Source organism: Lepus europaeus, chromosome 5 (assembly GCF_033115175.1).
Source record: "Lepus europaeus isolate LE1 chromosome 5, mLepTim1.pri, whole genome shotgun sequence".
Lineage (NCBI taxonomy): Eukaryota > Metazoa > Chordata > Mammalia > Lagomorpha > Leporidae > Lepus > Lepus europaeus.
Genome location: NC_084831.1, coordinates 17,885,727 through 17,946,674, shown reverse-complemented (window position 1 = coordinate 17,946,674; position 60,948 = coordinate 17,885,727). Strand labels below are relative to the sequence as shown.

Below are 60,948 nucleotides of genomic sequence, written 5' to 3'. Positions count from 1 at the left end.
CTGGCCCCGGGCCCAGGGTCCCCTGCCCGGGAGTGGTGTGGGATGTGCGCGGAGCCCAGCGGCGATGGCGGGAGGCTTTTCTGGGTGGCAGGAGCCGCCGTCGGAGCAGCGCCGCGGCAGGGCAGCGGCTGGTCGCGGCGCGTGTGGGGGGCACCGCTGGAGAGCGCTCCGCAGGGGCCTGACAGTCCCTGGGCCCGACCGGAGGCGAGGCAGAAGCGGCCCGCAGCTGCCCGGATCCATTTTCGCTCTCGGGCTCTTCTCAGAGGGGCTTGGATGTGTTCCTTGAGGTAGGATTTTTGAAGGAGCAGAATTCGGAGACTTTTGGTCTATCGCAAGATTTGCGACGATAGCTTAGATAAGTCCCTATTGGTCCCCCGGGACTCTACGCAATCAACTAGCCTAAGCCCGACAATTCTGGCAGTTTCCCTGAGGATTTTTTGAAACGTCTCTCACGATTGGTCAAAACCTTTTCACGCTTAAGAGACAGAGGCCACCATTGGCTAGAGTGGCTGAGGCGGCAACTCCCGGACCGCAGAATTCGAGGCCTGTGGTTACCACAGCAACGCGGAGGTTGGGCCGGCCAGATTCAGCCGCCCGGACTAGACCAGATTCAGCCGCCCGGACCCGGCCAGGTAGGAGGCGGTTTGGGGTCGGGAGCTTCCCGCGCTGAGGGAGGTGGCGCCCCGCCTGGGAAGCGGCGATCCGCTCTGCGCGGCTTCTCCGCGGAGCTCCTGCGGCTGACGGGGGGCGTCAGACCCCTCGGCCTCCGCCCTGGGGGCGTCAGACCTTGGGGGTCCCGGGACCGCGCGGTGTGGACCGCAGAGGGCGGAGCGCCAAGCCCAGCTCCCCGGGCGTCCCGGCTCTGGGCCTCCGTCACCCACGATGAGCGAGGCTGGACGCCGGCGGGGACCCAGTTCCCGCCAACTCCCCGACACGCGTTCTCCGTGCCAGTGGTTGTGAACCTGACAGTGCTTTGAAGAAGGCAAAATGTCTCCGAGATGCGCCACAGCTTCGGACCTGAACTGATGAAAATCGCCTGTGGGCAAAACCACTCGTGAACATCCTGTGAAATTCCACAGAAATGCATAGTTTGTGTAGTTGAGCAAGCATCGGTAAGCTATATAGAAACATGTATACTTGCATAAAATATGTGATGATACCAAAATACATAATAACATTTTAATAAAAAAGATGGTGGAAAGTCTACAGTCCTGTAAACGAAATACTTGTAGAACCTGGCTGATGAAGGAAATAATTGTATTATGAACACATCTGTGCACACTGTTGTGAACATGAGTCTGCCTTCAGTCTACAAACTTATTAGACAACTCCTGTGTGCCAAAAAAAAAAAAAATGCGGATTCAGCGATGAATATTCTATAAGGAAAGTCATAAAAAAGTAATAAATACACAACACTTGGAAAACATAAAGCCAAGTCAGTGGCTCGAAATAGATGGGGTTGTGTGTGGTAAGTGACGGTGGCCAGGGAAGTTATCCGTAAGCACTCAGAAGGATCTGATGAGGGGGCAGAGGGTGCTGCCCAGGAGAAAAGGAATTGCAGAAGGGAGGAGGGCCCATGATGGGGGCAGGGTTAGTCCGTAGTGGGTAATAACTGCCTTCACATTCTTGGAGGATGATCTTTTATTGAATTGATTTGAATATCAGAGCGAGAGAGAGAGAGACAGAGACAGAGACAAAGAGATCTGCCCTCTATTGGTTCACTCCTTGGCCACCCAATGACCAGCGCTGGGCCAGGCTGAAACCAGGAGCCAGGAACTCCATCCTGGTCTCCCAGGTTGGGGGCAGGGATCCAAGTATTTGGGCCACCACCTGTTGCTTGTCCAGGCACATCAGCAGGGAGCTGGATCAGGAGGGGAGCAGTTGGGTATTGCAAGTAGCAGCTTAACCTGCCGTGCCACAACGGCAGGACCCAAGAATGATCTTCTGGAACAGTGGCTTTCAGACATTTTGGGCGTGAACCGTGGCAAGAAAGGCACTTTAGACTGTGATCCAGCTCACATACACCAAGCAAAACGTCACAGAAGACCACAGACCGTGACTTGCATTTTGAAAATGAACAATGTGGACAGGGAGTGAGACTTATTCTGAGTGAGATCCAAGAGTTGAAACTAGGATGTGTATGTGGGGGTGAGGGGAGAGAGAGACAGAATCAACAGGAAGGAAATTTCAGGTAGAACTGCCCAAGGAATTTTCAAACTGTGTTCTGGGGGCAGTGAAAAATTCAAGACAGTCTCAAATGTTCGCTGTATGCAATATCCTAAATTCTAAAAACCAACAGAGGGGCCGGTGCTGTAGCATAGTAGGTTAAGCCTTTGTGGTGTGGCATCCCATATGGGCAACAGTTCAAGTCCTGGCTGCTCCAGTTCTGATCCAGCTCTCTGCTAATGTACCCGGGAAAACAGTAGAAGATGGCCCAAGTGCTAGGGCCTCTGCACCTGTGTGGGGGATCCAGAGGAAGTTCCTGGCTCCTGGCTTTGGATCAGCCCAGCTCCAGCCATTGCAGCTATCTGGGGAGTGAAGCAGTGGGTGGAAGATTTCTCTCTCTCTCTCTCTCTCTCTCTCTCTCTCTCTCTCTCTCTCCCCCACCCCCTGCCTTTCAAATAAATAAATACGTACATCTTTAAAAAAAAAAAACACAGCTCACTTAGGGTGTTAATTGTCAAATTTTAGCATGCTAATTTATTGTAGTTGCCTTAGAGGTTTTATAGAGGCATGGGGGAAAGGGGAATGTCAGGCCTTTGGCTTAGCAGATTAGATGCCATCTGGGCTGCCTGAATCCCATGTCCGAGTGCCTGGTTTTGGCTCTATTCTCAATTCCAGCTTCCTGCTAATGCGCACCCTGGGAGGCAGCACGTGATGGCTCAAGGACTTGGGTCCCTGCCTCACAGGAGAAACCTGAATTGAGTTCTGGGTCCTTGGCTTTGACCTGGCCAGGCCTTGGCTATTGCACGCATTTTGGGGATGTGAACCAACAGATGGGAAATCTCTGTCTCTTTCTGCCTTTCAAATAAAAAACATATATATATATATATATATATATATGAAAAACAAAATATATATAAAGACATAGGACAAAAGGTAAAAGATTAAAAAGATATAGTGTGCTAACAGTAATCAAAGAAAGCTGGAGTAGCTATATTAATATAAAGATATTCAGGAAACGGAGTCTACCATGGTAGAGAGAGGCATACCACAACAATAAAGGGGCAATTCAATTCACTAAAAGACACGAAAATCACACATGTGCATGCCCTAACTCAGTGCTGCAGCATCTGTGGAACAGAGGCTGATGAAACTTACAAGAGAAACAAATTCACAATGATATAGTAGGGGAGATTTCCACACAATATTGATATAATTAGCAAATAAAGTCAATCAGGATATAAAGATGTGAAAGACACTAACAACCAATTTGATTTAATTAACATTTAGGGAAAAGCTAACAACAGAAAAAAAAGCCCATCTTGAAATCAGGAAAAGACATCTGGTAAATCCCCTGACTACTTGGGAACTAGACAGCAGAGGTCCAAATAAACCATGTGTCAAAGGGAAATTAGAAACAAAGTAAGGTATTTTAAACTCAAAGAAAAACAAAAAGACAATATATCCAAATACATAAGATGCCACTAAAGCAGTGCTTGGAGAAAACTTTTTAAGATATTAAATGCTTATATTGCAAAGGAAGAAAAGCCTACACTCGATCTAAGCTTCCACCTGACAAGGTAAAAAAAAAACAAAACAAAACAAAACAAAAAAAACAGAAAGTTGAGTTCAAAGTAATCAAAAAGGGGAAAATAATAATAATAGAGAAATAAAGGAAAGTCAATGAAATAACAAGAATGATACATTAATAAACTTCTAGGCAGACTTCTCGACATAAGATACAAGATGCAAATTGCCAATATCAAGAATGAAGGAAGGGTGTTACCACAGAACATATAGATATCAAAAGGATAACAAAGGAATATTATGAACAACTTTATGCCCATAAATTTCATGATAGATGAAAAACGTCCTTGAAATACTCAAGTTGCCACAGCTCACTCAAGAAGCACTACATAACCAGACGAACCCTTGTCTATTAAGCAGGTGCATTTGTCATTAAAATCCTTCCCACAAAGAAAGCCCCAGGCCCAGATAACTTCACTTGCAAATTTAAGAAATAATACCGATTCTATACGAAGTCTACCAGAAAATAAAAGAAAGAAACACGTTCTGGTTCATTTTGTGAAGCAGGCTTTTTTTGTGTTACATGGTTAAGCCTCTGCTTGGGCAGCCTGCATCTCATGTGAGAGCGCCAACTCCAGTCCAGTCTCGCATTTCTGATCCACCTTTCCGCTAATGCCCCTGGGGGGCAGCAAGTGATGTTCCTGCCACCCCCATGGGAGACTAAGATTGAATTCCAGGCTCCTGGCGTCAGCCTGGGCTAGCCGTGGCTATTATGGGTATCTGGAGAATGAGCCATCAAATGGAAGATCTCTCTCCCTAGATCTGTCTGTCCCTCTCTCTGTCATCCTGCCTTTCAGTGAAATAAATAAATCTTTAAAAGGAAACAAAAAGATATTGACAGACAGAGAAACTACAGATCAAAAGCTCTCATGAACATAGGTGCAGAAAAACTTAATAAATTTTAGCAAATTGAATCCACCGATATATAAAAGTAACAATATATCATGACCAAGTAGCATTTATTCCAGGAATACTAGATTGATTTAACATACGGAAATCAATTGATGACATTCAATTAATATACTCACAAAGATCATCTCCATAGATGCAAAGTACTTGATAAAATTCAACACCTATTTCTGTTAAAAAGTTCTCTTTTTAAAAGATTTATTTATTTATTTGGAAGTCAGAGTTACAGAGACAGAGGGACGGAGAAAAAGAGAGAGGTCTGCTGGTCCACTTTCCAAATGGACGCAATGTCCAGGACTGGGCCTGGCCAAAGCTGCAAGCTGTGAACTTTATCTGAGTCTCCCACATGGGTGGCAGGGGCACAAGCACTTGGGCCATCCTCTGCTGCCTTCTTGCCAGACTCACCAGCAGTGAGCTGGATTAGAAGTAGAGCAGCTTGGACTTGGACTGGCACACATATGGGATGCCAGCATCATAGGCAGTGGTTGCCACAATGCCAGTCCCCAAAAAACTCTTAGGAAACTAGGATTAAAGGGATAAATCGCTTCTATAAAGAACCCTACCACTAGCATCATATTTTATGTTGAAAGACTGAATGCCCTCCCATTTAAACCAGTGACAAGATAAAGATGCCTATTATCATGACTTCCATTCATCATTGTATTGGATGCCTTATTAATTGCAATGTTACAAGAAAAAAAGAAATAACATGTGTACGGAAAGGAAGAAATAAAACTTTAAAGCAATTATTTAACAGTAAGCATTCCAGGTAAATTTAATGAATGAAATAGGCCTGGTGGGCCTCTCAGGAAAAAACTGAGAACCATAATAAAACTTTTTTAATTCACATATACTTCATTATATATGTTGAATTTTGAAATCTACAAAAAAGCTACTAGAACTAAAAAACTGAGTTCAGGAAGGTTACAGGATACAAGATCAATATACATAAATGACTTTTTTTCTGAATACCAACAGTGAAAATTAGAAATTAAAATTTTAACATACTATTTTCATTACATAGGAACTTGAAATACTTAGCTATCACTTTAAGAAAATATGTTAGTCCAGCATTGTGCATAGTAGGTTAAGCCTGTGCCTGTGACACAGACATCTCATATGAGTGCCTGTTGGAGAGCTGGCTGTCCCACTTCCAATCCAGCTCCCTGCTAATGCACCTGAGAAAGTGCTTGGGCCCCTTCCACCCACATGGGAGACCTGGAAGAAGCCCCTGGCTCCTGGATTCTCACCTAACCATTGCGGCCATTAGGGAGAATGAGCCAGTGGATTGAAGATCCTCCCCCATCTCTGTAACTCTGCCTTTAAATAAGTAAAAATGAAAAATAATTTTTTTATAAAATAGATCACAAACCTCAAATTTAAAACACTTGCTTTTCAAAAGACACTTAAGATAAAGAAGATGCAGCCCTCAGTCTGGGAGCAAACACAAGGGCTCTTCAGAAAAGTTCACAGAAAGTGGAGATGATGAATAAACTATGCATAGATTTCAAAATTTCTTGGCACCAAAATGAACTTACCTTTTAATTCCATTTTCCTACAAACTTTTGGAAGAACACTTATATGTCCAAAGCACATGTGTGAAAAAGGGCTCCAACCCCAAATACAAGAACTTTTACAACTCAACAGTAATCTAAAACTAATTGCTTGGGAGAATGCAGAAGACGTGAGCACACTTCGCTTAAGATAAAGAAGCACATTAAAATATGCAAGTGACAGTGACAGTGCGATACAACCACGCGGGCACTCCAATGCCTGAAATTAAGAAGACGGAACAAACACATGTTGATGAAGATCTGGAGCAATGGGAACAAGCTGATCTATGCAACAGTGTGGAAAATTCCAAAAGCAGTCTGCTAACTGGAAAAAAAAAAAAAAAAAAGACAGTCACGAAAGAGCACATCCTGTATGACTGCACTTACGGGGCAAGATAAAAAGGCGACTTTTGTGAGAGAAAGCAGAGCGGTGTCATCAGAGGCCAGCTCAGGAGGGAACTGACTGCAAAGGGACAGGTGGAAATTTTGGGGGTGCTGGGTAAATTTGTATCTTCATTATTTAACACAATCTAAATGTTTGCCTTAACTTACAAGTACACACTTCACACTGATGAATTTTATTATATGTATGTTATCTCTCTGTAACGCTAGAATTATAAAATGAAAGGGAAACCCCAGGCTGCAGGAGCTGTGTAAGCCACAGCAATAGTGACCTTGTATGGAGCTCCTACCGCTGGCAGCACTGTGCTTGGGACGTGGGGTCACAGGACATGGTTCCTGTCATTCTCCACCCACAAGAGCAGAACAGAACCCGATCATTCACCACGCTGTGAAGGGGTCTCTACACACGCAGTATTTTGCTGTTTCAGGTGCTTAGAAGAACATGCAGTAGAGGTTTTCATCCAACACGTGGGACATAGCGCAGAATTCTGCTGACATGAACAACCCTGCGCCGAAAGACAGGCGTCGCAGCCGATTTACCGACAAAGTACAGAAAGGTCGCGTGAGCTTCAATAACACCTGTCTCTAGGGGGCGGGAGAGATCCTAACGTATGCTCGTTTTCTTACACAGGGTGGGTTGGCGGTCACACAGTACATCCTGGGTTGTCCCCACAAGGCCATGCTTAAGGTAGGCCGTGCTGCTTCCTGTGGTCAGGAAGAAATTCCGAGGGGAAAGAATGAGACGGAAGGAGAAAAAAAAAAAAAAACCTCTTCAGCAACAAAGAGACAGCCTTGTTCTCTCCCTGCATCGGGCAAGAGACTCACTGAGTGCTGAAAGGCAGGTGTGTGTGGGAGAGATCTTGCTTCCTTTGCTTCCTGTAACAGCTGACGTTCTGAGTGCAAGCCCCCATTCTGCTGGGTCGTTGCAAAGGGTAGCCCGGCCGTCGTTGGCACCAATCCTACCGCCCTGTGCTCGTTTCAGGCTTGGATCTTTCCCAGTAGAAAGAGGTGATGGTGGGAGGCTGGCAGCAGAGGGGGAGTCCTGAGATGTCCACGGAACCCGCCCATGTGCTCCCTTTCACATCACTGTGTGTGGCGATCCAGGCTACCTCTGGGCTTCGGAATCTTTGCTAAGCCCAGAAACCTCATTGTGAGGTCTCCCAGACTCCTCTGCTTTTCCTTCTGAGCCACTATCACATCCCTGGTGGGCCTCCAGAGGTGGCCTGTGCTCCCACCCAGACACGGGCCTCTTCCTCCTCCCGTGCTCTGGCTTGCACGTTCCCTTTTGCTCTAATATTCCACTGAGGCCAACACGTACTCAGGGACGGTGCACAAGCCAGAGCTGAGTAGCTTAATAAGGTGAGAGAGCATCAGCCCTAGGGTGGCTTCGCAGTCCGAGACACACAATGTCAACAGCATCCCAGGAGCCCTCCACGTGTCCCTTCCTGGATATCATCCTCCTCCTGTGCGAAAGTAAACAACGCGGACATTGTTGATAACTGGAGTCTGCTTCCAGACTCTGTATAAATTTGAATTTGACGATATGAACTCTTGTCTCTCAGGCCTTTTTCACTCATGTGTGAGAGAGTTAAGTTGATGTTTCATGTATCAGTAATTGTCCATTTTATTGCCATTGTTTGAATCTAACATGATTTTTAAAAAGTAAAACCTTATTTTATTTGAAAGGCACAGGGTTGGGGGTGGTGGTAGAGGAGAAAGACCTTCCATCTACTGGCTTACTCCTGAAATGCCTGCAAACAGCCAGAACTGGGCCAGGCTAAACAGGAGCCTGCATCTCAATCCTGGTCTCCCATCTGGGTAGCAGGAATCCAAGTACTTCATCACCTGCTACCTCCCAAGGTGTGCATTAGTAGGAAGTTAGAATTAGAAGTGAAGCCAGGACTTGAGCTAGGCACTCCAACATGCAGGCATCTCAAGTGACATTTTAACTGTGGCACCCAGCACCTGCCCTGGATACACCACTATTTATTCAATTACGTTGCTCCCAGTTTGGGGCTATCGTGAGAAAGAGCTTCTGTAACTGTTCTTGTAAATGTCTTTTGAGTCATACGAGTGCTTCAAAGTGTTTATGAAAAAGTGGAACGACAAGATGCTTATTTTCCTGCAATAATTTTGGAAAGCTACACATAGATTTTTCATAGTATGCATTTTCCATGAACTTTTTGAAGACATCTTTTTCTTAAGTCTAAAGCTGGGAGCAGAGATGCTGGGTCTGGCCGGTGCCACGGCTCAATAGGCTAATCCTCTGCCTGCGGTGCCAGCACACCGGGTTCTAGTCCTGGTCGGGGCGCCGGATTCTGTTCCGGTTGCTCCTCTTCCAGGCCAGCTCCCTGCTGTGGCCCGGGAGTGCAGTGGAGGATGGCCCAAGTGCTTGGGCCCTGCACCTGCATGGGAGACCAGGAGAGGCACCTGGCTCCTAGCTTCGGATCAGCACGATGTGCCTGCCATAGTGGGCCATTGGAGGGTGAACCAACGGCAAAAGGAAGACCTTTCTTTCTGTCTCTCTCTCTCTCACTGTCCACTCTGCCTGTCAAAAAAAAAAAAAAAAAAAGAAAGAAATGCTGGGTCTTAGGGTATGTTTATGGGAAGCTTGGTGGATACTGCCAGTTTTCTAAAGCTGTTATGCAAATTTTACTTCCTTTTAAGCAATATGTGAGACTTCCAGTTGCTCTAAAAACCTTGCCAACATTTGTAGCTTATGTAGTTTTAATTTGCATTGCCCTTTGATGAGTGAGATGGAACATTTTTTCATACATTGGTTGGCCTTTGGAATATTCTATTTGGAGAGCTGATTCTTTAAGGTGTTTTGCCTTTTTTTTTTTTTTTGTATAGAGGGCATTTAGAACAATTCTAGAAATGAGTCATTTGTAGGTAATAGGTAAAACACCTTACCCAGTCTGCGACTTTCCTTTCCACTCTCTTGATGGTATGTTAGCAAATAGAAGCTCTTAATTTTAATATAGCCCAATTTACCAATCTTTCCTTTACAAAATCTTTGCCCATCCAAGAGAATTTCTTCTAGAAGCTATTATTCTACCTTTCACATCTAGATCTGCAGTTCACTCTGAATTGTTTTTGTACGTGGTGTGAAGAAGATGCCCCAGTCTGGTGTTTTCCAACTGTGTGTCCATTTGACCCAGCACCATCCCTGGAAGGCCGTTCTTCGTCTACTACACTGTGTTGTTGTTGTGTCTTTGTCATAAATCAGGTGTCCATATATACTGAGGTCTGTTTCTGGTTTCTTTGTTCACATATACACTGTCTAATTAGCTGTAACTTATGGTAAGGCTTTATCTAGTGTTACTATGTCCTTCAACTTTGTGCTTCCTTGTTTATGATTCTTGGCTCCATTGCACTTTCATATGAATTTCACAATTGGCTTATCAGTGTCTTTTAAAAATCCCACCTGTCATTTTGATTTGGAGTGCATTAATTCTAGAAATCAATTTAGGGACAATTTACACTTTTACAATACTGAGTTCTCTGGTGTGCATTTGTCCTTTCTTGAAGTTGTCTCACTGGATTCTTGATGTTTAACAGTTTTGTATGGGGAGGTCTTGCATTGCTTCATTATGCCTATTCTAGGAGTTTATTTTTATGCTTTTATAAATGAAAATATTTTCATTTCATTTCCCAATTTGTCTGGTTATAGAAATAAAGTAGATTGACCTTAATTCCAGTGACCTTGTCAAATTAAAAAAACTTCTTTTAGGTTTTCTTACAGATTCTTTTGAAATTTCTCCATTCAACTTTGTCATCTGTGATTAATGGCAAGTTTATTTCCTCCTTTCTGATCCACATATTTTTACGTATTTGTCTTGACTTTGGTACAGGCTAAGGCCTTCAGGACAATATCGACTAGGAAGATGATAGCAATTTTGCTATTTTCATCCTCTATCTTGGGAAAATTTTTAGTATTTCCACTATTCAGTATCATGCTTGCTCAACCACTTTTGATTGGATTAACAACATATGCTCAGTTCCTACTCTGCTAGGATTTTTTTTTTTCATAAAAGCATATAACAGTTTATGAAGTATTTTTTCTCTATCTACTAAACAGATAAGACACTTCACCAAAAAGAAATAAATAAAAGTATACTGGTGGCAAATAGAGTTGCTCACCATCATTAGGGAAATGCAAATTCAAACTACAATGAGATACCATTACCTACTGGATGGCTGGGGTTAAAAACACTGCCCCCTGCTGGTGAGCATGTAAAGTAACAGGAACTCACACACTAGTAGTGGGGAGATAGTAAGGCACAACACTTTGGAATATAGTCTCAGCAATAGATAAATAGTTGTCACATTTTTACAGAGTGAAGCACTATACAGTAATAAAAACAATGGAATATTGGTACCTCAACAACACAGATGAATCTCAAAATAATTATACTAAGCAAAAGAAGACAATGAGTACATATAATGATTCTATTGGGTATCTATTCAGATGATCATATGGTTTTTCTTTTTTAATTTGTTAATATGGTGAGCTACATTGATTTTCAAATGGTAAACTCTGTACCAGTGGGATAAATCTTAACTGATGTTGTATAAACTTTTCTACATGTTGTTGCACTTGCCTTGCTCAAATTGTTCTAAGGATTTCTGTACTTATGTTTAGGAAAGTTATTGATCTGCAATTTTTTCCTTTTGTGATGACTGTCTAGTTTTGGTATCAAGGTAATGCTGATCTCATAGAGTGAGCTGGGCGATGGGTGGTTTATATAGAATTGATAGGTGGAGAGTTCCATCATTGTTAGTTAGGTCAAGTTACGTAATGGTATTGCTCAAGCCTTGTATAGCTTTACTATCTACTATTTAAATTATTGAGGGAGGGATTGAAATTGCAGAATTTTCTCCTTCTTGCAATTGTCATTTTTTGCTCCCTGCATTTTGGATCTCACATTAGTGGGTCCTGCAGTGTTTAGGATTCTTATGTTCTCCTGAGCTGTTGGGCTCTTAGTGACCCCATTACGAAATGACCCTCTTATTGTGGGTACTATATTTTTGCTCTGAAATCTGTTTTGTTTGATATTAACATCTAACTTTCTTTTGATTAGTATTAGCATAGTAAATATTTTCCTTTTAACTTGCTATTTTACTTTGAACCTATTTCTGAGTTTATGTTTAAAGCATGTGTCTTGTAAGCCAGCATCTGGCTGGGTTTATCTTATTATCCTTTTTCTTTTTCTTTCTTTCTTTTTTCTTAATTGTTTATTTGAAAGGCAGAGTTACAGAGGGAGGGAGGGAGGGAGATAGAGAGAGAGAGAGGTCATCCATCTGCTGGTTCACTCCCCAAATGGCTGCAATGGCTGGAGCTAGGCCATTCCAAAGCCAGGAGCCAGGAGCTTCTTCTGAGTCTCCCAAGTGGATTCAGGGTCCCAAGGACTCGGGCCATCTTCTACTGCTTTCCCAGGCCATAGCAGAGAACTGGGTCAGAAGTGAAGCAGCTGAGTCTTGAACCAGCGCCCATGTGGGATGCTGGCAATGCAGGCAGCAGCTTTACCCACTACACCACAGCGCCAGTCCTGGGTTTTTGTTATCCAATCTAACAATGGTAATCTTTTTTTTTTTTTTTAGAAACCTTTTATTTAACAAATATAAATTTTGAAAGTACAACTTTTGGATTATAACAGGTTTTCCCTCCAAACCACCCTCCCATTCGCAAACCATCCCATCTCCTACTCTGTCTCCCATCCCATTCTTCATTAAGATTCATTTTTAATTATCTTTATATACAGAAGATCAATTTAGTATATACTAAGTAAAGATTTCAACAGTTTGCACCCACAGACACGCAAAGTATAAACTACTATTTTTTCTAAGATTTATTTTATTTATTTGAAAGACAGAGTTGCAGAGAGAGAGAGGTCTTCCATTCTGCTGGTTCATTCCTCAGATGACCGCAATGGCCGGAGCTGTGCTGATCCAAAGCCAGGAGCCAGGAGCTTCCTCCAGGTCCCCACATGGGTGCAGGGGCCCAAGGACTTGGACCATCCTCCACTGCCTTCCCAGGGCCATAGCAGAGAGCTGGATTGGAAGAGGAGCGGCTGGGACTAGAACTGGAGCCCATATGGGATGCCAGCACTTCAGGCCAGGGCTTTAACCCCCTGTACCACAGCGCCGGCCCCTAAAGTACTGTTTGAAGACTAGTTTTACCATTAATTCTCATCATACAATACATTAAGGACAGAGGTCCTACATCATGGGGAGTAAGTGCCCAGTGACTCCCATTGTTGATTTAACAATTGACACTCTTATTTATGATGTCAGTGATACCCGAGGCTCTTGTCATGAGCTGCCAAGGCTTCTTTTTCTGACAGGCAGAGTGGACAGTGACAGAGGAGAGACAGAGAGAAAGGTCTTTCTTTTCCGTTGGTTCACCACCCAGTGGCCGCCACGGCCAGTACACTGTGGCCAGCGCACCACATTAAACTGAAGCCAGGAGCCAGGTGCTTCTCCTGGTCTCCCATGCAAGTGCAGGGACCAAGCACTTGGGCCATCCTCCACTGCACTCCTGGGCCACAGCAGAGAGCTGGACTGGAAGAGGAGCAACCAGGACAGAATCCGGCGCCCTGACTGGGACTAGAACCCGGTGTGCCAGCGCCACAGGTGGAGGATTACGCTGCCAAGGCTATGAAAGCCTCTTGAGTTCACAAACTCTGGCCTTATTTAGACAGGGCCATAATCAAAGTAAAGTTCTCTCCTCTCTTCAGAGAAAGGTACCTCCCTCTTTGATGGCCCATTCTTTCCACTGGGATCTCACAGAGATCTTTCATTTAGGTCATTTTTTGCCACAGTGTCTGGACTTTCCATGCCTGAGAAACTCTCATGGGCTTTTTAGCCAGATCTGAATGCCTTAAGGGCTGATTCTGAGGCCAGAGTGCTGTTTAGGGCATTTGCCATTCTATGAGTCTGCTATGTATCCTGCTTCCCATGTTGGATCCTTCTCTCCTTTTTAATTCTATCAATTATTAACAATGGCAATCTTTTAGCTGGAATATTTAGACTGTTTGCATTTAATATGGCTATTGGTGTGTAAGCTTAAGTCCATCATCCTGTGGTTTGCTTTCTATTTGTTCCATCGGTTCTTTATTTACTTTTATGTCTTTTGTATTGAGTATGTTTTATGCTTCCACTTTATCTTTTGTTAGCTTGTTAGGAATAACTCTTTGTACTATTTTTTTAGTGCCTTCTCTAGAGTAAGGACCAGTGGACTTTGACCCACCATCTGTGCTTTGTGTGTCTTTCAAAATTATTTATTTATTCATATGAGAAGCAGAGGGATGGAGCCAGTGCTGTGGCACAGTGGTTAAACTGCTTCCTGTGATGCCAGCATCCCATGTAAGTGCTGGTTTGAGTCCTGGCTGCTCCACTTCCGATCCAGCTCTCTACTAATGCACTTGGGAAAGCAGTGGAGAATGGCCCACGTACTTGGGCCCCTTACCCATGTGGGAGACCTGGATGGAGTCCCAGGCTCCTGGTTTTGACCTGGCCCAGCCCTGGCATTTGTGGCCATTTGAGAAGTGAAACACCAGATAGAAGATCTCTCTCTCTCTCTCTCTTTCTAACTCTGCCTTTCAAACAAACAAATAAATCTTCATAAAAAAGAGAAGCAGAGAGACAGAGCTCCCATCTGCTTATTCACAGCAGTGGATCAGCCCCTGGAGCCAAAGCTGAGGACCTGTAGTTCAGTCCAGCTCTCCCCTGCAGGTGGCAGGAACCCAGTCACTGAACCATCACCACTGCCTGCCAAAGACTCCATTAGTTGGAATCTGGACTCAGGAGCTAGGGGTGGGATTGAACCTGGGCACTTGGCTATGGGATGTGGGTATCTTAACTACTAAGGCCAAACACCCACCTTGGTTTTTAAGATTTCTTACTGGGCCCAGGACTCTACGGTAGCAGGTTTTTTCTTCCAGTTCCCTGACGATGTTTCCAGCAGTAATACACTTGTTCTGAACTTCATTTCTGTGTATAGAATGCGTCCGCTGGCGCCATGGCTCACTAGGCTAATCCTCTGCCTGCGGCGCCGGCATACCAGGCTCTAGTCCCAGTCGGGGCGCTGGATTCTGTCCTGGTCGCTCCTCTTCCAGTCCAGCTCTCTGCTATGGCCCGGGAAGGCAGTGGAGGATGGCCCAAGTCCTTGGGCCCTGCACCCGCATGGGAGACCAGGAGAAGCACCTGGCTCCTGGCTTCGGATCAGTGAGATGCGCCGGCTGCAGTGGCCATTGGAGGGTGAACCAACAGCAAAAGGAAGACCTTTTTCTCTGTCTCTCCTCTCTCACTGTCTGCTCTGGCTGTCAAAAAAAAAAAAAAAAAAAAAAAAAAAGAAAGAAAAAAAGAAAAAAAGAATGCATCCCCTCTCTCTGCCTGGCATTAGAGTTTCCTTTTCCTCATTTTAAAAAGCAGCTTGGGCACTGTGTGCCTTGGTGGTTTCTTCCTGTGTCTCGTGCTTGAGGTTCTTTGACTTTCTTGGATCTGCAAGTTTATAGTTTTTATCAAATTTGGGCAATTTTCTTTTTTTCTTAAAATGTTTTTTCTATTTTTCTTCTTCCCAGACTCTTTGGAAGAGTCTGGTTACATATATATTAGGTTCTTTGAGGTTGCTGCATAGATCACAGAAATTCTATTTTGTAGTCCCTCTACTCTTGAGGGTTTATTTTGAATAATTCCCACAGCATTTAATCTCTTGTTCTTCTGTAATCTAATAAAATAAATCTGGCTGAGTGACAGAGAGACACACACACACACACAGAGAGAGAACTCCTATTTTCTGTTTCGTTTCCCCAAGGTCTGCAGTGGGTGGGGCTGGGCCAGGACTGAAGCCAGGAGCTTGGAACTCCATCATGTGTGCTCCCCATGTGGACGGCAGGGAGCCATCACCTGCTGCCTCCCAGGGCAAACATTAGCGAGAAGCTGGAGTCAGGAACTGGAGGAGAAACCAGAGCAAGGCACTCTGATGTGGGACAAAGGCATCCTAACTGCCAGGCTAAGTGCCCACCCCCTGTTTAGTGGATTTTTAATCTCAGATGTCTTAGTTCTCACACATAGAAGTTTTATTTGGATCCCTTTATAATATTTTCCATGTCTACTTAATATGCTTAATCTTTTCTCTAGCTTCCTCAACATAGAAATGCAGTTGGAATAACAACTAGGATGTTCTTGTTCACTAAATCTGTCGTCTATATAATTTCTGCACTGGTTGTTTCTTTTCTCCTAACTTTGAATTATGTACTTTTTCTTTGCATGTCTATTTATATTTCATGGATGCCAGATGTTTACATTTTTATCTGTTGGTTGCCCATTTTGAAATCCTATAAATTACATTGTCCTTAGTTATTTGGGGAACAGTTTGATCTTTTCAGAATTTGCTTTTAAGCCTTGTTAGCTGGAGCCAGAGCAGCACCAGGGCAGGGGACTGTTGCCCTGTTTCTAAGGTAGAACCCTCCTGCGTACCCTGTGGTCTGTGAATTACCAGGTTTTCTGCTGTGATCCATGGGACAGGAACTATTCCAGGCCCTGGACCCATTAGGCCTCAGTTGTGCCCTTGAATGCGTTTGGGAGGCCCGGCCCCATCCTCCTGATTTCTCTCACATGCACCTGCTGAGGGCGCTCAGAAGTCTCCAGGAGGGAGCAGTACTGAGCTCCACAGCTCACTCTCTCTGTGTAGCTGTCCCTTCTCTACCTCTGCTCTGTGAACTACTGCTCTCTTGGCCTTTCTGGATCCAGGATCCATTCCTTTAACTCAACAAGGTGACAGGGCTGCCCGGACACCTCCCGCCTGAGAACGCTCCCCAGGCAGGAGGCTGGGGCCATCTGATGGGCAGCCTCGTCCGGGATGTCCTTCCCTGCTCTCAGGGGCCCTGACCCATTTTGAACTTTTTCAGCTGGGCGGGGGGTGGGGTGGGGTGGGCAGATCCAGTCCCACGCCGGCTGGCAGCAGGGGGTCAGTTATCCAGAGGGAGTTTCTACTCCCTTTCCCAGTCGCTCTCATCCCGAGGGGCACTGTCCTGTCTGGCAGGCCGACCCCCTGCAGCCAGGAGCCCTTCAGCGGCTTAGCAGGGGAGGGCCCTTCCCTTCCCCCAGAAGAGTGCCCCCCCACATTCACTGCCTCCCCGGCAAGCCTTCTCCCTTGTTCTCTGGCCTTAGGTTTTTAGAAGCAAAAGCTGGGAGCCCTGACAGCTGCTTCCGATGTTTGACAGGCTGCAGAGCTCCCTGAAAGCGAAAATCCCACAGCTGCCCACCTGCCGGGGCGGGGAGGGGAGGTGCAAAGCTAGGGTTAGCGCATGTTAAAATCTCCATGTGTTCACTTTTTTAACATTTTGAAAACAAATTTTCTTCTTATTATTTATGTGAAAGGCAGAGTCACAGAGAGGGAGACACACACACACACACACAGAGGGAGAGAGAGAGAGAGAGAAATCCTCCCATCTGCTGATTCACTCCCCAAATGGCTGCAAAGCTGGGAGCCCAGAGTTTCTTCAGGGTCTCCCACGTGGGTGCAGGGGCCCAAGAGCTTGGACCATCTTCTGCTGCCTTCCCAGGCACAGTAGCAGGGGGCTGGATCAGAAGTAGAGCAGCCAGGTCTCAAACCGGCACCCCTGTGGGATGCTGGCATCGCAGAGAACAGCTTCAGCCACTACGCCGCAGCACCAACCCCCTCCAGGTGTTCCCTGGCTACACATACCCTCGCTGCCTTGACTGGCTTCATTCTCAACCAGGCAGACTGGGCTCGATTGTCCCTCCTGCCATCGCTTCACTCGCTGGTTTATTGAGAGCTTGCTGGGGGCCAGGCTCATGGAAAGGCAGCACAGGATAGAGCTCAAGAGCAGGACTCGTCACACAGATGTCCAAACCCCAGCTGCTGGGCTTGGGGGCTTAATCTCTCCGAGCCTCAGTTTCCTCACTGTGAAAGCTGGTTCTTGACAGGACCCCTGGAGGCGCACTTACTGCACTGGGCTTCCCTCTCTACAAAGGAATTTTGTTTCTTCAACACTTTAGAGACCAAGACCTGGTCTTAAAGATGATGTCCCACAGACTGGCCCCTGCCCCTGCCCCTGCCCATGCCTGCCTTGCCTCTCGCTCGCTGTCTTGCTTCCTCCACTGGGGGTCTTCACGATGACCTGGCTCACTGTGGGGAACAGCTCCTGGAGGCAGGAGGGAGCCCCGCTTGTCCGGGAAGGCCTGTGTCTCAGGGGGATGCTGTTGTGGGTATGTGGTGGGGCTGGAATGAGGGCAGGGGTCCTTGGTCTGAATGTCCCACTGGCTGGCGCCACACGAGGGAGCTTGCACAAGTGTGGGGCAGCGGGGGACAGGGAGGAGTGAGGCTTCAAGGCCATCAGCCATGAAGCATCAAGACATGGAGTTGGGTCCTGTGACTCTCCCAGAGCAGAGTTTGATACTGGCCTGCTGGGCTGGGAGGTGCAACCCTGCAGTGTTTCCCCGCACAGGGATTTTACCGTGTGTGTTTCTTTATGTGTCATGACCCCCACACACACACCTTTGGTTTGATTTTCTGGACACGATTTCCTTCCAATCTTTCAACTCCATGTCTGCTCTTCAGAGCAAAACCCGCAACTCCTGCTGGTCTTTGCACTTGTTACTAAACACAAGGTCAGGGCTGCTCATCCCTGGAAAGCCGGCACTAGAGAGACAGGAGTCAACTCAAGGCCACGGCGAGGCTGGTAGCCAAGGGGGCGGCGGCTCCTGGTGTCGCAAAGACCATCTCAGGGTTATACAGTAGCAGGGCGGCTTTGAGGGGAGCAGTGAGAGTGGGAAAAGAGGGCGTCAGGAGTGAGGGGGTGGAGGGTGGGGCCAGCTGCGGGTCAGCCTCTGGCTGGGTGAAGGGGACTGGCGGGGGGCCGGGTGGTTTTGGTTTGCAGCCGGGGATCTGGTCCTCCAGCCACGCTAACTGCGGCTTCAGGCCGCTTCCTCACGGCCAGTTTGTGGAACTCTTCAGCCAGCATGGTTTACTTGTGAAAAGTCAGCAAGGAAAGCAACTCTTTGTACCTTGGAGGCCAAGGAAGGGGCCCAGGCTAGCTTCTGTCGCACACGGTGTGGGGTGGGTGAGAGGGAGCGCCTCTCTGACTTCCCCGAGCCCTCTGCTGTGTCTGACGTGGCTCAGGAGGAGTGGGGATGCTGGCTCTGTCCCTGCCCCCGTCCTCTTCCATGCTGTCCCCTTCCCGCCTGGCGGGAATACCAGCCGCACAGCTTTCTTTCCCCTGGGCCCGTCTGCTCCCGTGTGCTCAATGTCACCCAGCTTTGCTCTCAAGTAAGAACCGGGGCGGGTGGGAACCCAATACGTTTCCAGGAGAGAAAGAAAGTAAGGCGAGGGCTATGTTTAATTTTCTGTGACAAGGCAAGTTGCTGCTCCATTCCGTTTACAATAAAACTGCAGGACGCATCCCCTCTGATCTGCCTGTGCCAGTCCATTGTTTGAGCTGATTTTCACTTTGTTCCTCCTGTTTAGGTTTCACTGCGGCATATCCAACGCAATCCTCCATTCCTTTTAAGTCGCAATATTCAATAATTCCAGAATCAGAAAAGAAAGGATTTAATAGTCAAGCCAGGAGATTTTATCACAAAAAGGTAACTTCCTGGTATTCCAGCCTCTTTGCCTCTTTAGCCCCCTAGGACAACTTTCCATCAGGCTGCTGCATCTCTCTGTGAACAGTAGGGGGCAGTGTCACCCAAGGAGTCACAGCACCGGCGCCTTAAGGTGTGGATTACAAAAATGAATTAGAAAAATGTGAAATCCCAGGGGAAACAGCTATGTCTGAACTTATGGTGCCAAAAATATCAAACTGAACCAAAATATTTTTTAAATAAAAATAGACTTTAAAAATTATAAGAATACAGAATCCAAAAAGTGTATCCAATAAAAAGGAAAAATGCCTCTACCTGCCTTCTTATAAGAGGAAATCACATGACTTTCTTCAAATAACAGAAGAGAAGAAACAGGTTTAATAAATTTAAAATTGGCCGGCGCCGCGGCTCAATAGGCTAATCCTCTGCTTGCGGCGCCAGCACACCAGATTCTAGTCCTGGTTGGGGTGCCAGATTCTGTCCCGGTTGCCCCTCTTCCAGGCCAGCTCTCTGCTGTGGCCCGGGAAGGCAGTGGAGGATGGCCCAAGTGCTTGGTCCCTGCACCTGCATGGGAGACCAGGAGAAGCGCCTGGCTCCTGGCTTTGGATCAGCGCGATGCACCAGCCGCAGCGGCCATTGGAGGGTGAACCAACGGCAAAGGAAGACCTTTCTCTCTGTCTCTCTCTCTCACTGTCCACTCTGCCTGTCAAAATAAATAAATAAATAAAGTAATAAAAATTAAAAAAAATTTTAAATTACCACACCCATATTTAACTTCTTTAAACAATATGTTATGGCTGTTCTTGAATTCCCCTCATCTCCATCCTCCTCCCCAAATCTCCTTGCCTCTCTTTTGCTCTCTGATCTGGAGGGGTTTGTGTGTGTGTGTATGTGTGTGTTTTAAGAATTATTTTATTTATTTGAAAGACAGAGTTACAGAGAGAGGTAGAGCCAGAGAGAGGTCTTCCATTCCACTGGTTCACTCCCCAAATGACCGCAATGGCCAGAGTTGAGCTGATCCAGAGCCAGGAGCCAGGAGCCAGGAGCTTCTTCCAGCTCTCCCACGTATTGCAGGGGCCCAAGGACTTGGGCCATCTTCTACTGCTTTCCAAGGCCATAGCAGAGAGCTGGATCGGAAATGGAGCAGCCAGGACATGAACCAGCACCCATATGGGATGGCTTTAGCCCCTGCACCACAGCGCCGGCCCCTGGAAGATTTCGATTGGCTTCTGACGCACCCTAACTTGATTTGGGATCCCTGGGGTCTAGCCGTCTCATCAGCAGGGGGCAGAAGCGACCCGCGGGCGTTCTCATGTTTGAAGTTCTGATTTCTCCAATGTAAATAAGCCTTTCAAAGGGTGTTCTTTCACAGGAGTCATCCTGTCAGTCACCTTTTGCTACATTCTAAGCACTGTTTTCCTTTTTGAATTTTTTATTTATTTGAAAGGCAGAGACAGAGAGAGAGAGAGAGAGAGAGATTGATCTTCCATTCCCTGATTCACTCCCTGAATACCCCTAACAACCAGCACTGAGCCAGGCCAAACCAGGAGCCTGAAAATCTATTTGGGCCTCCCACGTGGGTGGCAAGGACCCAAGCACTTAGGTCATCATCTGCTGCCTCCCAGACTGTGTTAGCAAGAAATTGGAGTCAGAAGTAGAACTGGGACCCAAACCAAGGCACTGATATGGAGTGTGGGCATTGCAAGCTGCTCTTAATTGCTGGGCCAGATGCCTGCAGGTAAAAGTGGGGTTCACCCCCTTTGCCTAGAGAGCAAAGAAGGGATCAGGAGATGTGAGGTCTGCATGCAGGCAAGTTGGGATGTTGAGGGAGCTTGGCTGGCCCCTCCCACCTGGAGCCTGAGTCCTGCTTTGGGAGCAAGTTCCTGCTACTCCTAAAATTGTGGGATTCTAGGAAAGAAATAGAAGAGAATATAGCATGCACACAGAGAGTCTTTTTTTTTTAAAGATTTATTTATTTATTTGAAAGGCAGAATTACAGAGAGGCAGAGGCAGAGAGAGGGTCTTCCATCTACTGGTTCACTCCCCAGATGGCTGCAACAGCCAGAGCTGCGCAGATCCAAAGTCAGGAGCCAGGAGCTTCCTCTGGGTCTCCACGTGGGTGCAGGGGCCCAAGGACTTGGCCCATCTTCCACTGCTTTCCCAGGCCATAGCAGAGAGCCACATCAGAAGTGGAGCAGCCGGGACTTGAACTGGCGCCCATATGGGATGCTGGAACTGCAGACCGTGGCTTTACCCACTGTGCCACAGTGCCAGCTCCACATGTATAGTCTTAATTCTTGTAGATTTTCCCCAAAGCTGATATATATGTGTTCGGGAGGTTTCTGTGTTCTCTCTCTAGTTTCTCTATGGTTCTATGCTTCTCTCTCCCATGTTCTCTCTGGTTTCCCATGTGTCAACGTGATGGTAATTTCTTGCCTGTCTCTAGGGTGCCTGCGGCCCAACCTTCCATGAAAATCCTAGCTGCCATTTACTGCTGATCCCAGCTATGTGTCAGATCACTCTCAACCTGCGCCTCTAATCCTCGGAGCGCCGCTAAAAGGAAAGGTTTATGATGTGAATACAGCAGGGGAGGAAGCCGAGGCTTAGGGACGTGGGGAGACCCACCCGAGGTCACACAGCACAGGGCCTGGCACCTGAGAGTCTCAGATAGGTAGTTGCTGAATCAATGTTGAAAGAATGAGATCTCGGCCCAGGCCCAGCTCACGCAAAGCTGCCTGTTCTTCCACACAACGCACCACGCCTCCTTTTGTGGCCTGCCAGGCTGTAAATTTGCCCTCTGAAAGCCGGCATGTTTGTGGCACGGCCCTGGAAGACAGAATCCGGGAGAGGGGAGGATGCCCACTCGTGTGTGGGCCCCAGCCTGCCTGATCCCGTGGGGAAGACGCAGTCTAAGTAGCTGCACTGGGCAGTTAGCATTGGGGTTTGTTTCAACCAACACAGAAGCATTGGACGCAGTTCTAGGGTACATGAGATGACTCAGTGCGCGTGCACTGCAATTCAGGCTAAACACACATGGCTCTCTGCTCAAATAGTTACCACCTCCTGGATGAAAGCACTGAGAACCCTCACTTCTAGCTTCGAAAGACAACCACCCACACAGGCACATATATACACACACTGACACACACCAACACACTCACATGTACACACACAGGCACACACATTAACATATATACACATTCTTATACACTCACATGGGCGCACACCCACACACATACATACACACACATGTACTCACAGGCACACACACACTCATACACTCACACACACCCACACATGGATATACACACACAGGCACACACATTAACATATATACACATTCTTATACACTCACATGGGCGCACACCCACACACATACATACACACACATGTACTCACAGGCACACACACTCATACACTCACACACACCCACACATGCATATACACACACAGGCACACACACATATATACACATTCTTATACACTCACATGGGTGCACACCCACACATATACATACACACACATGCACTCACAGGCACACACACACTCATACACTCACACACACCCACACATGGATATACACACACAGGCACACACATTAACATATATACACATTCTTATACACTCACATGGGCGCACACCCACACACATACATACACACACATGTATTCACAGGCACACACACTCATACACTCACACACACCCACACATGCATATACACACACAGGCACACACACTAACATATATACACATTCTTATACACTCACATGGGCGCACACCCACACATATACATACACACACATGCACTCACAGGCACACACACACTCATACACTCACACACACCCACACATGCATACACACACAGGCACACACATTAACATATATACACATTCTTATACACTCACATGGGTGCACACCCACACATATACATACACACACATGCACTCACAGGCACACACACACACTCATACACTCACACACACCCACACATGGATATACACACACAGGCACACACATTAACATATATACACATTCTTATACACTCACATGGGCACATACCCACACACATACATACACACACATGCACTCACAGGCACACACACACTCATACACTCACACACACCCACACATGGATATACACACACAGGCACACACATTAACATATATACACATTCTTATACACTCACATGGGCACATACCCACACACATACATACACACACATGCACTCACAGGCACACACACAAACACACACACATGCATATGCACACTCATACACTTACATGGGCACACACCCATGCACTCGCATACGCTCACACCTCCCCACACTCACATACATTCACACGCACATCCAAGCACACACACATATACACACTGTCCCACATGCACACACAGGGCAGTCTGGTTTCCTGCAGACACCCGTCTGTGCAGGAGAGCGCCAGAACCTCCTTCCCCTCTCTGAAAGTCAGCTTTTGAAAAGAACTCTGGTTTCCCAGAACATTGTTTACTGAGGGCACCAAGGTGGCGGCCAGCCAGGGCCACAGGCAGCATGGGATACGGAGAGAAGCGGAAATTTGACCCGACTTTTCAGATGCGGTCACGCCAGCATGACAGTGTGAACACTGACAATCACCTGCGTATTCGCAAGCATCTTACACACACACACACACACACACGACTGTGTGGAAAGGGCTGGAGTCTCTGGTTCTACTCCTGTCCCCAGCCGTGTGCCTTCGGGGCCACCCACTTGCCTTTTCTGAAACCTCAGACGTGGAGGAGGCAGCAGCTGGGTCTCCCCGAGTTACAGAAGCAGGAGCACAGGTTCTGACGCTGTGCCCGCGGCTCCGGTGCTTCCGGAGGGAAACGGGCATGGAGCAGTGAAGGGTCGCGTTTGCCGTCACCGGTGCTTTAGTGAGGCAACGCTAAGGCTCCAGGGACCACCCCTCCACCCCTCCACCCAGGGATCGCACCCTTCGCGCCTCAGCCTATCGCTGGTTGTGTCCTTGCGTTCGTTCTGTGACCCACTTACTGCTGCAACAGCGTGTCTGGCCAGTGTGGCCGTGCACCCTCCGGGCCTCCTTGCCCACTGTAGACTCCCCATAGGAATCCTTCCCAGGGCTCAGTGTCTGGATGGGCCGTGGGAGCGTCTAGAAGGGAAGTCGTCCTCCTGAACACTGTGCTGTGATGTGTGGATTCACGTCTCTGCACCATTGCTTCCTTGTCTTAAAAACAAGGGGGTAGGGGCCGGCGTTGTGGTGCAGCAGGTGAAGCTGCTTCCTGCAATGCTGGCCTCACGGCGGCTCTGCTTCTGCTCCAGCTCCCTGCTAACTCGCCTGGGAAAGCAGCAGAAGGTGGCCAAGTGCTTGGATGTCTGCCACCTGCGTGGGAGACCGGGATAGAATTCCTGGCTCCTGGCTTCAGCCTGGCCCAGCACCAGCTGTTGTGGGCATCTGGGGAGCAAACTAGTGGATGGGAGATGTGTGTGTGTGTGTGTGTGTGACTGTCCCCTTCATAAATAAGTACATCTAAAAATAAAGTAAAAAACAAGGGGGGATGTTATCATAGTTAAGCCCACAGCAGAGAATGCTGTTCTAGCCCTTCCAGGTGGCCGTGAACGTGTCCTTGTCAGACACAGGCACCGCGACCTGTAGGCAGGCACAATTTAAAGGTGCGTGTCTAATATGCAGGCAGATTGTACAAAGTTCACACTGTCTGCTCACTAACTTGGTGAGAGCCTGGACCCCAGGTGTTCGGCCCCGCAGGGGTGTTGGAATGAAAGGAAGCTCAGTTCACAGAGATCACCAGGTCAGAGGGACAGTGGCCCTGCGGGGGAGCCCTCAGCTCTGCTGCCCCACTTCCTGCCCTTCTCCGGGGTAGCCCCTCACCCCCTCCTCGGAGTCTACAGCCATGGTCTGCCAGGGCCATGTGCTCGGCTGGCCCTGACCACTTGCCAGGTTCCCTGCAAGACTTTTCTGTTCATTCGCTCCTTTAATCCCCCAGAAAACCTCAGGAGCCAAAGTCCTTCCATATCCCCAGTTTTCCAAAAACGACTGAGATGAAAAGGGGGTGAAGGACTTTCTCGGCCATGGTCAAGGTTGGCAGAGCGAAGAAACGCCATCCTGGCACTTCTGCCCGGCATGATGGTGGCCTGAGGGCCCCTTGGCAGCAGTCCTGGTTCTTTCCAGACCCCAGACTCCTCCAACTGGACCAATGCGTGGCCACTCAAGCCTGTGCAGCTCTCACTGGGCCCTGAGGCTGCGTCCACTTTTCCTCATTTGGGTGGACCTCTTGGTCCCCTTCCTGGAATGTGGGGGCTACTACCTGGCCACCCTTGTGTCTTCGCCCCTTGGCCTAGGTCCTGGCATACAGTCGGTGCCAACTGATGCCTTTTGAATTGGATTTTTGCCCATGCCCACTCAAGGGCTCTGGGGCTGACAGTGAGCTGCTCCCAGAGTTAAGGAAGAGGAAGACCCCAAAGCAAAGGACCCTAGATGCTCTCAGAGACAGACTGGCTTTTTTTTTTTAAGTTTTATTTTTTTATTTGAGAGGCAATCACAGACGGAGAGAGGGAGAGACAGAGAAGTCTTCCATCTGCTGGTTCACTCCCCAAATGACCGTAACAGCCAGAGCTGGGCCAATCCGAAGCCAGGAGCCAGGAGCTTCTTCTGGGTCTCCCACGTGAGTGCAGGGGCCCAAGCACTTGGACTATCTTTTATTTCTTTCCCAGGTACATTAGCAGGGAGCTGGATTGGAAGAAGAGCAGCCAGGACATGAATTGGCGCCCATATGGATGCTGGCGCCAGGTTTAACCTACTATGCCACAGTGCCAGTGCTACAAGACTGGCTTTTAATGGTGCTTCCAGCGACAGGCATGGCTGCTCTTGTCTGCTTGTACTTCCCACCTGGCAAGGCTGGTGATGGGCAAAGCCTTGGTCCCCACCACCCCCAGCTTGCCCGCAGCTGCTCTTCCCCCGGGGGAAGAAGAAAGCCTTGCTTCAGGAGCCCCTGCGCTCGGTCTGGTTCTCCCTTAGGGCTCCGTGCCCGGCAGCCTGTCTCATGTGCGCACAACCCTGGTGTCTCCTGGTTTCAGGTCTGGTTGCCCTCTCTCTAACACAGCCTGGGGGGGGGGGGCAGGGTGGGGAGGGCATTATTCTAAGGAGCCAGGCTCAGTCACCAGCAGTTGAACCAGAAGGGCCGCGGTGACCAGAAAGCCTCTGGGATAGCGCCTCCTTGCCTTCTGCTCAACTCCTCCGCCCCTTGCCCCTGGGTCACCACAGGGGCCAGCAGCACAGTCTGGGGACACACGTCCACCTCCCTCCACTCTGCTCTTCCCAGAGTCGCAAGTGAGGGGGCCCTGGGGCCCGTGCAGGCTCTCCTGCCTTCTGGCCCGTACTCCCCCCACCTCTGGGCTTCCAGCAGAGTGGATGGTGCGTGGTCCTAAGACCCTCAAACTGCAGGCAGTGGTGAAAGGAAAGTTGTTGCTCCCCGAGCGTGAGACTCTTGCAGGCTTTGCTGGCAGACGAGCCCCGGCGGCCATCTGGGGCCAGTCCCCTGCTGCTCTCCACTCCAGCCTCTCCGCCTGCTCCTCCTTCTTGTCCGTGCTCCCCGGGCCACGCCAGCTCCCCACCCCCCCAGCAGAGCAGAGCAAGGCGAACGTCTGAGAAAGCCGAGCTTGTGTGCTGTGTGGCCTGTGGTCCAGCAGAGTCTGCATTCCCTTGCCAGAAAACCGCTGGGCAAACCCACCTGCCTGGTAAACATGAAAGTGTTGATTGGGCAGAATTTATGAAATCAGGACCAGAAAGCCCGGGGTACGTGGAGCTGTACCTGGTTCTCTGTGCACAACAGGAAGTCTTCCCGGAGCCGACAGAGGTCGCGGCAGTGAGGCCGGAAAGGCCCACTTTCCTCTCTGCCCCTCCTCATCAGCTCTGCAAACCCATCCCAAGGTCAAGTGAAGGCAGCTGCCGCCCTGAGCTTGGCACATGAGAGGCTGCCCGTTCAGGGCTCGAGTCCTCCAGAGAGGTCTCTGAGTGTATTGCAACCACATCGCCCCTTGCTGTGTGGGGCGGGGGATGGAAACAGGGGGTCACTCACCCTGTGCTTGGTCCTACCCTGAAGGTCTTCAGCTTCCGAGGGCAGGCCCTGGCTCTGGTGCAGCTGTGCGGGCAGTGTGAAGGGCAGCGGGGCAGAGGACGGCGGCCCTGTTCTACCCCCGGCACGTGCATTGTCTCACATAGGCTGGCCGAAGAGCATGGGGAGCAGTCAGCATGCTCTCTCCCTCCCCACACCCAGTTTTCTTGGGTTGATTTGGTTTTTGCCTTTCAAGGTGATCTCGGCCAGGAGGCCAAAGGGGTAGCTAAGTTCCCAGCTGTCACGGCCTGGCTTCTGTTCTCTGGAATGCGCTCTGGGAGGCCTGGGATCACCCACGCTGACACAAAGTGTGAGTCTGTGACCCCCAGAGAGCTGCCCGTCCACCTCCAGAAGCTGTAGGAGATTGCCTGGGTTCTCCACCCTGGACCTGTCCCTCCCAGGAACCCAAGAGGGCATGGCATGAAGATAGTGATGAGCTGGCAAACCAGCTCTCCCTTCCGCAAAGACGAGCTCTGATTTATAGCGTTTGCCCTTTGCTGTGCTGTAAATACTGCCCCCCCCCTCCCCCGGCCAATTCCAAGATGCCACCTGCCACACTTCTGCGTTGCCAACGGTTGCCCTCAGGCTGCCCTGGCCAGCCCTCACGTGCTGCTGCCCAAAGCACTCCCCGTGGACATTCACTCTGAGCAAGCTGGCAGCTGGCCATCCCCCAGGCCCCAGGGGACAGTCCTCCGTCTCTTTTTCCTGGACTCAGGCTAGCCGCCTCTGTGCAGAATGAAACCAGGACCAAGGCCCACATTTAGCAAATAAAAATGCATGATGCCCAGTAAATTGGAATTTCAGATAGATAACAACTCTTTTAACAAATGTATGTTCCACACATTGCATGGGATATACTTATACTAAAGCAGCCCTGTGTTGTCTATGAAAACCTAATTTCATGGGGCTGGGTGGGATGGCTGAACCATTGAGCCATTGTATCGTACCTGGCAATCCAGCGAGCGAGCACTCAGGAGAAGGCTGGGCGTGGATAGGCACGCTGAGAATGTGCCGAGAGACCGGGAGCTGTAGGTGTGTGTCTGTCTTCACCATTCGCTGTTTGAACCTCGAAGCCATGCTTGCACTGCCTGCCTTAATCTGGCTGAGATTCAGGGGCTCTGGAAGCTCAGAAGCACCTCAAAGCCCAACACCTTGAGCTTAAGGAAACCAAGGCCCAGCGAGGTGACTTGCTCAAGGTCACTCTGTTAGCAGCAGAACTGGGACTAGGCATTCCCAGTCAGGGGGGCTTAAATGTCTCTCATAGCCTGTGTGGTCTCATTGGAGAGTTGGTTGAGTTCTGTAGCAAAGAGGAGGCTCTCTGGTCAGACTGCCTGGGTTCGGATTCCGGCTCTGACATTTACCAGTGACGGGGCCTTGTGTCTTTCCTCTGGCCCCATCTTCTCAACTTGAAGTTGGGGGTTAAATGAGTGAGTGTACTTAGAGCACTCGGAACGGTGCCTGTCACTCACAGAGCACCCAGTCTGTGGATGCCTGTCCTGCATGAAGCTCCCTAAGAAAACTGTCTCCCTGCAGCACATGGAGTCTGCACCCACAGTGCTAAGTTCTTCCCGACTCTCGCTTGGGCTACTCACAGACCTCTTGCTGCCTGTCTCACTGTCTTTTCTGTCCACCAGGGTTCATTGTCACCTATAAGGCAGATATCTGTTCCCCTGCTCCCACCTGCTAAGGGCAGGGGTCAGAGGCCTCACAGCACAGAGGAACCTACTAATAGCACGTGTGGCCATATCCGTAATATTAAACCACAACCACACACAGCCCCAGCCAGATTGGAAAGAGCTGGAAGGCCCCAATGGCACTTGAGCCTTCTTTCTGCCCCAGGGAAGGCAGTAGGGACAGTGGAGTGGCAGAGGCTGCAGAGAGCAAGCTCTGGAGTCAGGCTACCCGGGTTCACATCTGGGGCTCGCCACCTGCTGGCTGTGGGCGTCACGTCTCTGGGCTTCATTCTCCTTCCAGTACCCCGCTAGGAGCCCCATGGCAAACAGCTTGTGTGAGGAGTGAGTGAGCAGGCACACACCCTGAGCTTGGCACACGGTCACCCACAGCAGGGCACATTCCTCTCTACCTGCTCAGTGTTTTTCTCTATAAAATGGGTGTCTGTGGCATGAGACAAACTTCGAGAAGTCACTCTCTTGGGCTGGCGCTGTGGTGTAGTGGAGAAAGCTGCTACCTGCAGTGCTGGCATCCCATATGGGCGCTGGTTCGAGTCCTGGCTGTTCCACTTTCTATCCAGCACCCTGCTAATGTGCCTGGGAAAGCAGTAGAAGATGGCCCAAGTCTTTGGGCTGCTGCACCTGCGTAGGAGACCTGTAAGAAACTCCTGGCTCCAGGCATTGGATCAGCCCAGTTCCAGCAGTTGTGGCCATTTGGGGAGTGAACCAGTGGATGGAAGATCTCTCTCTCTCTCTCTGTCTCTCTCTCCCTCCATAACTCTACCTTTCAAATAAATAAATATTTTTTAAAAAAGCAAAAAAGTCCCCCTCCAGACAGGAGAGCATCCTTATCATTCCGTGCCACTTGCTTGGCCACCTTCTGTCAACAGTCACTTGCCCCTGCTAACGAGCCTGGCAAACGAGATGAAAGCCCAATTAACTGTGCCAGCAGAAACGAGCCACAGATGCCACTTCCAGTTATTCCTCTCCCACATCCCGGCATCAGCTAGCAGCAGAGGCCCATGGGCTTGCCTCTTTTTTTCTTTGAGAGTCAGAAATGGTGCTGTTTGGGCTGAAGGTTGTTGTTTCATTTTGCTTTATAAACAGAAACCCTCCCTGATTTCTCTTCTGAAAGGCTCAGGAGGAAGCTGAGTCAGGTGGGGTGCGGCTAACGTGCAATCGGTCACCCTTCCCTTGCTGTGGGTTTGGCTTGCCCAATCCAGACACACGGACGTGCACATCAGCCGTGTCCAGTGTACCATTTTACGCTCATTTCTCTCGTGACGTGGAAACACAACAGCGTTCTCTTGGAATGCAATGTGGCATGGTGGAAGGCCTGAGGGCTTTGGGAGCCACAGCCTGGATTGGATTTCCAGCCCCACCATTTGGCAACTGGTTGGAGAATGGGCAGGTTGGGAAGTGGCAGAGCAGGGCTGCCATCTGCCCAGGGTGGTGCCCATCCTGTGGTTAGACAGTCAGTGGGTGGGAAGCTCACAGGATGGGACTGACGCTCTCTTGCCTTGCAGGATGATGTCCCAGGTCCTGGGTTCTACAACGTCACTCACCGGTCTCCAGTGTCCAACAGTGTCTCACTGTCCAAGAAAGGAACGGGCACTTTCCCCTCCATGGTGAGACCCCCTTGTCTGCAGTAACCGCTCAGTGGTTTCCTCTCTCTGTTGCATCATCTTGGGCTGGATGTCTGGCCCCTTCCCTCAGAAGGCCTGTGGTTCTAATTAGGAGGGTAACCGCCGCCTCAGATTTCATGCAGATGAATTGGACCTTGAGTCTATACCTTTTTTTTTTAACCATCATGCATTTCCAGGACAAGAGGAGAAGCTGGAGGAATATTCAGAACCTGATGGCTCAAACCCAATTTTATCATGGAACAGACTAAGCAAGTGTTTCCTGAGGTTTTTAGGTTTACCAGGAAAATGTGACTCTCTACCTCTTGTCCCAGTCCCTGGCGAATAATCTCATAGGGTTGCTCAAATGATCGAGAAATCTGATGGGGACCAAAAAAAAAAAAAAAAAAAAAAAAAAAAAGCAGGCAGAGGACCTGGAATTGAGGGATTTCATTGCCCGTTCCTCTATGTAAGATGTGGGACTTTATCTTTGTTGAGAGCTCTACCAGCCAAATAGCTACAGGCAAGTACCAATGGCCTTGACCTGACTTGGGCAAGATTGTCTTTTTATTTAAAAATTATAAGTTGTCAAGAAAAATGGGTTTGTATAGAAAGGGGAAAGAGTCCCGCAAGGGTGCACTGGCTGAAGTAGAAAAGTGAGAAAGACAGCAAACCCTCACTCTGACATTAACCCAATGCACGTGCCTTCTTGTCCCTTTAAAAGTTGTAATAATCTCTTGTATTACGACACCTGACATTGGAATTGATTTTTTTTTAACCACACAAAGGGACTATTTAAGATACACTGAATGCAGCCACTTCTTCTTGGAAGTCGAGTTTGGCAGAGCTGAATTCTCAAGGGGCAAACCAAATCTGGAGTTAACCCCCCTTCCCAGAAAAGCTGAGCTCGCACCTGCCGCCAGGGAGTTCACAGAACACCCAGGCCTCTACCTATTTTTCTGCTCCCATTCCTGCTAGGAAAGAAACTCAAAAGCAATCGGCCAAAGAAGTGCCGTCTCATGGTGTCCTGGCACAGGGGACAAGGCCTCAGCCCGCTCCTGACTCAGCTGAGAAGTCTTGATGTGACCTCAAGCCCGGCGCTCTCCTGCGTCCGCGTTGCCTCATAAAAGCGGAGGAGACTCCCTGGAGGCTGCGGGCGAATTGCAGCGAGTGAAACACTCTTTGAAACTGCAAAGCATTATAAACATGCGAAATGTTGTGGTTGTTACCACCTGAGTCACACACAGTACTTCCTGCAACACCTAGCTTCTCTCCCTGAGGAGTTCTTTGCCAAACAGTGACACAGCCCATTCTGTCTTGATGCCAAAAAAAAAAAGGGGGACTAAATTGGAGCACACAAGCAGTGCCGTCCTGGGCTTTACCCACAGTAACTTTCCAAATGGCGAGGCGAGGCTACCTGGAGAAGGGGCCGGAGCAAGACGTGGGTATCACAGAATCGAAGCAGCTTTTGGGTCTTTGAAAAGCTCAGGACCAAACCCAAAGAAGGCAGGGGCTGAGTTGTTCGGGCTTCCTCTTCACCGCACCTTGTCGGGCCTGGGATGTGGATTTCTGTTTATTCACGGGTAAGCCCCTGTGCCTGAGGGCAGGGGCCTCCCGTGGAGGTGCAGGCTTGTCTGTGGGTCCCCACCTCCTCCGTGGCTCCTTCAAACCCGATGAACATTTCCTCTCTCTGCCCTTGTTTGTGATTTTCACGCCCAGCCCCATCTCCACTTCCAGATCTCAGGACTCAGAAGGAATTCAAAGCGACTGTGATCAGAGAAAGGGCGGGACGGCCAGGAGAAGTGTGATGATGGGGGAGGCGGCCCAAGAAACTCTGGGGGTCCATGGGGTTCAGAAACTTCCTGGTGGCTGTTGGAACGGCAGCAGCCAGCCTTTCGGCAAGCTCTGTCATCTCTCTAAGTCCAGATGGATTAAGGAGCTTCACCAATATGTTCGCAATCCTTGCCCCAGAGTTTTTCACAGCCCTGGCTAGGAAATGAAATGAGACAGGCGGGCGGAGGTTGTGACGGCGTCTCTGTATTTGCATGGCGGTGGAGGTGGTTCTGGGAAAGCTGCGATCTGTGGGAGAGAGGCTCATAGAAGCCAGGATCTGACTGCACGGGGGACCACAGGCCTGGGAAGGCAGCCGTGGGGTGTGCAGGGCTGGTGAGCTGGTGTTAGGTGGCTACACTCTGAGTGCCATTATGAAACTTTGTCTCTGCTGAGAAACTGAATGTTTTCTCCAAAAGCGTTATGTCAGTAGGTATTCTAAGCCAAGAAGGTGCTGAGGTCAAATCAGCTCGCCATCACCCAGGGCCGTGCCTGTGCACCCATTCCTTGTGAGAGTGGGCTGTCTGAGGGAGGCAGAGTGCCTGGGTGAGAAGGTTGAGCCTATCCCTTACCATAGTATCCACTACTCAGGCCCATCACAGGATTCAACACAACACCATGACAAACACTTGGCTCACCACTGGCCACAACACAAAGGCAATGCGTGTGGGGTGTCCTCACTTCTGCAAACGGCAAGAAATCCTTACTACTCCAAGGCAGAGCTGAGACTTGAACCCAGGTTGGGGTCGGAACAACCCAGGCTTTAGCCGGGAATGCTTCTGCTTCTGGTGGCAGCTCCACCCCAGGGGCCACAGGCCACGGGCCACGAGCCTTGGTTGATCCATCTGCCAGAGGCCGAGAGCCAGCACCACCAAGCACCTTCCCTCAGCCTCCCCCACTCTCTGTGCTGGCAGAGTTGCTGACCCCTATCAAGCAAGCGGAGAAAACCTCAAGCTTTTTACCGGAAACCTATGGGGGAGATTTTGTTTTATCAGACTCCCGTACTTGTCGTGCTATCCTAGGTTCAGTGATGTTATCGCCGAGTTTCTATGGCTTTTGTCCCTGTTGGTTCGCAAACATTGATTGTGTTTGTTTTTTAACTGAAAATAGTTGATCATGGCTTCCTGAAAGGAGTGGGGTTGGTTCTGTGGGAACAGCCAAAATGTCACGGGATTTTCTGAACAGGAATTGGGGGGATGGGTGGGTAGGAGGCGCGGGTGGGCAGCAAGCCTTGCACCTGTGAGGTTTCGAAGCAGTTCAGATGCTTTCCCCATAGAAACAAGGCGGAAGAGTCCACCGCGCCCCTCCCGTCACTCACCCAGCAGCTGATGAGTCGGCTCTAAGCGGCCTACAACAGCGCTGGGTGGAAATGCATCAATGGCTATTTTCGCCCAGTTCCAAACAGCAGGTGAATAATTTGAGTTAGTTTACAGAAGTTGGAGCAGGTCTGAACGTGCATTTTTCAAGAGCAAATCCTCAGAAGCCTGAGGCAGTTTATCGTTGTACCTGCTGCAGTCTCGCCTCTCGTAAAATGCTCTCGGGGCCAGGGCTGGGCAAGGTCTCTGACATCTGTCCTTCCGGGCCACAGGCTTAGGTGCTAGTGCTGATTGCTGTGGCTTGCTCTTCGCAGAGTGCCCGCTTGGACCCCATCATTTCTAAATTCCCTGCCGCCAACGCGTACACCCTCCCGTCGGAGTTCACCTCCAGGAAAGACTTCAGTGATTCCTGTTCCAGCATGTTCCAGTTGCCCAGCTTCATGAAAATTCCCAAATGTGAAACTCCTGCACCAAACCATTACAATGTGAGGACACCGCCTGGGACTGCTAGAGGGACGTTGCACGGTCTGCCGCGATAAGAGGAACGGGGGTGGGGGGACAAGGGAGTGTGGGGGTCAGCGTCTCAGTGCAGTTGGGGAGCCGCTGCCATCGGCTGACTGCCTGGTGGGGGCTTCCAGCCCTGCAGCACTCTCAGGGGGCTTGCAGAGCCCAGACAGAAGCGGGGGAAGCGGCGGGCAGACCAGCCCTGATGAATACTCAATCCAGTCACTCCCGTCCCATAACCTTTCTGGGACAGAGTTTTCCCATCTGTAACAATGGGCACGTTATTTATCACTTCATCCGCAGACACCGTTCACCTATTTCAGGTTATTCCAGGGGAGAATAAGCTCCTGTCTTTCCGTATCAGAAAATTGCTGCTTAACCGTGACCCTCTGCCAGTTCGGACTGTGTCGTAATCACCGAGGCAGAACGGTGTGGATGGGGAGGGGGTGGAGTTATGACGGTTTGGTCCCAATCTTGACTCTGTGAATTCATTGCTATATGGCCTTGGGCATGTCCGTTGCCCTTTTAAAGACTCAATTTACTGATCTGTGAAGTGGGCATAAATGCCTGCCTCCTACCATGAGAGCAAATAGTCAATGGGTCCATGCTGAGTGCTTGCACAGCACTGGCACACAGGGACAACACAGCTCCTGGCTCTTGGCCGGACTGTCTTTGGGCAAGTCACACTACCTCTGGGGCTGCAACTGTGGAGTGCAGCACATCACCTCCATCCTCCAGGGTTGCTCTTAGATACAGGTATGGAAGCACTCTGAAACATGTAAGCTACGAATCGAATCGTACGTATGGCATTGGTGTAATAAGCCATATTTCCAACGGCTCTGTTCTTAGGATACTTCATTTTCAATTTCCTGTTTTAAATTTTTTAAAATTTATTTGAAAGACACAGAGACACACAGAGATCTCCCATATACTGGTTTACTCCCCACATGCCCACTATACCAGGACTGGGCCAGGTCAAAGCCAGGAACTTGGAACTCCATCCGGGTCTCCCACATGGGTGGCAGGCACTACCTGCTGCCTCGCCGAGTGCCTGTGAGCAGGAAGCTGGACCCGTGAGAGCGGCTGCGACTCAAACCCGGCTTCAGAGAATGGGACGTGTGCGTCCCACGTGGCATCTAACCTCTGCACCAAATGCCCACCGCCCCTTGTTCCATTTAATAGTCATAAGTCACACTTACTTTTATAACTCTGGAGACCCTGTCCACCGGCCAGGATTGAGGTCATAAATTATAATGAGTTCAAAGCAATATGAGCCTGCCAGACCAACAGTGTCCAATACGGGAGCCATATATGTCATTTAAAATTTTCTAGTAGTTGCCTTTAAAAAGTAAAAAGGAACGGATGAAATTAATTTTAATACTAGTTTATTGAACCCAAGTATCTAAAATATTGCCATTTCAATAACAAATCAATCTAAAAATCATTAATCAGATATTTTAAGAAGCTTCTTTTCCCTGCACTGTTTTTGAGATTTGATGTAGACTTTAGACTTTTAGTGCATTTTACTTTAGACACCCACGTTTCCAGGGCTGGTGGCCACATGTGGCCGGGGGCTGCTGTAATGGGTGGCACAGCTCTAGACCCATCTCTACTGGGATCATCAGAGCCTGAAAAGGAGGAGGAGGAGGGTGAAAAGCACTTTTCATGGAACCAGTGCAGGTCTAAGGTTATGCATTCATCACATTCAATGCTCACAAGAATCCGTGAAGCGGATAACGCCATGCCCAGCCTGCAGAAGAGGAAGCTGCGCTCCACAGTTCCCCAGCCCAGAGCCATCTTTTCATGGAGGCAGGCTCAGCAGGAGGCTGAGGAGGAAGCTGCGGGATGCTGGGAGTCGCTGTGCTCTGGCCCTGTTGCCGCGCTGGGCCAGGCTGGTGACACAGCCGAGAGTCCTGTTGGGAACGCAGCTGAGGAATAGTAAACAGACAGCATTATAACAACCTGTGGTCAGCTTCCAGGGAGACCAGCAGGAGCCTGAGAGAGACTACAAGAGGGATCCGGGGACTGGCAGCACCACACACGTTAGGTGATGAGAGAAGGCTCCAAGACTGACACAAGGATGGGGGTGGTGGTGGTGGGGAACAGCATGTGCGAAGTCCTGGGGCAGCAAAGAGCATAGCCCATGAGAAGCACAAGGCCAGCAGCTAGTGTAGCATGAGAGAGAAAAAGGGAGAAGGAGGGGCAGAGACAGGAAGCTGCCGGTTCACGCAGGGCCCTGGAGACCCTAGAAGGGAACTCAAATTGGGTTCTCAGTGTGCTGACAAGCCCATGAGGGCTCATGATTGTTTAAATGTGATTCTGAAAAGTAACCCATGCTCTTCTTAAAATGCACTTGAGCGGGAGGGAAACCTGTGAGCCAGAGGTGGAAGCCCCTTGCAACCTGCTCCCCAAAGAAACCACCGGTAATGCTCCCCCCGACCCCCAGCGCTAGGGACAGCTCTGCACAGCATGCGGCTTTGCTACTTCTCCGCTCCTTAGCCTTCCCTCCATGGTGTCACAATCCACCTGCTCCATCCTTGTGTTTTTCTCCCATAACCTGTCGAATAATTTTTTTTTTGACAAGCAGTTAGACAGAGAGAGAGAGAGAGAGAGAGAGAGAGAGAGAGGTCTTCCTTCCGCTGGTTCACCCCCCAAATGGCCACTACAGCCGGCGCGCTGTGCTGATCCGAAGCCAGGAGCCAGGTGCTTCCTCCTGGTCTCCCATGTGGGTGCAGGGCCCAAGCACTTGGGCCATCCTCCACTGCACTCCCGGGCCACAGCAGAGAGCTGGCCTGGAAGAGGGGCAACCGGGATAGAATCCGGCACCCCGACCGGGACTAGAACCCGGGGTGCTGGCGCCGCAGGCAGAGGATTCGCCTAATGAGCTGCGTTCTTAGTCTTCTGGGGCCATCTTGCAGTGACACACACTCCGCGTATAAAGACGCCCCCCCCCCCCCCCCCAGCTGCTGCTCTGTCGGGGTGAAGAGTAAAGGCTGAAGCACTGTTTTGTCCACAGGAGGCTTTTTCTTCTCAGAGCAGCAGACAATGGCTGAGTCAATTGGCGAGGAGAAGAAATACGCTAATCCTGTTAGCCACGCTGTGCTCTGAGGCCTGCCAAGCCCCTCTCTGCCTCCCCGGTCCCCTCCCCTCAGCTCCAGTCATTTCCCCGGGGTGCTGTGCTGTTACCTGCGCTCCAGTATCCTGGCTCCTTGCCCTGTGTCCAGTAATTAGCCCATCCCATCTGGTGCTTTGTTTGCCCTCTCTGCATGCAGTCTGGCCATTAGAAAAGCTAAATTCCTCCACCTTTGTCAACAGGAAATCAAAATACCATCTGCATTTCTCGAGAAACTTTTTTTTTCTTTTGGGACACAAGAGTATCACCAAAAATCAGCCCTTCCTGGCCCCAGCAAGCAGTTTCGCTGCTTCAGTAAACGTTCCCAGCTGGCAGGCTGGGCTTTTACTGCACCTGTTATCTCATGAATACAGACGGCTGACTGCAAATTGGCATTTAAAGTATTTATGATTCATGCGTAACAGAAGAATGATCTCAAGAGTTTGTTTAGCGCCCCCCCCCCTTCTTTTCAGACTGGGCACTCAAATGTCCGTTGGATGGAGAGGCCACAGCTCGATTTCTGCTCCATCCAGAGAGCAAGGGAGTGCATACGCGTCCATTCACGACCTTAAATCGCGTGGTTCCTTCATGTGCCACGGGTGCTGACTTTAGAGAAGGACTGGACAGTGAGGAACCCACCGAGGAGGGGTGAGGGACAGTGAGGACTAAGTGTGCTTAAAAGAATAAAAAGGGGGCCGGCGCTGTGGTGTAGTGGGCTAAGCCTCTGCCTGCAGCGCCGGCATCCCTTATGGGCACCAGTTCTAGTCCCAGCTGCTCCTCTTCCAATCCCGCTCTCTGCTATGGCCTGAGAAAGCAGTGGAGGATGGCCCAAGGGCTTACACCTCTGCACCAGTGTGGGAGACCTGGAAGAAGCTCCAGGCTCCTGGCTTCGGGTTGCCCCAGCTCTGGCCTTGTGGCCATCTGGGGAGTGAACCAGTGGATGGAAAACCTTCCTCTCTTTCTCTTCCTCTCTCTGTCTTTAACTCTACCTCTCAAATAAATAAATAAATAAATATTTTTTAAAAAACAGTAAAAAGAGTAGAAAAAGAATGAAAATGACTTGCATGTGTAGTATTGCACATTCTTCTTTTTTTTAAATTTTTTATTTCATAAATGTGAATTTACAAAGTGCAACTTTTGTATTGTTGTGGCTTCACCCCCCAACCTCCCTCCCTCCCATGGCCCTCCCCTTTCCCTCTCCCATCCCACCCTTTATCGAGTTTCATTTTTAATTACCTTCATATACTGAAGATCAACTTAGTATATACTAAGCAAGGATTTCAACAGGCTGCACTCACACAACCGCACAAGGTATAGAGATTGTTCGACTAGTAGTGTTTTTACATTTCATAGTAAAACACATTAAGGACAGAGATCCTACGTGGGGAGCATGTACCCAGTGACTCCCGTTGTTGATTTAACAATTGGCACTCATTTATGACGTCAGCAATCACCCGAGACTCTTGCTATGAGCTGTCTAGGCTATGGAAGTCCCTTGAGTTCACCGACTCTGAACTTGTTTAGTCAAGGCCGTGTCACAGTGGAGGTTCCTTCCTCCCTTCAGAGAAAGGCGCCTCTCTCCTTGATGGCCTGTTCCTTCTGCTGGGGTCTTGTTCACCAGGGTCTTTCATTTAGATTGTTTTTTGCCACCGTGTCATGGCTTTCCATGCCTGTGAGACTCTCATGGACCTTTTAGCCAGATCCGAATGTCCCAAGGGTTGATTCTGAGGCAGGAGTGCTGTTTTGGGCATTTGCCATTCTATGAGTCTGCTGTATTGCACATACTTCTTAAAATTAATACTTATTTATTGGAAAGGCAGAGAAAGAGAGAGAGAGAGAATCAATCTTCCATTCACTGGCTCAGTCCCCAAATGGCTAGCTACAACAGCCCCAGCTGTGCCAGGCCAAAGCCAGGAGCCAGGAACTCCACCTTGTTCTCCCATGTGGGTGCAGGGACACAAGCACTTGGGCCATCACCTGCTGCCTTCCCAGGCGCATTAGCAGGGAGCTGGACTGGAAGCAGAGCAGTGGGGACTTGAATGGGAGCACCGATGTGGATGCTGGTGCCAATCACACACACTTCTATCACCACATCTTCTGCTACATGGTTCTATCAACTGGCCCCATGCCTGACAAAACTCAGCAGCAAATAGACGGGGGTTATCTGATCCGTTTTATAGATGAGAAAACTCACGTTCAGAGAGCTGCAATGACCTGGGCAGGCTCGCAGGGCCTGCCTGGGCAGCAGGGAGCTGGGCTCTGGGCCATGTTGGGTGGCCAGACCTCTGCTGGGGATCACAGCCCCAGAGCGCTGGGGCGGGAGGACCCCAGAGGCCCTGTCTCTGTGACCTTCTCAGCTCACGTCAGTCCATTTCCCAAGGACAGGCTAGCACTGGTATTTTCATCCAGATTTGCTGCTTGTCCAGGCAGGGTGACAAAGAGAAAGAAAGGGAAGACTATGATGTGGGGCTGTGTTTTCTGCCCCCAGGCCTCTCTCTCCTGCTGCAAGCAGAAAAACAATGTCTCTGCCCGAGCTGGGTTCATGTCAAAAACCAAGAGAGGTATTTTCACTGTTCCTGAGACTGGACCTCCGCCAGGTAAGCGGCTGCCTGGCACTGGCCTTGACCTGAGGGCTGAGGCTCCAGATCTGATTTGTGGTGGGGGTGGGGGTGGGGCCCTGCTGCTTCGCAGGGAGTCTCTTAGGAAGGAGATGGGCCTTGGAGGGGACAGGGGCGCTGCAGCCATCCCGGCCCCTGCTCTGGGCAGCCCGGTGGGGAGGTGGCTCGCACCTCAGAAGTGTGCACACTCAGCTGCCTCAGGTACCTGCACTGAATCCTGACACGAAATCCCCAAGCGGTGGGCGACAGCTCCATGGCAGACCACCTACCCCGTGCCCAGGGTCCCCTGCAGTCCACACACCGCATCTGTCAGACCAAGAGGGAACGGAGGCTCAAAGAGGTGCACTGACTTGCCCAGCGCCCTGTGGCCAGTGAGGGGCACCCCTGAGCCAGGGTGGCTCCCCCACAGTCCCTGGGGCCTTCTGCAGCCTCAGGAGCCGGGAAAGGAGCTGGCCTGGCGGTGCTCAGGGAAAGGTGGCGGCCTCTCCTGTGTTCTCAGACCCCTGTCCCAGGTCCTAATCGGGTCCTGGCTAGGGGCAGGGTGGGCTTCTAATACAGTCACACTTCTCGCAGGGGGGTGTGGGTAAAATCACAGCACCTGTCAGACTTCAGCAAATCCAGATTGAGGTTGAGGGGATCAGTGTGAAGCTGAACAACAAACCCAGCGCTAATTAGGAGGCTCAGGGCCCCTGGAAGCTCCCCTGCCTGGCCTCATTCCCGCCAAGCCCTGCCTTGTTTGTTTATTCAGAAGAACAAAGCCGGCATCCTGGGGTCTGGCCAGAGGCTCTGCCAGTGAGCTGGGGACACAGGGACACGGGGTACCCTAGCAGCTGGCCTCCTGCCACCCTCCCGGTTGCCGGGCTGGGGTGGGGGAGTGCTTTCCATTCCCTGCCTCACTGCATCCAATCCCCACAGCGACCAGGTGCTCAGAAGGTGCCAGCTGTGGCCATTGCTATTATTATGGTTTCATCCCCACTTCGAAAGCAGGCGACCATGCCAGGGCCCCGCAGCTGGGTTTGAATCCAGGCCCATCCGTTCCATGCCTGCTACCTTCACACCACCCCCTAGGCCCCCCACTTTCCCGGCAGCTGGCCCTCTCTGCTTGGTGAGAGCGGAATTGATTGCTTTTATTCATGTTACACACTCTGCCATTGAAATGTTGTTTTGACCATTTATTTTGCGAGGAGAAGAATTACATGAAGGAAAGAAACAAATTTGAGGGCACTTCAAAAATTCACGGAAAATTCATATTATGAGAAATTATGCATGGATTTCCAAACCTTTGCACCAAGACAAACCTATCTTTTCATCCTGTTTTCCCATGAGCCTTTTGAAGTGTTTACCAGTAGGGTGAATGCTGGTGTCAACTCTTCTCGAATTTAGGCGCATAGTGAGCGCACCTTTCACGCGACTGCAACCCTCCAGGACATCGGTGTTGGCCACTGTGTGTTCGCCGCTCTGTGGCGGTCCTGTCAGTTGTAGAATGACAAGGCTTTCCTCTTGGAGATTTGTTCAGATTTGTTCCTGATACGAGTGGAATGGCGGTGAACACCTTTGGAGCTTCTAATTTATGCACTTCCTTTCGGAAATCGCTGCAAGTGGAATTGCTAAGTCAAAAGCTGTGTGAAATATTTAAAGCTTGTGGTGTTTGCGATCCAATTGCCCTAAAGCACTCAAAGATGGTTTCCCTCCCACTGCCGCCCAGGCCTGCTTCCTCTCTCCTTGGCCATCATTGGTGGTTGTCACTTCCCTAAAGGCTTGTTCCACTCTCTCTGCTGTTGCTTGCAGTACTTTTGCAATGGTAAAGAGCCGTAAGATGGTTAAAATGTTTCAACCAAATGAAATGTTTTTCCTTCCCCCATGCCACCACTAACAGAACTGTTTCCATTCTTCTAATCCCGCCGATTTTAATTCAGATATGCCCATTTATTCGCAGAGGGCATCGTGGAACAGGAAGACTTTTAAAATAGACTTCCAGACATTTTTAGACCCGGGGTGGGCCATTTAAGGCCTGCAAAACCATCTGGTCTGCTCCTGCCAAGGCAGCCACAGGTGGACTGGGAATTCAATTCCCCTGCAGCAGGCTGATTTTAAGTTGATCGTGTTGTGTAGCCCGCAAATGATGCAGTAAATCTACAATATGGCCCTCGGCAGGAAAAAGCCGCCCCACCCCTGTTTTTAGATCATCAGACTTTCCATAGGTTTAGAAACTTTTTTCACTCGTATCCGTTTTCAAAACCGTACCTGTGTGGCTTTATGGTCAGTCTCTCTTGTTGTAGCCTGGACAACCGTCCATCATCCCTTTACACTGCTGTTCCCATAACTTTTCCTGTGCTTGGACTCTTCAGCTACTTACACCGTGGCTACTGCTTTGTGCACCCTCGTGCTCAGGATGTCTCCATTCTGTTGGCGAATTTCCTTAGTTTCTGCGTAGTGGGATGTCCAAGTGTGCCGATCTCACCCAGGCCTCACCCAGCACTGCTGTGCACCCCACAGAGCTGTGACAGCTGAGGGGGTACGACTGCCTCCTCCTCCTCCGGGCACGGGCCAATCTCTTCTTGCTGGAAGTTCAGTCTGTGCACTGATTTCATGTGTCCCAGTTTCTTGGGATGGGGCAGCGTGTGGCATGCTAAGACACAGGCTTAGGAGACAGGTCAGTTTGCACTTATCCGATTGAGTCAGCGCGCCATCAGTACCTGTTGCTGGCAAAACTTTCACAGAGCGCCCACTATGTGCCGGGACCGTCGTTCAGCTATCATGGCCACCCTGGCATGAGATTCGTGGGAGCCCCTGTTAGAAGAACGCCCTCTGGCAACGTTGGCCCCTTGGAGCCTCCATCTCCTTGTGTTCACAGTAGCAGGGAGGAGACCCGCCTCGCTAGGCTGCTGTGGGGCCTGCACAGCTAAGCCCGAGATGCGCGAGGCGCGAGTTCTCTAACCGTGAGCAGTGTTTTTGTCCACCTGCTGAGCACCATTTGTAGCTCTCCCAGGCACCTGTTCCTCTGGGCCATCCTGGAGCGACATTGCCTTACGCTGATAAACATTTTCCTAGGTGTGAGGTGCTGCTTTTTATTTATTTGAGAAGAGTTCCTTATCCTGTTTTTAAATTTCCTCTCTGCTTAGGGCATTATAATGTCAATGAATCCCTTGTGAAGCAGTCGCCAAAGATATTGATGTCTTGTTTTAAGTCGAAAACTGTCCGTGGACTGAAACTGGCGTCGACAGGCCCAGGCCCCGGTTATTACAACCCCAACGCTCACACCAAGGTTCCAAAGAAGAGTCTTTTCCCGTGAGTCCCGATGTTCTGTCTTTCGCAAGGTGGTTCCGGGGGAGGACCCTGACGTGGGTGGAAAAGAAAGGGCATTCCTGCCTGGCGGGGGCCTTTGTGGACACATAGGAGATCTCAGCAAATGTTTGTTGAATTGGAATGCACGGTATTTGTTAAGCAGCAGCTATGTGCCAGGGACTCAAAATCATATTCAATTATTGTGATAACTCCGTTGTAGGAGTTACTGTTTTTACGTCATAAGGGAGGGAGCCAGCTTGAACAAGGCTGAGAGACTTGCGTGAGTCTGCAGCTCACCGAGGGCTACAGGGACTCAGGCTCAGGACAGTGCCTCCGTCCACGTTTCCTCATGATGTTGTCCTGTCCCGGTGCTGACACCGTTCTGTTGTTGTACGAACTGGGGCAGCAGGACATTGAGAAGCAGTGAGACTCTCTAGTTTTGTGCTGATGGAGGGTCAGGCCTTGACTTTGGAGTTGGTCAGACCTGCTGGATTTGAACCTTGGCTCTGCTGTTTTCCTACTGTGTAGCCATGGGCAGGGTGCTAACCTCTCTGCTTTCATCTGTCAAGTTTATGGAGATAATTCCTGCCTCAGAGTGTTGCTTTCAGAATTAGAAATATATGTCAGGCACATGTTTTTGCTATTTTTATTCGGTGCAAATGGTGATGTAAATTAACACAAGTTTTATGAGTGTTTAAAAATTTATTCAAGACAGACAGACAGACACAGAGAGAGAGAGAGAGAGAGAGACAGAGACAGAGACAGAAAGAGAGTACAAGCGTTCCCATCTGCTGGGTCACCTGATACCTACAATTGTCAGAGTCGGAAGGTGAAGCCAGGAGCTGGGAACTCCATCCAGGTCTCCCCTGTGGGTGGCAGGGACCCAGGTACCTGAGCCCTCACCTGCTGCTTCCCAGAGTGCACAGTGGTGGGAATCTGGAATTGGGGGCAGAGCCAGGACTCCAACCCACGCACTCAGATAGGAGCTGTGGGCATCTTAACCTAGGCTTAACTTTAAGCTAGCTGAAACACCTACCCCAACAGCTGTGTTAAGAGGGGAGATGGGGGCTGGTGCTATGGAGTAGAAGGTTAAGCCTCTACCTGCAGTGCCAGTATCCCATATGGGAGCCAGTTGGGATCCTGGCTGCTCCATCCAGATCCCTGCTAATGTGCCTGGAGAAGCAGAAGATGGTCCAGGTACTTCGGCCCCTGCACCCACGTGGGAGACCCAGAACAAGCTCTTGGCTCCTGGCTTCGGCCTGGCCCAGCCCTGGGCATTGTGGCCATTCAGGGAGTGAACCAGTGGATGGAAGCTCGCTCTCTCTCTCTCCCTCTCCTCCCTCATTCTCTCTCTCTCCTCCTTCTCTCTCTGTATCTCTACCTTTCAAATAAATAAATAAGAATAAAAGTAGAGACAGGGGCCTGTGTTACCATTTTTTAAACAGATTTATTTATTTATTTGAAAGGTAGAGTTACAGAGAGAGAGAAGGAGAGACACAGAGAGAGATCTTCCATCTGCAGGTTCACCCCCTAAAAGTCTGTAACTGCCAAGGCTGAGCCAGGCCGGTACCAGGAGCTTCTTCCAGGTCTCCCAAGCGGGTACAGGGACCCAGGGACTTGGATCATCTTCTGCTGCTTTCCCAGGCATTTTAGCAGGGGGCTGGATTGGAAATGGCACAGCTAGGATTTGAACCGGCACCCAAATGGCTTAATCCGCTATGCCACAGTGCTCGGAAGTCAGGGCCCCAGGAGCCCTGCCCTCCCCTCACGCCTGCCCTCCCCTCGCGCCGGCCCTCTGAGCCTGGTGCAGGGCGCTCACTCGACTCCTTCCTCAGTGACCTGGGACCAGAACCCCTCCTACAGGGCAGCAAGGAGAACAGAGGAGCCTCAGAGTCAGCCGGCAAGCTGTGCTCCATCAGAGCCCAGAGCCGGGCCCCTGCACCTGGCAGGGCGGATGCGGGGCCTGGGCTGGGAGGGTGTGAGCCCAGCCTTTCCGAGCTCCTCGGCTGCAGGCCGTGTCACGGTGTTCCTGTGCTGTGGCCCTTTTGCTGACTCAGAAGCCAAGAGGACTGCTCAGCTGGCCGGGAGCCTGCAGAAGCGAAGCGAAGGGGAGGGAAGTGTCAGCCCAGGTTATGTCCCTCAGGTCTTCAGTGCCCGTCGCCATGGTGACTCAGTGCCCCGGTGAGTCAGGGCAAGAGTTGCAGATCAAAACAGCTCCTCCCAGGTGCTGCCTCCCTATTCCCGGCCACCAGCAGGGGGGTGGAGCACCCCGAGACGTGTCTAACCCTTCATCTACGTCCTGGAGATTTTAAGCCATGAGGTTTGCAGAGACACGCTGGCTGTCACAGCCAGAGCCTGCGGATCCAGCCCATGGGCCCCACCCCAATTTGGGTAATTACGTGGGACCCACCTAAGGTTCCTGGGGATTCTCAATTAGCTATGGGATGTTTCTTGCCAAGCGGCTGTAGCCTGTCACCTGCTGCCCTGCTAAGCGGACACTGCCTTCCACCGCAAGGCCAGCGGCCGCCCCTTTCTCCCTCCTGGCCCTGGGAATCCCCGAGGCAGCTGAGTGTGCCCGGGAGTGTCCCGAGGGTCCCGGATGCCTTCCCCAAGCCACCTGCTGAGCCCCTCAAGACACTCATTATTCCCGGGCCATTTGCAGGCAGCTCACACTGGAAGCAGCAAACACACTTAATCTACGTTTGGCAGGAGGACTCAGAGCCTTTGATAGATGGACCAGGTTGGCTTTTATAACTCAGCAAGGAGCCTCATAAAAGCCCTGGTCACAAGGCGATGTGGCCTCCCCATGCATCTGGCCTGACCACAGTCATTCGCTCCCAGCCCCACCTGGACACAGAGGCACCAGCCCTGGGTGGGGCATGGGGTGCCACTGGCTGGGGGGGGACTTCCAGGTGGGGTTCAGACACCAGCCCTGGGTGGGGCATGGGGTGGCAATGGTAGGGGGGGACTTCCAGGTGGGGTTCAGGCACCAGCCCTGGATGGGTGTAGGGTGGCAGGGAGGGGGACTGCAGGTGGGGTTCAGGCACAGCCCTGGTTGGGGCATGTGGTGGTGGTGGGGACTTCCAGGTGGGGTTCAGACACCAGCCCCAGATGGGGCGTGGGGTGGTGGTGGGGGGCTTCCAGGTGGGGTTCAGGCACAGCCCCGGGTGGGGCATGGGGTGGTGGTGGGGACGTCCAGGTGGGGTTCAGATGCCTGTGCTTCCCCACTCTGCCTGGCTCTGCGGTGCAACCGATGTCTCTTGGGACAGGGCTGGGGCCTCCAAGCTGAACAAGACACAGTCTGCTCCAAGTGACTGGGGTGTGCTGAGGGCCAGGGGCACAGCGCTGAGTGCAGTCTCTGTGTCCTCCTCCCTACCACCTGCGCCCTCCTGCACGAGCCACGGGAGGTCGGGGTGGTGGGGGTCGGGGTGGGGAGGTTTCCGGAGGAGAACGTGAACGAGTCAGTTTCCTGGTGTCCCTGCTGGAAGGAAGGACACGGACAAAGGCCTGGCTCTTCAGCACAGCGTGGGCTGGGTGCTTCTGGCGGGCACGGTGGGCGCAGGGTTGCAGAGGCTGCCTTGTGTGGCCACAAACAGAGCTTTTCCTTTTGCTTTTCACCAGGGCGCATAAGGAGAGGGTCACAGCTCCCCCCCGCACCCGCCATGCTTCGGCTTTGCTGGGAACGCCCCTCCTTCGTCCTGCTGCTTTTTTTGTTGTTGTTTTATTTTGTTTTAATTTATTTGAAAGACAGAGTTACAGAGAGAGAGAGAGAGAGAAAGAGAGAGAGAGAGAGAGAGAGAGGGAAAGACAGGTAGAGAGAGAAAGAGAGGTCTTTCATCTGCTGCTTCACTCCCTAAATGGCTGTAAAGCCAGGGCTGGGCCAGGCCAAAGCCAGGAGCAGGAACTTCAGGGTCTGCCATGTGGGTGGCAGGGGCCCAAGCACTCGGGCCATCTTCTGCTGTTTTCCCATGCACATTAGCGGGGAGCTGGATTGGAAGTAGAGCAGCCGGGACTTGAACTGGCCCTCATATGGGATGCCTGCCTTGCAGGTGGCAGCTTAACCCGTTGAGCCACAATGCTGCCCCTGCCCCACCTTTTCTACCTGAAGATTTCCTGCTTGCCTTTCTGTGCAAATGTCACCTCTTCCAGGATGGAATTCTGGGTTCACTAGATTGAAATCAGTCACTCTCTCTCTTTAAAGTTTTTTTTTTTTTTTAAGATTTATTTATTTATTATTTGAAAGTCAGAGTTACACAGAGAGAGGAGAGGCAGAGAGAGAGAAAGAGAGGTCTTCTATCTGCTGGTTCACTCCCCAAGTGGCAGCAACAGCCGGAGCTGCACCGATCCAAAGCCAGGAGCCAGGAGCTTCTTCCGGGTCTCCCAGGCGGGTACAAGGGCCCAAGGATTTGGGCCATCCTCTACTGCTTTCCCAGGCCATAGCAGAGAGCTAGATCGGAAGTGGAGCAGCCAGGTCTCCAACCGGCGCCCATGTGGGATGCCGGCGCTTCAGGCCAGGGCGTTAACCCACTGTGCCACAGCGCCGGACCCTCTCTTTAAAGTTTTAAACTCCAACAGATTTCAAGTCAAAAAAATAACACAAATATAGCGCCAGGTAATCACTCTAGCAGTACTGGGTGGCAGGAATTACTTTCTACCATTTTACAGTTGAGAAAACTGAGGCTTGGAAAGGTTAAGAGACTTCTGAGGACACACGGCTGGTGACTGGAGCAGTGGGGCCTGGAGCCCGGCTCCGCCCTTACACGGTCACCAGCAGTGAACTGCCAAGTCCTCGGGGACCTGAAGCTCTGTGTCCCAGCACCGAAGAGTCCAGACGCCCCAGAGGGCCCCGCAGGGCTGTCGCCCACTAGACATCGGGCGTTGGGCTGAGCATGCTGAGTGGGCACACGGGGGACGGGGAGGCCCCTCGTGACCTCTTCTCGCCAGGCTGTCCCTGGTCTGGAACGTAGACACCTCCTGGTCTCAAAGAATCCAGAGGGACTCCTGGGCTTGGGGAGTGGACCCAGGCTGCCGGGGTGACCTCATGCAGTGGTCAGCCCGTGCCAGCTCCAGGAGGCAGTGAGGCGCAGGCACGCACCCATCACACGGCTGGGGCTGCTTTGAAGGGGGAGCCACAAGCCAGGACGAGGAGAAGCCGGCTTCTGTTTACGAGGCGGAGCTGCTGTGTCACACGCGGCCGCTGGTTCTTCCATGCCGACCGCAGGGGTAGAAAGGAGGCCACGTGCCCCTTTCCTGTGGGTGCCTCTGTTCCATCTGTAAGCACCCACGCCAGCCGTCCGCCAGCCAGGCCATGCATTGTCAAGGCCTTCTCCAGCAGGGGAGCATTGCTGCCTCAGAGTGATGGGCGTGAGGGGTCCTGAAGTGCCCCCTGCTCCCGGGCCACCCAGCAGCATGTGTGGCGCACAGGGCTTTGACCGAGTACCTGCTGAGTGTCAGGGATGCTGGCTACGTCCGTCTCCCCTCTTGTTGCCCGTCACGACTCGAGCAAAGAGAGTGGCAGCTCTGACGGCTGCTGTCTACGTTGGCGCCGAGACCCAGAGAGGCCAGCGAGTGGCACGGTGGGACTCGAGGCCCAGGCCTGCGTGACTCTGAACTCAGGCCTCTTCACCACAATGTGTCCTGCAGCTTGCTGGGCCCCGGAGACTTGAGTTCCAGGGCTGGTGTTCTCACTGGCTCACTGCGTGACTTTGGATGGGTTACTTTCCCTCTCTGTCTTTAGCAAAATAAGGAGGTTGGCCAAGACGTCCCTGGGCCCGTCTGGCTCTCGGGATTAAGAAAGTGTTGGCCCGGGCAGCAGGTCCTGCTGGTCGGGAGCCACGAGTCCCTGCTCTGCCTGGCCAGGCCGGCTCCGGGCACTGGGGGCCTTCTCGGCCCTTTGGGGAGAGGCCTGTGAAGGAAGGAAGGTGCTTCCGGGTGAGGCAACAGCAGGCGCAGTGGGGAGCATGGCACCCACCGCCCCACCACCCCAGGGTTCCCTGGGAACCGAGTGGAGGCTTGACTCAAGCCTGAGGCAAAGCCGTGCTGGAAGGGACCTCAGAGGTCATCTTGTCCAACTCCCTCAGCTTACAGATGGGGAAACTGAGGCCCAGAATGAATGAATGAGTGACAGAGTTAGGACTTGAGTAGATTCTACTTAGCTTTCATTCTCTCCCTCTCTCTTTGAAGATTTATTTTATTTGAAAAGCAGAGTTACACAAAGGCAGAGAGGGAGAGAGACAGAGAGAGACAGAGAGGTCTTCTATCCATTGGTTCACTCCCCCAAATGGCTGCAACGGCCGGAGCTGAGCCAATCCTAAGCCAGGAGCCAGGAGTTTCTTCCAGGTCTCCCACATGGGTGCAGGGGCCCAAGGACTTGGGCCATCTTCTACTGCCTTTCCAGGCCATAGCAGAGAGCTGGATCAGAAGTGGAGCAGCTGGGGCTAGAACCGGCACCCATATGGGATGCTGGCACTGCAGGCGGTGGCTTTATCCGCTATGCCACAGCGCCAGCAGCCATCATTCACTCTCAACAGTGGAGGGAAAAGAGAGACTCCCTTTCCTGAGGAGGTGGAAGGCAGAGCTGTCAACGTCACATCGAGAGCAGTGAGCACAGACAGAGCTCTCGCGACTTCCAGTCCACGCGATCGGGCTCCTGCCGCCTGCCTTGCCAGGGGTTCTGGATGGTCAGTGCTGGCACAGCCTCTGTGCTCCAGCTGGTATGGGATGCAGACACCCCAAGCCTTCATTCTTTTGCAGAGCTGCAGCCAGGCATGGCCAATCGATCAGAATAAGAACATAGATCAGTGCTGCCTACCATTCCCGATCAGCTCGTTGCCAGCATCTAGCAATGCGTCCTGAATTCTGTGTGCCAGGCCCGGGCCGGAGCCCCGCGTTGTAGTCTTACATGACCCCGACCGTAAGCCTGCGAGGCGGTTCTTAGACTGCCGCTGTGCCGGCGAGGCCGTCAGGCCCAGGGGAGTGTGGGCGCTGCCCGGGTCTCCTGGGGCGAGGCCGGCTCCTCTGGCAGGCCGGTTGGTGCTTGGCTGGCTCTCAGGGGCCGTGGCTCTGTCCACAAGCTGGCATCGCCCTGGTAGTGCTCCGGTCACATCTTTCTGCTTTGTCTTTCCTGAAGGAGAAACCCCATCCTGAACTTCTCTGCCCCGCCTCTGCCGCTGCCCCCGCAGCCGCCTCTGCCGGGCCCTGGTCAGTACGAGATTGTGGACTACGCCGGGCCCCCCAAGTATTTCATCTCCAGCGCGTCCTTCGTGTCCAACACCAGCCGGTGGACGGTGGCGCCGGCCCAGGCGGGCCTGCCCGGCCCAGGTCAGAGGCTCAATCTCGTTGCCTGTAAACACCAAATCCTGCGGACTTGTTTGTCATTCCTGGGCCACCAAATACCACTGCTTTATAGGCTGTTTGCCAAAGAGGTTGCAGGGGTGAGAGGAGAGGTAGAGCAGTTGTCAGCTCACGCTTGCAGAGGATAAAGACTCTTTGTTTTCTAAGGGGAAAGGGCTCTTAGCGATGGTCCAGGCCGGGGACTTGGAACCAAGGGCCACAAAGGTCCCAGGGGCCAGAAACGGCCCGATGTGGACCTGAAATCGCCCTCAGGTGTGGAGCGGCAGACGTTACTTTCTGGGGACAGAGGTCAGATTGTCAGAAACGTTCTTATCCTTCAAAATACGTAAACCACTGGTAGTCTAGTAGACTAGCAGTCTAGTCGGGCCAAGCTGCCTCCCAGCCAGGGAAGGCACAGACCTGCAGTGCCTTCACGGCAGGGGGCTGTGCCCAGGGCTGTGTCCCCTGGGTGCCTTGCTTGTTGAGAAATGAACCAGGGGCCGCCTAACAAGGCAGCTGTTTTAGGCCATCTGGGTTCCCTCCACTGCCTTTTACAGATGAGCCTAGGTGGCACCTGTTACATGCAGGTGCTCCTTGTCATTCCCAACAGGGCCCCTCAGCTGTTACGACTCCCTGGCCATGGCCTGAGCTGGGGGCCTTGGGCACGGAGGGCATGTGTGCTGCGTCTGGCTTCGACTGCGTTCCGGCTGGGGCCTGGGGCTCCCATGTCACCAGCCCCAGCCTGGCAGGGAAGAAGGTGAGGTGGGAGAGCGGCGACAGTCACGCTCATGGCTTTGGGCTTGCAGATATAGGGGTGAGCAGACCTGCGAGGCTGCTGAGGTGTGCCCCGCCCAGGGGAACTCCGCGTGGCCCTGCAGACACCAGATGCTCCCTGCCAGTGGCGAGCTCCGGGAGGCCTGGGGACAAGCAGGAACTTGGTCTGTCCTGGGTTGGCTCTGTTCTGTCTCCAGGAGCTTTGTCTGAGCAAGAGGCACCTGACACAGGACAGGCCAATTCCTGCTGCGAGGGGGACTTCCCGAGGGACCCCCAGAACACGCATGCGCAGCATCTGCTTGCGTCACTGCCAGCGGCCGCAGAGGCTCCTGGACTGCCTTGGGCTCCTGGGCAGCTTCCCGAGGGCACTGACAGAGGCCGGGCCTGGACCCTCGCTAACCAAGCCAGTGTCAGGGAGAGAGAGAGAAAGAGAGGAGAGAGGGAGTTTCTGGTGACCTTGGGCCGTGGTTCCAAGCTCTGGCTGCTCATCTCCTAGAGGAACATGTTTGCAGCTGTCACGGCTTTCTAGTTTTCTGGAAATTTCCAAGCCAAGTCCAAAGCCAACATCTTGCTTCTTTAAGGAGATTCTTAGTGTTTTTTCTCGTGTCACAGAAAGTGATTTTCTACTTGTTGCTGTTAAAGGTCGGGAAGGGGCCCCCCTGCCAGTCAGCAGGCTGCCACCGTGGGCTGGAGCCCCCTCCCTCTGTCTGCATGGGAGACGCAGAGGTCGACGCCCAGGAGGCCAGCCTTGTCCCTCTGACCCCGCCTCTCTCTCTCCCTCTCCTCACAGCCACCTACAGGCCAGAAGTCCCAGGAAAACAGTCCTTCCTCTACAACGAGGACAACAAGTGGATCCCGGCCCTGTAGTGACGCTGCCCACGAGCCCAGGGAGGACCCCAGCCACAGCCCAGCCCGCCCAGCTCCCCAGGGCACTCATCTGGAGAGACTTTGTGGCCGCTGGGCCGCCCCAGGCCTGAGTGACAACGGGGCTGCTGCCTTCACCCTGGTCTTGCGTGGCCTCCCGTGGATCACACACACACACACACACACCACACAACACACACACACACACACATGCACCCCAACTCCAGTGACTGCCGAGCAGAAATGAGGAGTGGCCAGAGCCCCCTGCTCTCCCCCAGCCTGACCTGCCCAGGCTGGCTTCTGGCCCAACTCCCCCTCCACAGGCTTCAGGGCCTTCTGAGCGCACACTGCAAGGAGAACCAGCCCCCAGCCAGCGGCAGACTGCATGCCTCCAAGCTTGGTGCTCAGGCTCTGGGCCCCAGATGCGAGAATGTTCCAGCATAGTGGACAGCACAGGCTGCGGCCCAGCTTGGTCCCATCCTCCTGGCCTTGACCTCCAGGCCCTCCTTTGAGTTCTAGGAGTCAGCAAGGCCCAGAGGCCCCTGTGAGAGTCACAGAGGTGTTGTCAGGGCCCCCAGTCCCCACCTAGGCCTTCAGACCTCCTGGGCAGGTGAGACACAGAAGCGGTCACACGGTCACTTTTACTCTTTGCCTGTTCCTGGAGCGTCTGCCACAGCTGTTTCTTGGCTTTGCATTCGATGGCAGAGGAAGACAGGACCCTGTTGGAGCCAGAGCCCCTGATGCGGTGGTTCCCACGGGCAGGGAGGCCAGCTGTACCCTGTGCCTACAGGCTCTCATGTCCGCAACGCTACCCCTGCCTGGGCCTCCGTCCCTCCCTGATCCCTGCTCCAACCTCACAGGAGGACTTACTGACCAGCCATACACGTGGGCAAATGGTCTCCCTGACCAGGCAGATCCCCCCTGGGCCAAAGGAAGGGGTCCCCAAAGAATGGAGACAAAACAGAACCAACCAGAGTCACCAGCTTCTCAGACGTGGGTGTGGTCTCTCTTGCTGTGGGTGGAGCCTCCTGTGCACCCTCCCTGCCTCTCCCCTGCCCCTCACAACCCCCTGCCTCTCCTGTGCTCCCTGAATGCTGTATCCTGGGCCTTCAGAACTGGCTGCCGACGGCCCCTCCCCCTGGGGAGGCGGGTGAGGAAGAGGGGGTAGAAGGATGGAATAACATATCCAATTAAACGGAATTCTTGCTTTTCACAAAAGCTGGCCTCTTTGTGAACTTGAGGTTCGGGCAAGGGCCCCATGGCTTTGGAATGAGTCGGGGTTGTGCTGTGGAGCCCTGCAGGTGAGGCAGGGACACCACGCATCTGTCTGCTCCAGGGGAGGAGCTGGGCCAATGCAGGGGCGCTGAGGCCGCTGCCGTTGAACAAACGGGCATCAGTACCACCCCAGCCAGCTTTTTGCCGCACCTGCAGGTTTTCGGGTAGAGTCTGGAAAGTCTTGATTTGAGATGTTGGTGACTGTGTTTCACTGAGGATTTGTGTTGGCCTAAAGCACAGATGGGGTGCGTCCGGCCCAGAGGCCGCCCGAGTGAGGCCTGCTCCAGGCCAAGGCAACTGCAGGCAGGACTGGAAAGTCAAGACATCTGTGGCAGGCTAATGGTTAAGGTGATCATTTTGTGTGGCCCCAGTGATGTTATGAATATCCGGGTGGCCCCTGGGCAGGCAACAATGTTCCCCACCCTTGGGCCCAAGGATGCTTCTGTGGGTCAGCCATTGTCTGCCTCGGGGCTGGCCATTCTGGAGACTGGTCAAAGCTTGACCTTGAAGCTGTATCTTTGTTGGACCCCAGTCTCTTGACAAAGGGTTGAGATCCCGAGGGCTCAGTTTTAGGCCCCTCTGACCTTGGCTCCCCTTTGTGACCTTAGCAGGCCCCAAGGGACTCAGGGGCCACCTGGGGCAGAGGCTGACGGAAATGCTCAGGGACGGGCCCCCTACCGTCAGCCGTCAGCCAGCTCTACCCAAGGCAGACGTCTCTCCAGGAGCCCCCTGTGGGAGGAGTCAGGAGACGGAGGCTGGGGGGCCAGAGAACGGCCCTTGGCCAAGCAGAATCCATTCTGTAGCCACAGCATCTGGGCCGGAGGCCTCAAGCTCTGGTGGTCAGACGTGATCCTACCCAGCTGCTCCTGAGACATCAGAGGCTTCGCACGGCCCTGTCCAGCCCCGGAGTTCTCAGTGCCGCCTGGACGTTGGGATCGCTGGGAGCGTGCCCAGGCCCCAACCCTCAAAGTTCTGATTTCATTGGTCCTAGGCAGGCTCTGGGCATCAGTGTCTTTGTTACATTTCTCAGTGTAGTAATCGTGTGTCTTGCTGGGGTTAGGACACTGATTGTTCAATCAAACGTTTCCCAAATTTTAACCTGTGTGCAAAATGGCTGGGAGGTCTGACAGTGCAGACTCAGCGGGTGCTGCTGGCCCAGGGACCACACGCCAAGTAGCAGGATCCAGATGTACCACAGTGGACAGCTGCTCATCCGGCCGTCCCGTGGTCCATGTGCTTGTTTGCTTTCTCTCCCTCCCTCCCTGCCTTGTGGGGAGCCCCTCACTCCTGCTGTCCTCACCAGCTCTAAGTTACTGGTCAAAAGCTACCCGCGGGCAGGTGCCATTCTCCCCCCGACCTGTCAGCAGCTGCCTTGTGGAGGTTGACCAGCTGTCTGGAAAGGGGCTGCCTTTGGAGTCCTTCCCCCAAGGAGTCCTTTCTCCAAGGGCAGGGCTGAGGATCCTGGGTTTACAGGGCTCTCATGGGGTCCAGGTGGCCTTCCTATGCAGGCTGGACAGTCTCTTTCCACAGTGCCCTGGTGGCTGCGCTGGAGGCTGTGCGGGTGGGTGGAGGTGGGGAGCCACGGACCCCCGTCCTGAGCTCTGGGTGGGTTCTGCACTGTGCATCCAGCCCAGCAGGCCCTGGGACACTCCAGGGGCTCCACAGCCTGCATAACTGCGGCCTCGTTAGAGCAGAGGTTCTCAGCCGTGACTGCACAAATCACCTAGGGAACTTTTTCTTTTTTTTAAAGATTTATTTATTTTACTTGAAAGTCACAGTTACATGGAGAGAGGAGAGGCAGAAAGAGAGAGAGAGAGAGAGAGAGAGAGAGAGAGGTCTTCCATCCACTGGTTCACTCCCCAGATGGCCACAATGGCTGGAGCTTTGCCGATCCAAAGCCAGGAGCCAGGAGCTTCTTCCAGGTCTCCCATGTAGGTGCAGGGGCCTGCTTTCCCAGGCCATGGCAGAGAGCAGCCGGGACTTGAACTGGTACCCACATGGGATGCTGGCACTGCAGGCGGCGGCTTTACCTGCTGTGTCACAGCGCCAGCCCCCCACCCAGGGAACTTTAAAAAGCACTGATGTCTGGGCCCCATCCACATGTGCAGGTTTAGTCTGGGTGGGGGTCTGGGCAGTGGGGAGCAGGGCTGGGAAGAAAGCTGCCCCAGTGAGGCCACTCTGCCATCCAGGAGGAGAGGCACCAACCTCTGGCTTCCTGGCTGGCCCTGGGGGAAGCTGGGCAGGAACCACGGTGCAATGTCTGGTGCGGTGCTGCTCTTCTGTCCTCCTGAGTCATTTAACCTTGACCCCCACCTTGCCCTGGCATCTGGGGTGATGTCACATCAGCGGAGAGGCCAGGCTGGGCAGAGCAACCCCAGATGCTCCACAGAGTCCCTTCAGCTGTGCAAGGCTTACTGGGAGCCCCAGGCAAGACGAAACATCAGTGAACCTGAAAACACGGAGACTTTGTTCACTGTAGGGGTGTCTTTGTGCCTTAATTTGAAAAGCACATTGCATTGAACAAGTCCCTTGATTACTGAGCTCCTTGGAAACCCCTTCACTTTTGCGCCTGACCCCCACCCCTGCCTGAGTCTAGGCGGGGGCTCAGGAACAAGGAGACCGATGGGGGCAGAGCTGCGAGATTCTCAGTCATCCGTGGCTTTCACACTTTTTTTTTTCACACTTTTTCAACTGTCTGCCAAGAAGCCCAATGTGCATGTGGAGAAGAGCTGCAGTGCGTGACAGGTGCATGCGGGGGCTGCCCGGCACCACCCTCATCACCGGGGCCTTTGAGACCCACCAGGGAGTGAACGCTGAGGCCCTAAAGATGGCAGAAGCAGCCAGTGCAGACCCTGTCCTGTGTGTCACAGCCAGAAACACAGGACTAGAGGTAGCATCGTGCTGGTGAGCAGGGAGGGGAAGAGGAGGGGATGAGGAGGAGGGGACGGGGGGAAAGCCCCTCACTTGTGATTTATTCTCAGGGTAAAGGCAGGCCTTGGTCTGCAGCATTTCTCAGTATCTGTGGTGCTGGTGCTGGTGGGTCTCAAGGTGCCGCTTGTGAGCCAGCTCCAGGAACAGTGACTTAGCCTAGGGTGTATGGCAGAGTTGGCTGGAGACTCAGGCCTCATGACTCAGCCTGGGGTGCAGTCCCCGGGGCCCAGCTGTTAGGTCCCTGTCAAGGCCATGATGGGCTGTCCCCAGCGCTTCACCTCCAGAGTCAATGACCCCTGGGTCATCACAGTCAGCCTTGTGGGACCACAGGAGCAAGACCTGGACATCAGATTCTACGCTCCTGGATGGGCACATCTGCTTCACCTGTGCCAGACTTAGTGCTACACTTCAAGTCTGGGGTGGACCACGAAGAGGAGAGGCCTCCTCTGCCTTAGCTCTCGCTTCCTGGAGGACTCCAAGAAGGAACCAGCGCAGCGTTTGCAGTAATATACAGGTAGATTTTATTACTAAATACCACGTGAGTATACAAAATACATAATGAGTAACAGCTAAAAAAAAATAGTCCAAGAAATGTGTAATACACATTTTTTGAAATGATAAAAATGTATCCATGAAAAATATAAAATGTTACGTATATATACAATATATATTTATATATATAACATAAATGAAAATTGTAAATAAGAAATGTGTACAACAGTGAGTGGGGAGGGCAGTAAATCTACACAGTGGTCCCTTGGTTCCAATCAGCTCCATTATTTACATCTTGCATTGAGAAAGTCAGGAAGAAAGAGACTGTTTCCAGAGTGTCTTTTGAAAGTCATGTGCACTGAAAAGAGTTTTCAAGTTAACCAGCCCAAGGGTGGGAAATCCTTGGTCTGAAGATGACAGGAAGATCCGGAGTAGGAGCTGTGCCCGAATGGAGCCAGCTGGCGTTATGCTGTAGCGGTGAGGGTGGGCACCCACGGACCGCTGCAGCAAAGCATTTTGGGAGGAGGAGTCTGCAGGGCGGCCGCTGACGGAGATGGCGCCGTCTCAGGTGGGCAGGATGTTCAGGGAGCGGATTCAAGCACGCACTGGGGGGTCGGACCGGAACACTGCCAAGGTCCCTTCCTGGCCTTGACATCTGTGATTGGAGACTCGAGGGCCTCTTCCCTCGGGGAAGGCATTCAAGTACCAGCACTGAGGCACGTGCAGAGGTTGTGTGTGGCGAGGGGCGGCTTCCCAGCAGGCTCCTGGCCGGGAGCCTGCACCCAGGGGCCCGAGGGGTCACAGCTCCTTGAGGATGACCTGGATCTTGCCGTCCAGCTCCCCCAAGTCCAGGAGGAAGGCGACGTGGTTGCTGTAATGCTGGATGATGTTGTTGTCCATGTTGACCAAGATTCTGGAAGACAGGAGCAGACGCGGCTGGAGCACGGCAGTGCCTCTTCCCCTGCTTACAGACCCTCTGCGTGACGAGGACCAGGGGATGCCTGCTTCCCCACGGGCACCTCACAAACTCTCCCTGCAAGGTGGCACCCAGAGACGCCCCGACAGGGTCCTCGGTGTCACAGCGGCTGGGGCACAGCCAGGCACCAGGCAGAGGCGGGAGAGATGCAGCACTCCCCGAGTCACACACAGAGCTCAAGTCCAGGAGGTGTGGTGGTTTGGGTTCAGCTGCAGGCTACCCTGTGTCACTGGGGTGTGTCTTTCTGAGCCAGAGGCAGGTGTCACACCAGCCCCCTCCCAGGTCCATCTCCAGGAAGCTGAGATCTCACGGCCGGGGTCATACGATAGACTCAAGGGGCTGGGCTCCCTGTCTCCTCCCACTCTCTGGGCAAGGACTTGGGCCAACGGGGGGGGGGGGGGGGAGAGACTCAACCTCCTGCAAGGTGTCAAAGCCACAGCTCCGGTCAAAGGGCTCCTCTCTAGAAGCTGCCTCCCCGAGGAAGGACCCGCTGAGACAGGAGCTGAGCGGGTCACATCAGCCTTCTGGCTCCTGCCCTGGAGTTGGGCCTGTGTGCCCCCCCATCCACCCTGCATCCCTCATGCATCCCTGACCCAGCCACCTGCCCACCTGGCCTTTGCCCATTCACTCCCCTGGCATTTGCTGAGGCCTTTCCCTGGGCAGGTGGGGCCTTGCTCCGGAACCGAGGGCAGTGCAGCCAGGAGTGAGATCGAGATCCCACCCCCCCAGCTTAGAGTCTGTAGGGACCGGGGCATTCAGGCCTCAGAACTGTGCTCCAGCCCACAGATGGGGAAGCCGAGGTTCAGAGGGGCAGAGTCGTTTGCCCAAGGTCACACAGTAGACGGCAGAGCTGAGATTCGATCCCAGTCCTTGGCCTCTTTCGGCTAAATCGATTTTTTGGAAGGAAGCAGCACACAAAGCCTTATGAACACAGGTCAGGGAGCGGCAGAGGGAAGGCGGGGGGGGGGGGGTGGTGGTGGTGGTGGTGCAGGGGAGGGGAAGCTGAGATAAGGGTGGGACTGTCAGTGAGTGGGCAGGGGTGCGGGCAGGGGCAGGACCGCTGTGAATGGGCAGGGGTGAGGGCAGAGGTCTGCTTTCAGAGACACCCCACAGGGGTGGGGGCAGTGGAGACTGCCACGAGCCCGAATCCATGGCCTGTGTCCGTCCAAGCGGCTGCTGCTTCCAGGAGGACGCTCCAGGCCAGGGCTCCTGGGGCCCGAGTGCTGGCTGCCAATGTGAGATTACAGGGTCCCCTTTGCTGGGGTGCTGCATTTCAGAGAGCTCTATCCGGGGGCTGGCGACAGACCAGGTCTGGGGAGGGGGCCACTTTGGCAACATCGGGGTTGTTTCACTCGGCTGTTTCCTCCACCCTGGGAGCCCCGGGGTGCCAGGCAGCATGGAAGCACCCTGCGTGCACTGACTTGTAAGCCGGCTCCCTCCCACACCCACTAGACTCTCATGCTGCACCTGCGCAGAGAGGATCCCAGCTGGGCCTGCCCCGCCCCCGCCCCCCCCCCCCCCCCGGAGGTCAGTGACTGCTGGGCCCTGGGAGGCAGGGGCTTGCCAGGAAGCGCTGTCACCCACTGCATGCGGGCCTCTTGTCACTTCCCAGCTCCTAGCTGTCTTCTGCCCTGGGTCACGTTAAACCCCTGGCCTGCTGCCAGCGAAAACAATGTATTTGTTAATCTTTGCAGCACTCACTGGTGCTTGCAAAGCTGATTCTATCTTCTTTGTCCACAGCACTTTCGGGGGGGGGGGGGGGGGAGGGGGTTGGGAAAGTAAACCAGTCCACTGCTCAGAATGTCCCCGTTCCCACAGGAGGACCCCAAGGGAGGCAGAGGGCACACCTGGCCTCCCCCTCCTGAGAGGTTTTGGGGGAAATATTCTCATCCAGGCATTGCTGTCGGTCCTAAGCCTGAGATCTGCATGGTGGGGAGGGGTGTGTGTGTGTGTGGGGGGGAGCAGTGCCTCTGCAGGGCCACTGAGTGACGCCCTGGGCAGTGTCCGAGGACCGAGCAGGGAACAAGGTAAAGTGGTGCTCACTCAGGCTTCGGCTGGCCGGGATTCCTTCTGCCGGTTACTAACTCATGACCTTGTACATGACTCCTGTGGAGCTCAAGGGCAGGGAGTGCTGCCCTCACGCTGCTGCTGTCACTGGGAGCGGCGACGTAAGCAGCTGCTGGGGACGCGCCAGTGGGGCTGGAGGCACCTGCGTGCCTTCCCCCAAGCCCACGAAGGCTTGTGCTGCCCTCCTGCCATCCGCTAGCCTTCCCGGGGAAGCTGGCCCACATGGGGCTGGAGCGGGGGTGAGGAGCTGGGCTTGTCCAGGCAGAGCCGAGCCTGCCCTGGGCCACCGAGTGGATTGTGCTCCAGAGAGTGGACAGGACCCAGTCTGAAACCGAAACTTGGAGGGGAAAACATACAAGAGAAACCGTAGCCACCGAGCCAACCCATGCCAGTTGGATCCCCTCCCAGAGACAGCGGGGACACCTCCCGCCGCCCACCTTCCCCGCCAGGCTGCATGGGAACCCCAGAACAGAGAGGGAGCCACTGAGCCAAATCCTGCCTTTTCAACGTCTGCTAAAAAGCCAAGCCCACAGACGACAGCCAAGGCAATGCACACGAGCACCTTCGGGGGCTGCTCCAAGAGCAGCTGAGTGACACTGTCCCCACGTCCTCTCTGCTGGGGGTCTTCCCCAAGGCCGTGGTCCTGGATCCTCTGCAGGGAGTGACAGTGACAATTCCTCTCTGCCTGGGGCCCCCATGCCAGCCTGCCGAAGTGACCTGGCCAGGGAGGGCTGCAGGGGCCCCACTCACTGGCACTGGCCAGGGGACTGTGGCCTGGGAGGACAGTCACATGTGATGGGGTCTCCTGGGCAGACGGCAAAGGGGGCACCCACGGGAGGTAGCCAGGTCCTGCCGCCCCTGGAGCACACAGCTCTACTCTTTTTCTTGGTCCAGCCTGAAGGGAGGAGGAGCTCGTGGGGCACCCCTCC

The 60,948-nt window shown here is 52.2% G+C and overlaps 2 protein-coding genes across 2 annotated transcripts in view; one reads left to right on the top strand and one right to left on the bottom strand.

The window, feature by feature from the left end:
• Positions 1-204: 204 nt before the first annotated feature.
• STPG1 (sperm tail PG-rich repeat containing 1) lies at positions 205-52,281 on the top strand. Its single transcript, XM_062193170.1, has 9 exons — positions 205-632; positions 7,043-7,171; positions 19,111-19,229; positions 30,548-30,649; positions 34,104-34,274; positions 39,894-40,002; positions 43,146-43,311; positions 50,438-50,628; positions 52,205-52,281. The coding sequence occupies exons 2-9, from the start codon at positions 7,111-7,113 to the stop codon at positions 52,279-52,281; spliced, it is 996 nt and encodes a 331-aa protein (XP_062049154.1). The 5' UTR covers positions 205-632; positions 7,043-7,110.
• A 5,493-nt stretch (positions 52,282-57,774) lies between these two features.
• GRHL3 (grainyhead like transcription factor 3) overlaps positions 57,775-60,948 on the bottom strand; it is a 17,865-nt gene continuing 14,691 nt past the window's right edge. Inside the window, exon 15 of the mRNA XM_062193169.1 lies at positions 57,775-57,889. Coding sequence (XP_062049153.1) covers positions 57,775-57,889 — 115 coding nt within the window. The remainder of the gene's footprint in view (positions 57,890-60,948) is intronic.

Excerpts from the sequence above, each read along its gene's own strand:
- STPG1 (XM_062193170.1), top strand. The coding sequence starts at position 7,111 with ATGAACAACCCTGCGCCGAAAGACAGGCGTCGCAGCCGATTTACCGAC. Across the intron at positions 30,650-34,103 it reads CGGGCACTTTCCCCTCCATG|AGTGCCCGCTTGGACCCCAT; the intron begins GTGAGACCCCCT and ends TGCTCTTCGCAG. Across the intron at positions 50,629-52,204 it reads GGCGGGCCTGCCCGGCCCAG|CCACCTACAGGCCAGAAGTC; the intron begins GTCAGAGGCTCA and ends CTCTCCTCACAG.